Source organism: Tasmannia lanceolata, unplaced genomic scaffold (genome assembly GCF_043159265.1).
Source record: "Tasmannia lanceolata isolate RefF3 unplaced genomic scaffold, GAP_Taslan_0.1 ptg000037l, whole genome shotgun sequence".
NCBI classification, from domain to species: domain Eukaryota; kingdom Viridiplantae; phylum Streptophyta; class Magnoliopsida; order Canellales; family Winteraceae; genus Tasmannia; species Tasmannia lanceolata.
In genome coordinates this window covers 5,064,179-5,125,126 of record NW_027518714.1, presented here as the reverse complement: position 1 = coordinate 5,125,126, position 60,948 = coordinate 5,064,179, and the positions used below count along the sequence as shown (strand labels likewise).

The following is a 60,948-nucleotide window of genomic DNA, read 5'->3' as shown; positions in this document are numbered from 1 at the left end:
CAGAGAAGGGGGGGATGGGAAAGCTTTTCCTTTCTTCTTTGATATGGTAATATGCTAACAAAGGCTTTGATAGGCTGACATGATGTTGAAGTTGGTAAGGCCACTCTTGACCCTTGGCATGGGCGTGGGTCCCCGCCCCCAACAACTTAGAACGGGCTACCTATATAGAAGAGATTTTGACTACAAGGATGATACCGTCTTAATCAACCTTTCGTGGAGCCAACAAATTTAAGATACATTTCCAACAACATAAGATACATTTCCAGTTCATTTGGTTTAAGAGATTTTTATGTTCTTCCTTTTTCTTTGGGTAAGGCAAACTAGCAAAGGTTTAGTTTAGCATTGGACAGGGTTGCTTCACGCAAGGTTTACCCGAATTGACCCGAATCAACAGGGTATATTATAAACGGGCGATGATACATACATTCGAACTCCCTGTAGGATAATTCACCCCTCTTTAACGTGAAATTGACGTAAAAAAGCGTTAACGTCTGCCACATGCCCTCCTTCTTTGACCTTTTTTTTGACGCCAATTCATGGTACAGGGGTGCGAATTATCCTACACGGGGTGCTGATTTATCATCTCCTTTATAAAAACATGGTAGTCAATCCCAAGAACAGCTCATCCAAGGATACCTTTCAACGGTCGAGAAAAGCTAAACAAAAAAAAGTTTATGTTAAAATCACGCCAAACTGAGTTTCAAATTATTTAGGGAAAACAAAATTAGAAATTGTTTTCAACGGAAGGATGTGATTTGCAATAGGCATGGGTCCATGCGAGTCCACCAGATTAATGGCTCCGATTATATATATTATTAGTCCCTATGTGGGATCCACTATTCAAAATTATTTAGATTCGCGTCAATAACGAAAAGTTATGGATGGTGGTGACTGGTGAGCCACCAGCTGGATGTGTTAGAAAAGGGCAGAGCCCCCCTATTCTTCCCTTTCTTCTGTCCTACTCCAACCGTGCCAAGCACGTGATTAGGGTGTAAGTACTATTTACAAACCCCGTCGCTTTCTCTCTACCAACAACAAAACGAACCCCGCCCTCGCCAATTAAAATGAAAAAACATACCAAGAAAAGATCACCCCCCTACAGTACGCATTCGCTCCGCTCTTTACGTGATTTGACGTCAAAAATCGTTAATGAGGGGAGCGAATGCGTACCGCAGGGGGAGTGAAAATATCATCGCCCAAAGAAAATTAAAAAAATACATATTAGAAAGTTCCTCTCTCTCTCTCTCTCTCTCTCTCTCTCTCTATAAATAACTTCTGGGTTGGCCACACTCGGCTCTTTCATTTCGCTTATCAAATGCTCGGATCTGTTGGTGAGTTATTCTTTTGCTTTTTAATTTTCTTTTTTTGTCCTTTTCTGATCGATCTTTGGCGTTGTTATTCTTGAGAATCTTGGAGTGGATTTTAATGAGGTTGTTTATCTGGATTTGATTGTTAGTGTTTTATTCGAAATTTAGGTCTTGAAGTTTTGATTTAATCTTTCTAGGGAATGAAAGGAGTAATATGGATATGAAATTTGTTATAAGCATTGTTTTGGATCTTTCTAGGGCATGGGAAAAGAAATGTGGATATGAAATTTGTTACAAGCATTGCTAATTTTGTGCCACGGGAGTGGTAAAGCGTATCATTCATGCTGCTGCTGAGAGATCTTCAAATTTAATTTCAACACTATTCTTGTTTCACTATTTTTTCTTGTTGGATTTGGATATTGAATGGTAGACTGATGTGAGAAAGCACACTCAAATGCCGATGGTATATTAGGAGAAGCTTTTTTTTTTTTGGTTTGGTAATTATGATGGTTTTAATTTTCAAATTCATTGATATCCACACAATGTTGGTTTGGATTTTAAGATTAATATTTTCCTTTGGATCACAAGAACTATCTCTAGTTTCGTAGTCATTGTTGAGCTACTTGTTGGAGTGTGGAGATCAATGATCATACTCATGTTTGAGTTGGAGTGTGTGGGATCTGAATAATCACATTGGATGGTTACCTTAAGGAAGATGACATATATTCATTTGTCCTAAGCCATTAGTGTTTCTTGTCCAGAAAACTGAACTTCGAAATTTCTTGCCGGCAGAATCTATATGCTCTCTTTGGAGGGCTGTAATGCCCAGTGATAAAATTGGTAACAGGTTATGGTAGGGCCGGAAGGGCTGATCTGGGCCTGAAGGGCTGATCTGGCAAGTCACACCTGAAAGGCTAGGGGAGTCCTGCGCTGCACAATGGCACAAACAAGAAGAGAAAGGGTCAGAGGACCAACCCGGAGTGGTGCTCCGGACGGGCGCTTCGACACTCAAGTCAGTATGAGCAGGAGTGCAGAGCAATGTCAGAGCAAAAAGCTTAGGGTTTTGATTTTCAGATCCCTCACCTTAGCACAAGTGAAGGCTATTTATAGTGATTCTGGGCCACCTGTCTAGGACAGCTGGTAGTTCTGAGCCACCTGTCCAGGACAGGTGGTGGCCTCTGTATGGACCAGGTCTCATACCTAAGAAGGGTAGGTGGAAGTCCCTGATTGGTCCAGGTGTCACACCTAGCAGGGACAGGTGTTGGCTTTGCAACGGTCCTTGTGAGGGCCACGTGCCAGCAGCCAATTGGTTGCTGAGTTCGGACCTTATCAGTGCTGAGTCCGGACCCCATCAGTTACCTTAAGGAAGATGACATATATTCATTTGTCCTAAGCCATTAGTGTTTCTTGTCCAGAAAACTGAACTTCGAAATTTCTTGCGGGCAGAATCTATATGCGCTCTTTGGAGGGCTGTAATGCCCAGTGATAAAAGCCATAGGTGCTGCTGGAGTTGCTTGGTTGTTATGGGAACAAGAGATTGGTTAATGGTAGTGGGCCCGTGAGGAGTTTTATTTATTTCTTTATTACTTTTGATGTCCTTTGCTTGTTATTGTGGCTGGTGATGGCCATTTGGCTATGGTAGATTATCGTGGAGACGGTGGATATCTGTAAGAGTTCGACATGGTGTGCTGCTTTGTTAGGAATTTTAATTGGTGGATCACAGAAACAAAACATGAAGGCATGCTTTAACTTTATTGCTTAACATCTTTTGGTGGATTTCCTTATTAAAACTGTATGTTCATTCTGTTTAATAGATGCTAAACTGAATGACCCCCTTAACATCTTTTGGTAGGATCCATGTCACCTAACTGCATTTATCATTCCTTTAAGTTTGCATTTTTCAATGCCGTTATAAATGCGTTTGGGTGACGTGGGTCCAATAGGGTGTCCTTACGGCCGGGTTTTTGCAAGGGTGCCCTTCGGTTTAGCATTCCTTATATATGTGTCTCGATCATTACATTCATATCAATCAAATGTTTGACCTCTTTTTGGCACGGAATTAAGTGATGACATTGTTCTCTATTTTGCAGAACATATGATCTTTCGGTCTCAGAAACAATAATACAAGCAATTTGTGGACATATCATTACTTGCCGTCTACTTTTTTTTATTTTTATAGATTCAATATTTTATTTATGAGGTGAGAGGTGCGACGAAATGGTTTTGTATTTCAAAGCTTCGAGGAGATGGAGGCACCAGGAGATACAGGGCCATCGGAACCAGGGGTGGCAACTTCTAGTTTGTGGCCATCAGGTTTTATGGAAAAACTAAAATCTGTTTCTCTTGTTTCTCAAGAAGAAGCTCTGACTATTAGAGAGGCTTCCCACAATGCCGAGCACGAAGAACTGTCATCTTGGTCAGCATCACAAATTCTTTGGTCCACTAGAAGTTTTTCTGGAGCAATTCCCAATGGTTTCTACTCTGTCATTCCGGTAAGTAGTAACTTTTATTTCTTGGTCAGAATGTGTCTAATAATTGGCTTTTCAGTTGATGACAAATTTTTAGTATAATCTTAGACCATCATTTCTTGAAGCTGGATTTTCTGAGAAACTAGAAGTGATGCAGTTGATTGTTTTTCAAAATTCGTTATTCCAATATGCTAGAAGTGATGGAGTTGATTGTTCTTTCAGAATTCATTATTTCAGTATTTGATTAATAAAAGTACCACTGTTAGTTGTATGTAAGTTTATCTTTTTTTATGATACAGAGAGCGTATGCTTAAGTTATGTTGCATAACTTTGCTATACTTTTTTTTCGATATCAACTGTTTACAGTGAACATCTTTTCTCCTGTTTCACTTCTAGCCTTTACGAACACATTCTTATTATAGATTAAACTCAAATTTCTATTCTGGTGTAACTGTGAAGCTTTTACTTATAGAAGGATAAAGCAGACTGGATACGGAAGCAATTGCAAGATAATTAGTGTCGGAGGCAGTTTCAATGCCCTATAACATATAAGGCATGTTTGTATCATACATAAAATAGACTTGGAATTAAAAGGATGTGTTTGTGTTTAATAAGCATATATATATAGAGGAATAAGATTGTGCGGTCGACCGCACCAAGCTTAGGTGCGGTCGAGGGCCCCAAAATCATGTGGGTCCACTTTGTTAGGATGATCCAAAGCAGTCATTTGAAAGGCCCTTACATAGATGGGGCATGTACAAAAAATCAGCTCCATAGGATCATCCTAACCGATTCATTTGTGGAGGTCAAAATGGACAGACACCGTTTGCCACAAATCTGCCCATTTTTGCCGTCCACTTTTGGAGGGGTTAGGATGATCCAGTGGACCTGATTTTTTGTACACACCCTATCTATGATGGGGCCTTGCAAATGAATAGTTTTGATCAACACAAAAAATGTGGGACCCATGTGTTTAGGCCCTCCACCGCACCTAAGCTTAGGTGTGCTCGACCGCACACTCCTTTTCCTCATATATATATATATATATATATATATATATATTAATGGTGTCGTCATGAGTCTCATGACCTCAATTCAGTCCCAAAGACTATTGTGCCCCATAGGAATAACAAGTGTGAAGAGGGGTTGGAGGATTGTAATTGTGTCGTCACAGCCTCATCAGCGGCGCATTCCACTCATGTTTGTTGTCCGATAATACTAAAGAAGCTTGCTATTTTGAATCTTTGTTTGTCACGGTCTGTAGGCTTTTTTACAGGTTTTGTCAACAAAGAGGGAGAGGTGGGGGGAGTGTGTGTGGTAGAAGTTGCTAAGTCTCAAGACAGGTCTTAAGCAGAAGAGCGAAAAATCAAAGCAGGATTTATTTCTGTTTAGTTTTGGGATGTTTCCAAGGGGAAAACCCCCATTGTTGTTTTGGGGACTGAAGTATGTTTTTTATTTCTGGCTGTTACAAGTTCTGAGATTTAACTATGTCCATGTTTGAGATTGGGTACGGTTTTGGAGTTGATACTTGATGCGACTCTTGTTGACAACTAATTTATGCATAGAAGAAGTAGAGATAAACATTGGATCAATTTTCCCTCTAAAAGTGTTATGATCAATTTCTGCGAGTTTAACATTTCGGTCTTCAATTGCCGTTCATTATATTCATCAGTAAAAGAAAAATATCTCTGATCTTTAATCTAGAGGTTCTCTAACTAAAATAATTTACAAGGAAGAAACATAACTGAAATTAAATATTTTTTCTGATCATGAATCTTCTATAGATGCTTCTTTCAAGAATCATTGAAATGGGCTGTTAGATTTATCAAAAACATCAAATCTTGGACATTTTACAAGAATTCTTTTGAAAGGAGACTTTTAGAGTTGTAGTTGATTTTGATTGTTGAACTTGTACAAGAGTCCTCCCAGAAGAGGAAATCCTAGTGATGCAGATAATAGGCTAATAAGTGGCATATTTGCCCATTAGGATTTATATTTCCATGTTATTTAGTTTAGGAATTTATTTTCATGTTATTTAGATTCTTGGATATTTATTTCCATGTTTTTAGTTGTTAGGACTTTTATTTTTCATGGAATTTTATTTCTATCCCATTGCCTATATATAGGCCTCATTGTATTAGGAATTTCAAATTTGATGTGGGACCTGGAAGGGAAATAGAAGAAAGAGGAGAAAGAAGAAGAAGAAGAGAAGATTAGAAGTAGAAGAGAAGAATTCAGGGAGAAGTAGAAGAAGAATAGGAGAAGAGGAGAAGAGAGGGAAGAATAGAAGAAGAGAAGTAAAAGAAGAAAGGGAAGAATAGAAATCTGGGGGAAAAGCTCTCAATTAATCTTTATTCATTAAAAGTTAAAATTCCTAATACAATGAGGCTTATATATAGGCAATGGGATGGAAATAAAATTCCATCGAAAATAAAAGTCCTGGCAACTAAAACATGGAAATAAATATCTTAGAATCTAAATAACATGAAAATAAATTCCTAAACTAAATAACATGGAAATATAAATCCTAATGGGCAAATATGCCACTTATTGGCCTATTATCTGCATCACTTCGAGGTTTAGTCAAGAGGGATTTGCGCGAACTTTGGCTGATTTGAGGGAGTCATGCTTTAGTTCTGTGAAACTTTTTGGGGAACACTATATTACCCCATTAGTCACATGCGACTTTTTTTGTTGAGATTTTTAAAATACCCCATTAGTCGAGAGTTCTCTAAATGCACATATAGACTTCCAATAAACTTCATATTTTATCGTATAACTGAAAAATGGTCGCTTAGGGAGACTTTATAGTTCGCCTAATATAGGTGGAATTTTAAAATCTCATATCCCATGAAAAATGACAAAAATACCTATAACTCATGAAAAATGTCCAAGCACCCCTCTCACACAGAAAAGAGCAAAAATACCATTGCTGGAATGAGTGGAGCGTTTGCATCCTTCTTAGTCTTCTATGGTTGATCAGCCATGTTAGAGAATCAAAAGGAAGACCAAGGAAAGGGGTCCATCAAGGGATTCATTCCTATCCAAGAACCGCTTCAACGAAAACATATGGCAACATCATTCTTTGGCAGTCGAGGGGAACAACCTAAGAATTGGTAATTATTGAATAACCTTTCCAATCACGAAGAGTAGTTTGCCAGCCTTTCCCTGTTATTGAATTTTGAATGCCATTATTTAATTCTGTTAAAGTATAAAAGATAAATAATGCCTTTCTCCAACAGCTTAAGGTTTTGGAGAAGTTGGTAAAGTTAACATGGTATCAGAGCCAAAGGTCTCGAGTTCAAATCTCCCAGATAGCAAAAATCCACATGCGATGGTCGGCCCAAAGTGGGACCACATGTGCGACGTGGTTGCCAAGTGGGCCACATGTGCGGGGGAGTGTTGAAGTATAAAAGATTAATAACGCCTTTCTCCAAAAGCTTAAGCATTTGGAGAAGTCGGTAAGTTAACAAATTTCCTAGTAGTTCGACTAGAGAAGTTGGATTGTTGGATACTCAATCAATCTGTGTTGTTTGACTGAACCGTGTCAAGAGCCCTTCTATTTGATATTGGGGTTCAACTCCTCATTAATCTTTCTCGTCAGGCAACAAGAAATTTTGTCGAAGCATTATCCATACTCACGAATAGTGAGCTGCGGAAACAAAAAACAAAATACAGCCTTTCAGGAAGCTAGATACGAATATGTGCCATAGGAAATAAATCAAGGTTTGGTATCCATCTATGTCAGAAACTTCATTACATTCAAGAGTGAACTTGGTGAGAAATATCAGTAGTGTGCTAGCACAATTTATGGAGCTCCATTGTCCGAATGTCGATTCGCAATAAGAGACCTATGAGAGCGCAAGTAGAGCAGCGCTAGGAAAGAGACGCGAGGTAGATGTATCAGTAGCGAGGTGAGAACCTTTATCTAAAGAATTTCCCGAGGAAAGCCAATGACGGGCAAGTTGAGTTGTCAGGTGAAAGTTCCCACGACGTGCAAGGAGATGCAAGTTGAGCGACGTCAGGAGCGAGACACATAGCAGGGCTGTTTTAAGAGCGGGGAATTGGAGTTGTGCTTTCGGGCATATTGGATTTAACAAAATCCCGACTTCTCAGTCTCGGACCATTGGCTTGGTAAGACACCAAAACTGAAATGTCCTACTCGCCTATAAAATCTCATGATGCTTTCATGCTCGAGTTAGTTAATTACATGATCACAAAACCCATTGGTTTCATGTTAGAATCAGGCAAGTACATGATCCTTGCTGTATTATCCATATGGTTATGTATTTATTCTCATGCATGACATTGGACAATTGATTGTTATGTTTTCGTATTTTCCTTGGATTGTTGATGGTATGCAACTTTAGTAAAATGCAGGCTATGATTGTTTTTTTCTCAAAGCCTATTCCTGTAAGTAATTTAGCTTGAATTTTATAGAAGGCATGCATTTATAGAAACGTAGCTGATGTTTTATAAAATTCATTGCATGCAGGAAAAAAATCTCAAGAAGCTTTTTGATAATATTCCTTCTCCGGATGAGCTTTATTCTTTGGGTATGGAGGGTCTTAAAGCCGAGATCATTCTTGTAGATGTAGAGAAGGATAAGAAGCTTTACAGTCTGAGGCAGTTGAGTGTAGCCCTGGTGAAAGGATTAAACTCAAATCCAGCTTCGGTAATAAAAAAGATAGCTGCATTGGTGAGTGTTCTCTGAAACAGCTTTATTGTTGATATTTATGCTTCTATGAAATTGAGGCTTAATTGCTTTAACAAGTACAAAGTTGCAATTGCTTTAAAGCTCTTGTTATTTTTTTTACGAATCTTAATGTGTACTCTTAGTAATTCTAGTCTTATACTTCAAACTTTCATCTTAATACCTAATTTTAGCAATTCTGACTCCTATAAAGTTTCACAATTCAGTACAGAAAACACACAGATTTCCACTCTCTCTCTCTCTCCCTGTGTGTGTATGCCCACACACGGGTTTATACATATTATACTGTGATAATGACTACGTAGAAAGGCAATTTTTGGGTTCTACAGGGGGGCATGTTTATGAAATCAACACATCTGAACTTGTAGAACATCATGAGGCGTCCCCCATCCCGAACAGACATGCCATGTCTAAGATAAAGGACTACAAAAATCAATGGTTTAACTGTTCATGGAAGAATCCTAAATGAGGCTTCGTGGATCAAGAGTATATCATAGTCTGATCAAGGTGTTCTCTATCGCATTTGGCTGAGCCTATGTTTCCGTACGGATCAATGGATCTTATCCTGTTAGCGAGTCAGAAGTGGAGTCCAATAAGTTTCGTTTAGGAATGAGTGAAAGTGACTTTCTTTTTAGCATTTTCCTTATATCTATAGTTATGTATAAGAATTGCTTGGAATTTTTATCGTGGACTGCATTACCAGGCTAATTATTTTAGTGATTTAGCCACTAGGTGTGTTGTGTGTATCTCAGCTGGTCAAATAACAAAGTAGGAAATTAAATGGTACTGTGTAGTTGCATTGTCAGTCATTTAGTAGAAGCTGTGTTTGTGATAAATTTGTTTCGATGATTGATGTGATATTTTGGAAATATAGGTGTCTGATTTCTATAGGCGCCCAAATTCTGAACTCAGTCCAGCAAAAGCTGCACTTGAAGAAATCACTCTTGTATCAGAGAATCAAGGTGTCCAGCTCTTAGGACGAATAAGGAATGGGACATGCCGCCCTCGAGCAATCCTATTTAAAGTTCTTGCGGATGCCGTCGGCCTTGAGAGTAAGCTTATGGTGGTAAATTCTCTTCCTTTTATCCATAGGATTCAATCGCTCGAACTTCCCTTTTGTTTTCCAATATTTGTGGCATGAAAATTTTAACCAGACCAATTTCTATAGTTGAAAGAAATGTATAGAGCTCTGTATCCTATTTCTGGTGATCTTCACAACTAATCTTTGAAATTTCATAATCCTTTGACAATTTATTTTTCAGGGCATACCAAGTGATGGATCTACTGAATGTGAAGATTCGTATAAGCATATGTCCGTGGTAGTTGTGTTGAACTCTGTGGAACTACTGGTCGATCTTATGCGATTTCCAGGCCAATTAATTCCCTCCTCGACCAAGGCATTCTTCATGTCCCATATTTCTGCCACAGGCGAGAGTGACTCTGCAGAGAACGACTCATGTGATTCTCCCCTTGAACCAAACAGTCCTCTATGTGGTCTTTCTGACAAATTGGATGTAGAAGGGTAAACACTGCCAACTTATGCATTTTGTGCTTTTAACATTTTGTGCTTTTAAGAGGCATCATATTGCTACGGATTAGGTAATGGCTTTGTGGGAAATTCTTCAATGGTTCTTGCTTATGCAGTTACTACTTACTTCTGCTAGCATTACACACCTCCCTGAAGTGCTACATGATTATCTTACATGACTATCTTTAGTCCTCCAAACTTAATCCTAGGAATGCCTTCTAGTGTTCAATCTGTTTTCATGTTCTTTTGCGGCTGCTGATAAATAAGCTTAGTTATGCACCCCAAAATGGGCTCCTGTTCGGTTGTATCATTGCTTACCAATTCTATTTGTTTTCAAAGTATTTCTAGATTGCCATATTTTTTAGCACTGAGATTTTTGAAGTTAACAACTATGATGGAGATGAGCAAAGTTCTATCACATATAATTAGATGATGGTGTTCTTGTTCTCTTAGCTCACTCAAATAGTGTGGTGAACGATCATTTATTTATCTGATGCAGCTACATATAAAAATTGACCATAAAATTTGGTAGTGCTCTGGCACATAAGATTACCTGAAATGGAATTTTCACATTGTTCACAGACCCGACAAATATCATGGAATTTTGCACTTGCTGAGAATAAATTTTTGTTGTGTTAGCATTCTTGTAAGGTGTTTTGACAGGTGATTTGGAGGATTTTCTGAATGATGATAGATGCAATTAGATTGGGAAGGAGAGTAAAAATAAAACAGAACAAAATCAGAATAGAATGGAATGGTGACTTCATCATGATGTGGTACTGGCATAGCATGTGGGCCCCGCAAGAGTTCATACATTCCAGAAATTTTGAAGACTTATAATTTTGTTTATGGTTAATTTTGAAATTTTCATAAAATTTAATAGCAGTTTTGATGGCCTTCTAACTCGAAAATGCAAGAATTGTGTCTATTCCAGATTGGAAACTTCACATCCAATCCAACAATAAAATTGCATCCAAAATATTGTAGACAACGTTAATTTTACATTGTCAGAAGCGTTTTTTTTTTTTTTTAATTCTTCTTGTGCTCCAATGCTTCTATAATTTTGATACTGCAGACCAGAGCAAAATGAGGACCTTCAATTTAATTTTACATTGTCAGGAGTATTTTTTTTTTCAAATAAATGCTTCTTGTGCTCCAATGCCTCTATAATTCTGATATTGCAGACCGGAGCAAGATGAGGACCTTCGATCCTTATACCAGCGGAAAGGAGAAGCACCATCAAATATATCGAGTTCATCGTTGCGAAACTTAATGTTGCGACCAGCATCTGGTGCTCAGGGGAAATTGAGGTGGCAATACTTGTTTTTCTTAGCAAGTGCTATTTCAATGTTGCAATGATCACCTAATTTCACTATCTCTATTCTCCCGTTTGTTTCTTTAGAGCCTGTCTATGAAAATGATTGGTCTTTCTTAGTGTATATGACTTTGTCCAGTTCTTATCTTTTGAAAATGGACTACTTCTGATGCTGTCCTTACTCTTCTGTTGTTGCTGGTTGGAACAGTTTATCACATAGCGAACCCAATATTGCTAACTTGTTTGTGCAACGCAGTCGGCGGAAAGATGTCGCACAACAACAGACGGCTAGTTCAAGGTTTGACTCCTTTTCTATCTGCAAATCTTTATTATCTTGGGGTTACAAAAATGGGAGTTGGACATCAGATGGGTTATGCTAGGGGCAGGCATTCACATAGATGCTCAATTATTTGCACTTTACGGACTGATGTGTTATATGGATCTTCATGACTTTGCCTACTGCCGAGCGAATTTAACACCTTTGCACCTGGCTTCTTCCCTGTTGCTCCTATTGCTTCTGCTTAAGTTTAATTTCAAACCAGCTTTAGTCATTATTTGGCTAGAGATTGATATGAATTATTAGAGAAATCACATTTAGGACTTTTGGAGATATGTGTATATATATTATATTTCCACTCCCTGGTTTCTGTATTGGCACCCTCTAATTTACATTGGTTTGGTTGGCTTTTTACAGCCTTTGAACATTGTAACAGGCTCTAACAGTCAATTAGGAGAGTGTAAAATAAAGGGAGTGCCATGATAAAAACAAGGAGTGTTTTTTTTTTTTGGAAATTCTAACAGCTAATTAGATAAGTGTAAAAAAAAGAGTAGATCAATTATTGAAGTGAGTGAGCGTAGTTATCATTTCTTTACACACGCACATACATACATGCATATGGGTGTGTATGTACTTTTTCTATTGAAAGTTTTTTTCAAGATGTTAGGAGGAGTTTCCGCATCTGCTTTCCGGTACATGAAACTCATTCTCGAATATGATGACAGTGCCCAGTATCCACTATGTTGTTAGCTATTGTTAATACTTAATATAGAATATAATGTTCTAGTATCATGGAGCCTCCTTTAATTTAGGCTATTGATATTGGCACTACGATGTTTTGATAATGGGGCAAACTCACCTTGTCTTTTATTTTTAATTGGCTGCTGAGAGCTTTTTGGGAATTTTAATAGCCTTGAAGCTGGTTAAATAATAAAAAAACAAGGTGAGTTGACCTCATTATAAAAAATGGTAGTGCGAATATCAGGAGCCTTGATTTATTGGAACTTTCGAGATGTTGTTATTATTATAACGAACAAAATGTTAGATGGACTTTTTCATGTATTAGATGTGTGTGTTCGATTAATTGCCTTGAATCCTTACATAATTCTATTCTTAACAATTTTGTGAATTAAGAATACTTTCTTTACACAGTCCAGAGCAGCCTTTATCAAGAGCACGTGGAAGGTCCATGCTTAGCGGTGATAGACAGTCATTTAGAGAACATGCAGATGGCGTAGCTGCATCAAGGTTCTTATTTGAGGATATTATTATTTTTCAAATATTTTAAATGCACCTAACTCTATTGAAATGTTTATTATTGTGTACTTTCACCGCTCCTATCAAATCTATATCATTTAGAAAAAAACAGTGCTTCATTAATTGTCATTATTACCTCATGATTACAAGATGGATGCTTTTCTAATGTAGGACATGTGTTGCTTGTCTTTCATGTAAGAATTTTTTTTTTCGATTTTATACTCTACTTTGGGCTTTTGATCTAAACGGGGATGCAACGCTTCAATGTTTTCTTGCTTCATATTTGCACACAATAGTTGTCAATTGTTCTACTTTTGCGTAAAGATTTCAACTTTTTCTTGTTCCTCTTTTGGGAAATGATATTTCAAATCCATCTTGTTAGCCAAGGCCATCCACCCACTTAAATCTTTTTTGATTTTGTAGAATTCCCAAAGTGTCATTATAGGTTATGCTTTTGCATGGAATGCAAGGATTATGGACAAACTGACAAGGAGGGTGTGAACAACAAATTTGGAAGGGGAAGAATGTTGAAACAAGTGAGGGGCGTCGGACAAGGGCCTTGGTGAGGTGTCTTGCACGTGTAATAGATGAGGATCCGTGGAGTTGGCGACATCGTGGATGAGGGTAAGCTCAATCGAAAGGACCAAACAATGCTGGGTCAAATATCGGTGCGACAAGCATTGTGAGAAGGGCAAAGGATGTTAAGGCTGAGATGGAAGATGCCATAATGTATAGAGACGAGAAGGGCACTAGATAGATTGGTGGGATTGAATGACGAGAATGAGGGTGCGGGATGACAGCGATTGGTTCGGCATCATGACAAGCATTGTGAGACAGGCAACGGACAATAAGTCTTAGATGGAAGATCCCATATGTCTAGAGAAGAGGGTTCTAGATAGATTGGTGGAATTGAATGATGAGGATGAGGGTGCGGGATGGCAACGATTGCTTCTTGGTCAACTAGTAAAACTAGAAATGTTTCCACCCCATATTCGCAAACAATGGGTCACGCTGGCATGAAGTCCTAATGGGCAATGCGGGTACTAGTTGATACAGAGAGTTCGTGTGGTGTTGGATCCTATCAATAGGGATACATATTGGCTGATATGTATCGTTATTGATCGATATGTTTTGGTGGATTTAAGAAGTTTCCCTGAGAATAGCCATAGTTCAGCAGCTAATGCTTGATCAATATTTTTATTAACACACTTCTGGCAGCTCCTCTTTAGCAGATCAAACTCAATGAGTTTGAGTTCTCAATAGGGAAAAAATGATCCAATCCAAGGGCAAGCATGAAATATTAGGGTGTTGGTGGTTTTTGGAGTTCCATTAATCATGTGAAAACATTTCACACGCTAAAATTCTGTCCATACTTTTATTGGAGTCCATATCCTCGTGCTTGAGTCTCCATTTGTAGGAATCCATCTTCTTTTCTGAAACTTAAAGTACACATAGATTTTGCGGACTTCATCATTTTGGTCAGCAAAAATTCGCTCAACATTCAATTGCTAACACTTAGCAAAGTTGAGTGTTTGGGGTAATTTTTCCATTAATAAAGTGTTGTCTTTTTCAAGGAAAAAGTGTTTTAGGTATTTTGGGCATTAAAAAGTGTTTTGAGGTAATTTTTTCTAAAAAAAAAAACGTTATGAAAAACTAGATTACAATCAAGTTTAGGATTTACAATGGGTTAGGGTTTTCTTATGTTATTTATGGATCCACTAAGAGAATGTAGAGTTAGAGATTTGATGCTCTTTTAACATTGTTGTGCAATTGAAATTCTTGTTGGGCTTGAAACCCGATGAAGTTTTCATAAATCGATAGTTCTCTTGTTGAATGCCTAAAAGGATTTGGTTTTCATTTCTTTACACAGTGCTTTGACTACATCACATGGATATAAAAATGGAGTAAACTACTTTATCATTAAACTAAGGTGCTTAGAAAGCTCAAGCTCATGTGTCTGAAGCGCCAGACATGATCTCCAATAGAATATTAGAGACCCATCGATAATGTAAATATACTTATTTTTTAAACTGCGCTATATAATAGGGGTAAAATGTATTATTATTATTATTGTTGTTGTTATTGTTATTATACATTTGTATGTGATAAAAATGCATATTGAATATAGTGATTGCATATTATTATGTTCTGAATATGTTACTTCAAACAATGTATTGTTTCTTTTATGTACTCCAAACCTCTGGTATTGGGATACACAATACTCTTCTAAGCCTCTCCTATAAAGGTTTGGTTAATTTATTCTTTGTGCATATGTTGATCCAAATATAGTCAAGTGATGTTGTACTTGTTTATTGTGTTTGTTTTTTGGGTAGTTCTTTGGGAACGTAGGCCATATCACAGAGTCATTTGAGGGTCCTAGGCCCAATCCTAAGTGGCGACTCTAGACATTCCCCGTCAGACTTCAGTTCGTGTGGGGAGAGAAATAGTGTAATTACCATTCAAAAAAAGACAGAGAAATAGTGTAATTCAATTCCCGATCTTCGGATTAGGAAATGGATTACACTAAGAATGGCAAAGAAGCAAAGACTCTCTAAAACCACTAAAAGAGAGCAAAACCCATGTAGTGGGGCTGGTCCCACACCTAGTGACATGTTTCTGCGCATTTTTCATAATTTAGTACATTATAATGTTTGATAATTCGATACATATTATCAAGGTTTTAAATTTCGGTTTCGGACATAGCCGAAACCAAAATTTCGGCCGAAATTCGGTGAAAAAAAAGAAGCAAATTTCAAAATTGTGCCGAAATTTCGGAATTTCCCAAAATTTGGCCGAAATTTGGGACTCTGGCCGAAATTTCTGTTTCATGTGGTTTCAGTCTCAACTGAAATCAGAAATTTCGGTATTTCGGCCGAAATTTAAAACCATGCATATTATATAAACACACACACACACACACACACGTACGTAATGCACACATAACATTTCACATGCATTTCATATAAATATAATTGTATAATCCATACTGGTATGGTGTATCACTTATACTCTACGGAGTGGCGGTTTTTCTTTTTTCCTTTCATTACAAAATTCTATAGTTTCGGTTGAGCTGTTTTTGGGAATGTAATGTTGCAATATTGGTTTCATTCAAAAAAATGCTGAGATATTGATTTTCAATCAATTAATGCTATTTTTTGGTTTTCCTAATTGTTATGACCCTTTGCTTCTAGAGGTATATTAATTGGTAATGTTTCTTTTACTTTCTTGTTTATGATGAAGCTGCCAATCACTTATCAATTAGGCTTCCATAGTGTTCAGTAATGCTTACACTATTCATATTCAATTTTTTTACAGAGCTGTGCGAGCGATGAATGACGCAATCAAGCAAACACGCATTTTGAAGGTAAAAGGTTATGCTAGATCTGGATCTTATTCCACAAATGACAAGAACAATTATGTTGATTTACCAAAAAATGTATGCTCTCACTCTAGTCACTAAAGTTGCACTTTTAAATGTCAATTTGTATTTTTTTTCACGAGCTTTTATATGGTGTAAGCCCTTATAGTCCCTTACTTTTCAAAAAGTACGTTGAGGACCACACTATAGGATGATCCAAATCGTCCATGTGATGGGCCACAACATAAAGTCATAAATAGGTTCTCCCCAAAAGATCATTTCTATAGGATGATCCCAACCCTCCGATCTATAGAGAACTGCGTATTATGGAAACCTCTATAGATTGGAAGGCTAATATCATCCTATGGAAATGATTTTTTGGGTTCTATCACATGGACGGTTTGGATCACATACTATGATGTGGTTCGTACAGTACTTTTTGAAATATACAGGACTTATAACACCATATAAAATCTCCTTTTTGACATCTCAATATAACTTGTGTAAAGTTAATTGTTTTCATAATATTTTCTTAAATATCGTAATTTTTGATAAAATGACAAAATCCTGAAAATTTCTTGAGATTATAAAAATCCTCGAGGTGTCTTCATATTTTACTTTTTATCGTAAAATATCAAGAAATTATCACAATAAAATCATGATATTATTTGTTATCTCCTTTTTGACATCTCAATATGACTTGTGTAAAGTTAATTGTTTCATAATATTTTCTTAAATATCGCAATTTTTGATAAAATGACAAAATCCTGAAAATTTCTTGAGATTATAAAAATCGTCGAGGTGTCTTCATATTTTATTTTTTATCGTAAAATATCAAGAAATTATCACAATAAAATCATGATATTATTTGTTATCCTAATTTTGTTCTTAAATTTTAAATTTTTACATTTTTAAATATTTTATTTTCCAATTTATTCCTGAGATAAACCCTTCCTACAAATATTTGTTACTGTGATTGTTTTACCACTTAGAATTTGTCGATATATTCTTCACATTATTGTTATTTTTATTGCATCTAAAATACTAGCTCTTTTTGGTGTTCTTCTTATTATGTAATGTGCCTTATTTATTCTTGGTTGTGTTATCGGTAATCAACTAATACATATGCTAAATGATCGTTTGATGAGAATTGGCAATGCCTTTTGATTAATCCTTTTTAATTGAGGTCTCATTAAGACAACTCTTACTTTTTATGTAATTGACTAATAAGAGTGAAGCTAAAGGCTGTCCTCCTGTGCTATGAAGTAAAACGAGGTAAAAGTCCAATTTTCGCATATCAGAAGAGGAGGGTAGATGGCTGGCAGGCTTGGGTGCTTTGTGGACCAATTCTCGATGTCTTGACTATTGAGCTTCCACAGTGTGAGGGAAGCCCGGAAGATGGTATGGGATCCGATTGTTGAAATAGTAGAAAGTAGGCTTCATACGTGGAAGGAGAATCTAGGTTCGTTGGGAGGTAGAATAACCATAATAAAAGCAGTACTCGCAAATAACCCTATCTATCATCTGTCAGTTTTTTGAATTCTTGATTAGTGTGATTAAATGCATTTACAGAATCAAAGGAGGTTTCTTTGGGGAAATTCTGATGAGAAGAAAAATTTCCATATTGTGAATTGGGAAGAGGTGTACAAGCCCCTCAAAGCTGGTGTCCTAGGCATCAAAAGACTTAAAGAGCTAACAAAGCACTTCTAGGGAAATGGTTATGGGGGTTTGGAGAAGAGAAAAGGCAGCTTTAGACCAAATTTATTGACAACAAATATGTTGCAACTCCCGCCAACTGGATTTCTGATGATAAGTATAGATTTAGTGGTTTGACTTTGCGGAGGGAAATTCTAAGGCAAAAACACATGTTCAATGAGGCGATCGAATTCAGAGTCTGAAAGGGGGCCAAGGTTAAGTTCTTGCATGATAAATGGTGTGACGAGGCACCATTAGTGGAGTTGTTTCCAGCCAGATTTGTTTACGGTGGCCTTGGACAAGGATGTTTTCTTCCATAACTGTTTGATCGGATAGATGGGAGGATATCTTGGAAAATTAATTTGAGGCCCAACTTTTTTCATAGGTAGATCGGCGAGGTGGCTCAGCTTATGGAGATTCTGAAGTCCTACTATATTAAGAAGACTGTCAAAGACAAGGATTTGGATCCGGAGGTCATATGGGACCTTTAACGTCAAATTATTCTACAACTACATTGCGCCTAGTCGTCCTGCCTTGCATATAGCCAGAGTGTGGAGTATACTTGCTCCGACCGGGGGCTTTGCGTTCAGCTAGGCAGCCCTCCTTGGGAAAATCCTTGCGGTGGATCACCTGCATAATTGTCAAATGCTTATTATTGACCATTGCACTTTATGTGTGGAAGTTGGGGAGTCCGTGGACCATATTTTTATCCATTACAGGGTAGCTAGAGAAGCGTGGAGCCAAATTTTGCTAAGGTTTGGGACGCCTTGGTCTTCCCTCAACAGTTGGCTGAACTGGAAATAAATATCTTTTATCTTTTTGATATTAGGTAGGACGGGAACATAGATCAAAGTTGAACTAAAAAAATGGGATGGGTCATTCAGTTTATGCTCGTCCCGCTCCACTCATGTTCATACTGGGGTTAGTCACTTGTAGAAACTTTATGCCCATCTATTATATTTTGATTCCCCCATGATGCATTCAAAGTTGAAATGTGAAAGATTAGATATATAATTTTTGTATACTAAATATGTTAGTCAAAATAACTAATTCTATGTGGATCCTGAATTCTAAAGACGAGGAAGCTCTTTGTACTTGTTAACTTACCAACTTCTCCAAAAGCTTAAGCTGTTGGAGAAAGGCGTTATTTATCTTTTATACACACCCCCCCGCACGTGTGGCCCGCTTGGCAAACACGTGGCACATGTGGTCCCACTTTGGGCCTACCATTGCATGTGGATTTTCGCTATCCGGGAGGTTTGAACTCGAGACCTTTGGCTCTGATACCATGTTAACTTACCAACTTCTCCAAAAGCTTAAGCGGTTGGAGAAAGGCGTTATTTATCTTTTATACTTTAACAGTACTAAATTACTAATTCCATCATTAGGATTAAAGCTCTGAAGTCTGGGTGCGGTAAACTCAAAATAAGAACGGCAAATTGAGCTTGACCCATTTTTCTTTGTACCTATACAAGATAGTGTAGTATACTGCAAGTGGATCCTTTTTATTTGATTGTCCTTGGTTATGATTCATGACTCCTATAGAGGTCATGTAGAGATGAGTTAATCAACAATGGAAGGTATTAATTTTTCAATGTCCGTGTCGTCCGAATCTTATTAACAAACAATAAAGTGCAATATGGACCAATTTTTTTTTCCTTTGGGCCTATTTGCTTTTATTGTGCGTCTTGCTCTAATGAATAATTGTAAGTCAATGTAGTGATTGGGAGGAAGATTCATATATTCCATTCACTTGACTTCAGAATTTATAGAATTAATATAAAGATTACTAAACCTGAAGTAAAGGAAAATCTGTGTAAAATGAACCATGCCTTACATGTATAATTGTTCGTTCTATTTCAGTGATATGAGTGCTTCAGTTGCGGTGAAAAACATCTTTGATCCCTTGCCTTAAACATCCATGATTATCTGCATTGACAATTGTCCTGTGTATCACACTCTTATGATTCTAGTTTTATCAATCATATGAACGAATAATGACCTTAATCATAATCTTATCTTACATGAGAGCCCGTTTCCATCCATCCCATCCGACTGCTTCTACACCAGAATTACCTCAACCCATTCCACCTCCTCAGTCTGACAGATCCACCTCACATATTGATCTTCCCTCTGCTTCCGTTGAGTCCCCTATTGCTTCTCGGACTCGTTCACGGTCTACTACTCACCCTATTCCCCATTTTGTTTCCTTTGATTGTGTTTCTCTCTCTTGTATGAGTTTCCTTTCATCCTTTTCATCTCACACTCTCCCTAAGTTTGTTGTAGAGGCAATATCTCATCCAAGTTGGCGCTCTGCTATGGAGGCTGAGATGGAGCTAGCCTATAACCGTACATGGGAGTTAGTACCATTTCCTAGGGATGCCCAAGCTGTTGGTTGTCGTTGGGTGTTTACTATGAAATATTTTCTAGATTGTACTGTGGATAGATTGAAAGCCCGTTTGGTGGCTAAGAGATATGCTCAGACCTTTAGTGTGGACTATACAGAGACCTTTTCCCAAGTGGCAAAGATACCGTCTGTTCATGTATTCATTTCTTTGGCCGTTAACCGTGGTTGGCCTCTCTATCAGTTGGATGTGAAAAACGCCTTCCTCCATGGTGACCTATGGAGCAACCTCCTGGGTTTGTTGCTCCGGGGGAGATTGGTTCTGTATGTCGTCTTCGGAAGGCATTATATGGGCTGCAATCTAGAAGGGCCGCATGATATCTGAATCATCTTTGAAATCATGTGTCGTCGGACCGACGATCTAAAACACCTGGATCAAAGAATCTAGTCGTCCATCCATATCGAAGTCATCTGCCTATCTCTAATTCTCCTCTGTCATTGGTACACTCGGAATCGTAAGCCTGGATCCCCATCAATGTAGTCCTTGGAAGTTTAAAAGAATTATAATGAAGACTGTTGAGGGAAATACCATGCAAATGATGATATATTGTGCAGATTTTGTTTCAGTATTATGCAGAAAGGAAGTATCTGCTCTTCATATGTGATGTTCTGCAGTTTCATCTTTTTTTGTATCCTTTTGCTGATCTATCCGGCTATCCAGAGTTCATTATCTTTCATCATTAGAGGATCTTATGCCTTCGTATTGGAATATGCTTTGCATCTGAACATCTTGTTGCAAATTCCTTTTTAAATTGAACCAGGGTCCTATTATTGCCCTATAACAGTTCTCTATGGTGCTTGCCACCATGACTACGGTGTTTTGAATTACTTTGCACTTGGTATGGCTTGTTTGGCACTTTTGGTTAGGGATGCAACTCTGGTCGGGTTCAACCCGAAAAAAGGTCAGGCCGGGTCGGGTTCGGGTTGACTTTTCCCAACACGGGTCGGGTTCGGGTTGAGGGTTTGGTTACCCGACCCGATTGAAACCCGACAATTTTTATAATTTTTATTTTTATTTTTATAGCTTAACACGACCCGAGTGAAACTCGACAATTTTTATTATTTTTATTTTTATTTTTATAGCTTAACACGACCCGAGTGAAACCCGACTATTTTTATAATTTTTTTATTTTTTTTAAGCTTAAAAACTCGGGTCGGGTGGGATTGAAGTCGGGTTCGGGTTGGAAAAATTGGTTTCTCGGGTCAGGTCGAACCTCGTCGGGTTGGAAATCGGGTTGGGTCGGGTTCGGGTTGGAAAAATGGGTTCCTCGGGTCGGGTCGGGTCGGCCTCCACCAGACCCAACCCGACCCGAGTTGCACCCCTACTTTCGGTCTTCCTGATCAGAGGACATCAATTTGTTTACATGCTATCCTACCAAAATGTAAAACTTATGAAGGGGTTTCTGTATATTTTTCCTTGTATTAAGAAAGTTACATTTGATATCCATCCAAAGAAAGTTTATCAATGCCTTATTATAAGCTTAACAATATCAGATTCCATCTCGAATGCGAAATCCAATATTTTATGAATGTGGAAATTGTTTTTACATGAAAATGTCTCTGAATTGTTGTTAAGATGTTTCTTTTACATGAAAAAAAAGTGACCCGGATCAATGAGATGAAAGTTGAGCTTATACTGTTTTACCACTTCAGTTTGTTGTTACATTTGCTTGTTTCCTCATGCTAGTTATGTTGCCAAGACCATCTTTTGATAAAATATCTAGAGCTGCAGCTTTTCCTTCTTTTTTGAGGGGTTCAACATTGTATATGCTTTTGCTAATATTTACCCTGTACACTGCATAATCTGTAATAATTTTCTACACCCCTCTAGGTACCAAATTTCCATTTGGATGTTGAGAACGAATTATCTGGTGAAAGATCCAGGCTACATGATCTTTCCAGGAAGGAAATAAGTTCGAATCAGAAGGCGATATCATTACCTTCATCTCCTCATGAATTTAGGGTTCCTGCTTCGGAAAAAACTCGGCAGTCGGACTATATAGGAAGTGCTGATATGGTCTCGACATGGAACGAAGTGTTGCAGTCATCATTGTTCCTAAATAAGCCTTTGTTACCTTTTCAAGAATGGAATATTGATTTCTCAGAGTTAACTGTCGGCACTCGTGTTGGGATTGGTAGGCATTATTCCTGCATTTGGAATTTGTGTCCATAATTTCTATATTTGGAGGCAATAAACTGTTTTTAGTTATTTGTTTTGGTTTGACTCATCATCGTGGCAGTTGTATACATTGTCAGACTGCCTTCAACATCCATAACATTGTTTCATTTCTCTTAGATTGTTTATATAGAGTTATATCTATGGTTTTATCATAAAATATTATTTGCGTCACAGGCCTTTAGTTTGATTACTAGGTCTGTGTTGCACTCAAGGTTTTAAATATCTGATATTGTATCAAAACACGGTAGTACAAATATCAGTGTTTCTACTCTTGATGACTAAAGTAGGGCCCTGTCGTTCAGTTTTGTCCGTTCATTAGTGTGTACGTTATTGAAATAGAGTTTTAAGTTGATGTAATATTTGTTATAAGTTAAAACTAAGGTTCTATCTGCTACTGTATGAACAGTCAAATTCAGTTTACCAGAGATTCTGAATTTTCTGAAATAAATATTACCTTTGCTAACTAATAATATATTGTAGTAGGTTTACTTAGTTTAACATCTAATATGTTTAATTCCTTTCTAGGTTTCTTTGGAGAAGTTTTCCGTGGAATGTGGAATAGAACAGATGTTGCCATTAAAATTTTTCTGGAGCAAGATTTGACAGCAGAAAATATGGAAGATTTCTGCAACGAAATATCCATTCTATGGTATTATCTTCTCACCGATATGTGGAAAGTCTTGTTCGGTGCTTTACCCATCCTTTTTGGCTCTGACTTGGTATTTGACTATTTTCCTTTCTTTTCTTCCCAGCTGTCTTCGACATCCAAATGGTACAAATCTATACCTAAAGATTTATTGCTTGATTGGTCGTTTACAAAAAAAAAACCTGATCTTATGAGTTGGATAATATCAGATTTTATTTTGGTAGAAATGTTTACATTAGTATTATTGCCAATTCAATCATCCATTTCTACTTTATTCTATGTGGCTTGTATTGGATTCTGAAAGATTTAAAAAAAAAACATCAAATGATGCAGCCTTTGCTTGGAAAGGATAACCTCTTTCTTTTCATGAAGCAATTGAGTGCTTTTTTGCAGTCATATTATTCCTAGGTGCTTGCACGATGCCTCCTCACCTGTCAATGGTTACTGAATACATGGAGATGGGATCCTTGTATAATCTGATCCATACAAGTGGCCAGAAAAAGAAGCTTAGCTGGCGAAGGAGGCTAAAGATGCTCCGTGATATTTGCAGGTCGATTCAATCTGCACCTCTCTGATTAGAGTTCTTTTTTCCTTTCATCTAATCAATAAATTGTCACTCTGGTACTTTTCTTGTTTTGATTCTTTCAGAGTTTGTGTTAGCCTAATGGGAGTACCTACATGTCCAACCATTATGAAATCCTTTTTTTTGTACTTAGCTGTGCATCTTCATATTTTTCAGTTGCGCTTCTATTTGGAACTGTTGAATCCATCTCAACATTGAAGATCATACAAAGATTACCTATGTAAATGGCTATTTGAAGTCAAATGTCGCAGTAGGGGGTGCCAGGATATATTGTTACTCCGTAAGGCAGAGTTCTCATCAAAGTTGGGCAAAGCCCAAGCCTTGCTGAATTCCCATAGGCACTTTTACACATTGTCCTTTTAAATAGTTACTCTCAGGCTTAACTTGGAAATGATTTTCTGAAACCAAATTTGACTCTCCTGACTCTGGAAGCCTATTATCTTTTTATCAAATAAGAAATGAGCAGTATCATTTCGTTAACAGCATTCTTTTAAACTCCATTTTCTTGTTTTCTTTCTATTATTTTCCCATTTTTTTTCATGTTTACCATGTTTTCCTCTTTTTCTCATTTTTTTTGTTGTCTATTGTTTCTATATTCTGTAACTCTTTAGTAGTTGCAGAAAACCCATGCCAACCAAGAATCTGAAATAGCAGTATTGACCTGGTCCAAAATTGATATTTATAGATTGTATATCATCTGTTGACAGATATACCTGGGATTTGTCATACAGTTTGCTTCCACCCCATATTTCTGGTTGTTATTTTTAAAGATTTTTAATATGACCCGAGAACGGCTCTAGTGTGCTGGGTTGCCTGGTAGGCCTTTTATGTCTGCCTATCTGCCATTTTCTTTTATCTACTGCTTGAAATATCAGTGTAGAAACAAGCAACCAACTAAACAAATGACGGCCAGAAACACTTTTCCCATATATCACTAGCACAACACAATACAAGGTAGTTGATCTAGGTTGAAGAATGACAACTATCGAACATTGATACTGGGTCATGTTGGTGCCCATCAGCTTATACTCTTTTCATGCTGGTACAGCCGATACACTACCAATATGCCTGTGATTTTCTTAGGCACATTGTATATAGGGGCTAACTCGTATCGACCTCTGAATATTCTATATTGTATCAAGACCCCTGAATCTGCAATTCGTATATGGATATGGCTGTGGTGGAAAGCGTATGTGCCACATAGATCTATCTCTGTTTAGTAGAAAACTCCGAGCATGACTCATGTAGATTACCTATGATGCTCCTGCCTTGGTGAGTTTTTTATATATCCTTGTTGGGACAGACTTACTTCTCCCTAAAGTTTTTAGGGAGGTTACTACTGTTTTTCTTCATTTTTTTCCCTTCGTGCAGAGTGGCTTGTTTTGATATTGGACCAGTTCACTGTTTCACTTCAAATCCTTTGAGAATGGTTTCTTGATGGCTAGAGTGGGTCAGCTAGAGTGGGTCTTTGCTAGACCTGTTATTTTGTAGGCCTTTATATGCATCCAAATTATACAGGCATGTTGTTGTAGTATATGTACTTTTCTCCTGCACCTTATTAGTGTTTTCACTCCAGCTGGAGACATTCTCCAGTCTTATGCCCATGTAGTGGTGTTGAGTCATCTGCGGCTGTTGCACATTTTCTTCTGTACCTTGTCAGTATTGTCACTTTTAGCACTATTTGGTTGCTGTCATAGATTTGATTCATATCCAACACTATTTGGTAGCTGTCATAGATTTTATCCATATCATGTTATGCTAACAAAAAAAGCTACTCTAGTAGGGATTTTAGTGATCTGACTCTGCTCTTGTTGGCCAATAAGGGGTTTAATGTGCATACACCGGAAGAAAATAGTCCATCGCGATCTGAAAAGTGCAAATTGCCTTGTGGATAAGCATTGGGTGGTTAAGATATGCGACTTTGGGCTCTCACGAGTAATGACAGATGTTCCCATGAGAGATTCCTCATCTGCAGGCACTCCCGAATGGATGGCACCTGAACTCATGCGCAATGAGCCACTCTCTGAAAAATGCGACGTCTTCAGCTTCGGGGTGATAATGTGGGAGCTTTGCACACTAAGTAGACCATGGGATGGTGTCCCACCTATGCAAGTGAGTGATCTATGGAGTCTTTGTCAAATGCTTTTAAAAGAGAGGAATGCAAACGACTTTAAGAAACCCATTTTTCTGCTGTTTACTGATCAGGTAGTTTATAATGTTGCTAACGAGGGAATGCGATTGGAGATTCCCGAAGGTCCACTGGGCAAGCTAATTTCAGGTATTTAAGTTTGGCGGAACTTGAATATCTTCAATCTTTTCTCCTGTAAAGATTTGACGAGGTCACGCTCCACTTCTTTCGTTTGCAGATTGTTGGGCTGAACCCAATGACCGACCATCATGCGAGGAGATTCTCTCTCGCTTACACGACTGCGAGTACACTCTATGCTGATTCGAATTGTATGTACACAGAAAGCATCTTTAGGCGTTGAACTTTTGATCTGCTTCCATTGTAAAATTAGCGCATGTTTTTGTTTTGTTATAAACACAGATCATTAATCATCTTTGATTTTCTACAGCATCCATCCTTGTCATCTTCCTAACAATATAGCATATGCCTTGCAATGTACAATGCTGAATTGCTTTGAAAATATTGGAATGACAAAATGGAGAGAAAGGGTCTCCTCTTACTAGCATTCGAGGATTGCTCAGTTGGCTGTAACAACTCTAAAAGGAGTATTATGAAAATCTTGATCAAACTAAAATGGGGGAGTTCAACCTTCTAACTCTTTTGGAATTTATTTGCTTCTCTGCATATTATAGAGTCAAAACAAGAACAAGATGATGGGTAAGTTACATCAATTCTCAGTCGGGGATATGATGTTTGTTTAAAGCATCCTCAAAGCGGCTGCAGGAATCTACTCGCATCTCTGTACTCATGTCATTTTCCGGCGCCGGATAATAGTCCTCTCTCAGCTGCGCATCTCTCAGGTTTGGTATGTTGAGAAGAAAATTCATAAAGTGTTCGTTAGCAGTCCCATGAATGAAGAGCTTCCTTAGCGTCAAACATTCACCTAGCAAACCAGCCGCCGGCAGAGAGAGGATCCTCTGATTGACATCCCTATCCTGGGGAGGCCAATAGTCCAGTTCACTGAGATTCAAGTTTGCAATCCCATTCAGGTAAAACCTCTCCCAAAGGCTAAGATCCATATGCCCTGCTGGTGCGGTGAGGGCGTAACCAATTGTATCTCCGCAGTCCAGTTGCATCTTCTTCAGCTGAGGATAGCAAACGAGAGAGCTCAGGCCAAATGCGGGTTCAGACGGTTTGGGTCTCCTCCTGCAATCACCTTCCACCCTTATTCGAATCTCCTCCAATACAGGGCAGTTCTCCAGACCGGCCATAGGCAGAGGACTCAGTAGCTGGCCCACGGAAATCCAAAGGGATAGGTAATGCAGCCGTTTCCATGTCCTGGACCAAAACCCATTGCCATTGCTACGGTTATATGAACACCCCTCATCTGCGGAGTACTTGCATTTTTTCTTCCTCTTAGTATCGCGGCTATCGCCATCTCTACTCTGGTTTTGAGCAAGGAAGTTGACATATCCAGCAGGGTGGCCAAGCTCAGATGCCTCCTCCTCTTCAAATTCGTTGAGATCAAAATCATGGACAATTTTTGCCAAGCAATCCGATCGATCAAGCCAGTCTCCAGCCCAAATGCAATCTATGTGAAGTCTTTGGATCCGATCTCGAATTGGTTCGAGAGCCCGCAACGAGCTAGAAGCATCAAGATGCTTGCAGCAAGAGATGCTCACGTCGATCAACGTCGGGCGGAGAATGCCAGCAAATTTCGTCATCCCCGTCTCAGTGATTCTCTTACAGCCCTGGATCTCGAACTTGACCAGCCTCCAGCAGCCACGGGAGATTGCCACTAGGCTGGAGTCAGTGAGATCAGCACAATTCTTGATGGACAGGGATTGCAACCATACGCAGAGGGCAACCCCGTCTAAGTGCGTCCCAGTCCCAATACAGATCCCATGGAACTGCCCTAGTGTTAGTGAACTCAACCGCGGGCACTTATACCTGAGTACCTCCAATGCTGGCCCGGCGTCCCTAACATTCTGGCAGACGTTGAGGGTCAGTTCTTCGAGCAGGGGCAATCCGGCGAAGAGTTCCTCCAGCGTGGACCGGGCAATTCTCGCGTCTTCATGGGTGAACCCATCGTTCTCGGGGTCACCCCTGGTTCCTGACAGAGAGGAAGTGTCGGCGAGGTGGAGGAGTGAGAGGCGAGGGCAATTGACAGCGAGGGCGAGTAGGGCATCATCCCCGACAAAGTCAACGTATCCGGGGTGGAACATACAGGCAGCGAGGAGGTGGTGGAGGTTAGGGCAAGCCATAGAGATGGCTATGAGTTCATGTGATTTGAAGCCCTCAGGCGAAGCCAGTGTGAGGAGATTGAGACGCGTGAGAGAAGCAGCAGTGGAGGGATAGGCCTGGAGGGCAGGTGGTAGGTCTTCGGTCCAGCAGTAGAAATGGGAGAGATCAAGGGAGGAAAGAGAAGGGCAGGATTCAAAGAGGGAAATAAAATCAGAACCAAGAGGTAGGGACGCAGCGCGCTGGTGCCAGCGGACTAAGTTGGCTTGGCGGAGGTTGGGCCAGCGAGGGGCGAGGAGTTGGAGAGTGGAGGGAGTACGGGCGTAGAGAGTGAGGGAAGTGAGGGAAGGGAAGGCTTGGGAGAGGCGATGGGAGATTAGGTAAGGATCAGAAGGGGAGGAAGAAGGGTCGAGGAGGGAGAAACCCCATGGGGAGATGAGGGAGAGATCGAGGTGGGTTATGGATTGGAAACAGGTTGGGATTAGGAATAGGTCTCGAACGTTGCCCCTCAGGGAGAGGGTGGTTCGAGTCGAGCGCTCGAGGGCGAGCCACCTCTGGCTTACCAGAGACATGGAGTTTCGAGTCCGTGTGTCGATTACGGCCGCGAAGATGTTGGTGAGGATTACGTCGGGTAGGTCGTGTAGGTGGGTTTGGGTCCAGCTCGTGGTTGCCCTCCCTAATTCTTCCATCTTGAAAGCCTCTCTCTTTCTCTCTCTCTATATATATATATCTTTCTCTGTGGGTTTTTTCTTACTCCTCTCACATGGTTTTGGTTGTTGCAGAGAGGAAGGAAGAGGATACGAATGGCAACAGATGGGTTTTGTCGCAACATTTGGGAGCCATGTGATCGTGATCCATTTGCTTTTCTTTATTTGCCTTTTTTCCGAGGGTTTTCGTTTCGGGATATGATAAATTTGCACCCCCACCCGACCCCACCTTCTTTTTACTAGGAACGCCCCCTCTCCTCTCTTTCTTCTATTGGTTCCGTTACTCACTCGAGACAATTTTTTGTTATTTCCACGGCTAGGGCTGCTAGCAAAACGGGATTCCGTTTGGAAAATATAGACGAAACTCACGGTGTGTGACACATGCGTACAGGACAAGGACGTAGGCGCGCGCGAATCTCAATAAACGCCAAGTGACCGAATCTTCGGTCAATTCCACCTTCGTCTTTATTTTCCAGACGAAATCCCGTTTTGGAAGTTTTTTCCTATGTCTGTGTTGCACAAATATTTCTGACATGATCCGGGATAAGCTCCCCTCATCCACGGCCTTATCACCTGAGCCGAGAAAATCTCTTGGTATTATGCATTTTTCAACAAAGAGGACAATTTTTGGGTCCCACAAGAGGGTATTTTTGTGAAATCAAGACCGTTGATATTGTGCAACATCATGAAGTGTCACATGGTCTTCGGAACGGTACTGCAAATCTGATCACGTGAGTACGAAAGGCTGAAGTGAGGCCTGCAAGTGTCTATTTTCTTGGGACAATTCAAGTATAGAAGTTGAATTACTGGGCCATTCATCAGATTGATACCATCATCCAAGTATATGATTTTATATTTCTGTGTTTGGGCCTCTACCGAAATGAAGGGTCCAGATCGTCCTAATGTAATGTAGGTGGGCAATTTCTTGTGCCATACGATTTTTGCCGAATCTCTCGTGACTTTTGAAAATGACGGGAATGTCCTTGGGTGTATGGGGATACACTTTCACCTCATGTACTGTCCCTTTCTCTTTTTCTTAAAACTAGGGTTGAGGCTTCTTTACATTTGGAGAAAAGGAGGACTTTCTTGAGTTTCTTCCACTGCAGTGCATTTTGTGGGAGGGTCGGGTATCTTGCTGGAACCACATGGACGTCTACAAACTTGGTAAGCAGAGTGAGCATGGTTAGAAATTGAAATTCTACATTTATTCCTTTTCCATAACTGGCTAGAAAGTGAAAATATTCTATTTTTCATATCTTCCTTTTCCCTCTTTCCTTTTTGGCTCTCATTCTCTCTTTTTGTCCATGGTAGGACCGTAGGACATTGGCCCAGGTAAGAGTTCTTTTGGTGCTCTTTTAAGGGTATTGAGTAGCCTTAGGGCCCTTAGTTCAAAGCCAAGGGCTGCTCTCTATTCCATTTGGGTATTATTATTAGCTTCCTCACTAGTTTGTTTATTTACAACTGGTCTGGTTGCTCTTTGGGAATCTTTGAATATTTATCGATCCTTATCTCCACCTCACACATGGCCTGTCCGCAATGGTCATCAGATCCAAACGCCAAATTTAGTGGGATCCACCATGGATGGGTTAAAGCCCAAAATCACATTGACTACCTGAGTAAACAGAGGGGGCAAATATATCATTTCCCCATTTAACAAGGAGGATATATTGACGGGTCTTACGAGGACAGGTAATCGCACATGATAGAAATGATCTACACTGTTGATCACCCATCATGTCACTTTCAGACGGTTAGGATTAATCAGCCAGTGGGATTATTTCACCTTGTCCAATTCTCCTTGGGGCCCACACAATCCGTTAAAATGTTACCACCATGTCTACGGTAGATATTGGATAGGGGAGTGATATATCCGCTCCTTTTGATCACTAGGAACACCCTCTGTCAGTGTCTGTGGCAATCAGGGGCATTGAATTCTCCTGACAAAAGTACAACAGCCCCTCTTTAGGCACTGATACACTGACAGGGGGTGTTCCTGTGATCAAAAGGGGCGGATATATCATTTCCTTATTGGATATTACATGATCTACATCTTCCCTTTTCCCGTTAGACATTTATTTCCCAATCTGGCCAAATGGTCCTGTTTTTCGCGTGCTTTGAATGGGCTAGGCCCCAATCCTTCTATCAATGGAGGTCACCTCTAGAATGTGGACCCCGCCGATGTTGAATATCAGGAGTTGTCCTTTCCTTTTACATTCTAAGGGTGCAATTTTGATAATGCACACCCAGATTACAATTTGGTTGTACAGTTACACCATAACTCACCGTCAATGTGATCCTAACATTGGAAAATGACATGTGGGCCATACTTATCTTCTTCAAAGAACAACCATCGTTGCGTTAAGATTATGATTTGTTTTTTTATGATGGGTCGCGATCAAGCCATGGACACATGGCTTGCAACCATCAAATAAACCAAAAGAAAGGAAAAGAAAATTTCCACTGAGGTTCGATCCTTAAATAATCAGAGCCATAGGATCTTAAAGTTAAGCTTCTCTCCCCAATGGGATTCTTTTCAACTTTCTTATTATTTGTTTTTTTTTTTTTTTCTTTTTTCAGACTTATCTCTGATAGGATTCCCTCAAGATCAGGCTTCATGCATCTGGCCCTGATTGCGATTGATTGAGCTACTCAATTTGGAACGATGAATGTGAATTTATCCTTTAACAGTAATCCCAATTTGACAATTTGAAAGCATGGCCAGTGTCATTGCAAATATCTCAGTTTCTCTTGAACTATTATGCCTTGTGCACAGTTTTTCCAAGAGTAAAGCATTAGTGCCCTTCTCGCAGATATTTTTTCTTAGGAATGTTCTTTCTTGGTTTCCATAACTTAAGAAGAAAATGGTTATGGTTATGGGCTTATGGGTAATTTAGAGGGATGTCATTATAAAATGAAGCTCCCTCTAGATTAAACTGGACAGACGCATACCCCCATGTGGGACCAGATCAACGGTTCAATTGGTGGAGTGAGGCCCACCATTTCCACCCAAACCCATTCATATGGTAGGGCCCACCATTTACGCCAATAGATGGGCCACGTTCTCCACCCGGCCAAATACATGCATATAGTGGGGACCCATCATTTTACCCCATGTTCTCATGGGTGGGTCTCACCAACTCCACTCAAACAGCACACACCGAGTGGGTCCCACCATTTTATTGATGGGGCGGGGCCCACTATTTACACCGATGGACAGGGCCAAGATATTATTCATATGATGTACATACATACGAGTGGGGGGAGGGGTGACTGGACCTTTGTACTGCTCCCATGTACTGTGTACGTTTTTTCTTTGTTCTGGAGTCTTCTGACAAGATGCTGGATTTCGTTCTCCACTTTTACCTATCTTCCCTACCTTGGTTTTCTTTCTTTCTTTCTTTATTTCTTCTTTTGGGGCTTTGAAATCGAAGGGAGGTGCGAAAAATCGTAGCAGGTAAGAAATTGTGCGATTGTAGTGGATTTGTGGTTGGACGATTCCATTGGCTGAATAGTCGCTTTGGGTGCACTCCACCATAATCTTCTTTCCAGATTTCCACCACAATCTTCTTTTGCCACCCCTTTTAAATATAAAAAGAAAGATGGAGAAAAAAAGGAGCCTTTCCTTGTTTGAGAAAATTCTCACAAGTAGAGTGCGACCCATAATTGTTAGATGATAGACATGAGTTATCTACAGATGTGTTGGTTTTTTTTATTGGGAATAAGCCAAAAAGATTATCACTTAGTGGCCCCTACTTATTTCGATCAGGTCCGTTAATTCCGGCCTAGACCCAGTTGAGATGAGAACACCTTGATTGGATGATCCTAGGCACTAGATCATTCAACCCTTATTCGGGGGCTCCTCCAAGAAATGTTTAGCCATTGATTCCAGTAGCTCACCATGATGTTCTACAAGATCAATGGTCTAGATTTCACAAATATGCACTCATATGCCTCAGTATGGGACCCAAAGAGTATCTTTTACCGTCGTCCGTTGATAACAGACCAGAATATTGGTGTATTTGTATCCGTTGATCTGGTGGGCCACCATTGTTCTAGTCCATTGATCTAATCAAGATGTTAATCAATTACTTAAATTCATGCAATTTGAAGGGCAACCGAACCAGAGTATTGGTGCTTTACTAAGGTTTTTCGAATGTTAAGGGTGTGTTTGGCTACCATGAAAAAATATTCCGTGGAATACTAGTGTGTCTAGTTGTGAGAGATATTTAGGGCCCACAAATATTCCATTGAATACTTTTTTTGGTGTATTTAATATTGAAAAGATTTTGAAAGTCATTTTCAAAAGAACACGGCTTTGGTAATTAACAGATATTTATGGTAATTAACAGATATTTAGGGAGAGTTTTGTTAATAAAGGAATTTTGGTAGTTATGTCTTATTGAAGTGCTTCACATTATAATTATTACTCGATTAAGAAAACCATTAGTGTATAACAATAATGAATCATATTACCATGTCACCTAATTTCATCATACAGATAGGGCCCACATGTTGATCTATATGAACTACTTGCATGCTTCGATTCACCTTAGATTGACCCTAGCTCAAAAATCAATAATTTTAATCATCTCTCGAATCTAACTCGCTGCATCTTTATATTTTGTACTGCATTTTTCGCAGATCCTGAACGGGCAGTTAGGCCCTTCTCTGGCAACCATGTGGCAGATGAAGACATCTCAGAGTAGGGGTGCAACTTGGGTTATGTCGAGCTGAGCTTTTACCTTTAAATCGACCCCAGTTGCACCCCCTAGTCAAAAGGGGCTTATTACTAACCAAACAGATCCTCCCACATATATACATAAACGCTGGTTCATAAAGAATCCACAAGAAAAACACTTACAATTACTACGGGAATTAGAAAGTATAGAAATACAATGCACACCCAGTTGAGCTTCATTCTCTTTCAAGCCACATCAAATTAAAAACTAATCAATTTTACACTAGATAAAGAAAGAAAAAAAAAAAGAGAAATTGAGAGAGATTCCAGAGGAAAACATTAATCCGAATGTGATTCATCGTCCTCTCATTAAATTTGATAGCTTTCTGGTCCAATTCTCGATCTAAACTAAGTATTTCAGTGAATCCACCTTGTTAAAGTATAAAAGATAAATAATGCCTTTCTTCAACAGCTTAAGCTTTTGGAGAAGTTGGTAAGTTACACACGTGCGGGGGAGTGTTAAAGTATAAAAGATAAATAATGCCTTTCTCCAACAGCTTAAGCTTTTGGAGAAGTTGGTAAGTTAACATGGATTACCCATGGTCAGACATTACCTTTAATTAGAGAATCCTAACAGTCTGATCAGCAAAATGTTCCCCTTTGAGTGCGGAGCAATTCTTTTTCGACCAACGATTTGCATCTCTTTTCAGATTATTAGTCATCCAACCACGGCAACTTGACGATCCATAATAAGGCCTAACAAAACAGTCCAAAACTACACCAATTTCAGATCATAACTATTTGATTAGTGGCCTGAAAATTGATGTCATAATACAAAATTGAGTCAGGATTCTTATCTAATCATATGATTAGGATAATCCAATCTTGTAAGTTTTGGAAGACATAAGAAGATACTACCAGTCATTCTGCTCAACAAATAAACAGCTCATTCTTAATTACCACAATTTTACTTCAAATGCAATAAAAAAGGCAATTCATGACTTCATCAGCATTACCTATTCCCCTAAAGGCAGGCTAGGTTTTCTCCTGCTCTGCGACTCCACGGACCATGGCAATTTCCATTCAGATATGCTTCTATCTGGGTCTCTCAATCTCTCCTTCTCTCTTTGGGTCTCTCAATCTCACGGTTTCTCTCAATAGTAGTCTCTCAATATCATGGTTTCTCTCATTAATTGACTTAGGGTTTAGGATTCTGTGATTTGGGCCTTAGGATATAGAATATAGAAGGATCATCATGCAAAATTCAGGTAACAGTACAATCCTAGATATTGGTTTCTGGCTTGCATTCAGACAGTTGAATCGTTATAGAAGCCACATACCAAAATATTATGAACACATTGGTTTTGGGTCTCTTTGGCAATTGGCAATTTAAGGTCCGTCTAACATATGGATGATCTAGATTGATGATCTGACTGTCCATGTGTCCAATACACCTCATTTTCACTTTATTATAATGCTACACAGGAGCCGTATGGTGCAGCAATCTGAATGTGCAAAACGGCCTCATGTTGTGTGTCTATTATTAGCATCCCTCTAGTAAAGATTAGGCCCGCATTTCATACATGCCTCTGTGTTGACAAAAGATAAAACTGTCAAAATGGTGTATTTTTACCCATTATCTGCCATTTTGTTGAAATAATTAAATTCTCACGAGAAGCCAACCAGACCCCTTCCAAGATTAGAGGGCCCCCAATTCCTTTAAAATGTGTAATTGATTTCAAGGATCTAACACAAAGACCCCCAAAAGAGAGACTTTTGGGATGTGAAAAGAGATGGCTAGCTTGAAGGTTTCTGTAATGCTGTTGATTTTGATGTTGGTAACTCTGGAAATGACTCAAGGAAAATATAACTAGTGGTTATAATTGCTCAAAAGAAACAAAAAGATGTTCAGAAAAAAATGGTACTGTTTGAGAATGATATATTGAAATTTAGTGTTTAGGGTTTTTGAAAATTACAATGTGGTTGGAGGGTTTGAGATTCTTCTGTTCTGTAGTCTATTGATGAACAAATTCAAGATGTGTGTGTGTGTGTGTGTGTGTGTGTGTGTGTGTGTGTGTGTGTGTGTGTGTGTGTGTGTTGACTGTTAAAAAGAGCCTTGCTGGAATTCAAGTGGATTTTAGTATTCAAACTCACAGAAGCAGAGTTCTGTCACAGCCTTCAAGTTGTTATCAGAGTCATGTGGTTATGAAGTTACTCAATGGCCAGTTCTACTTGATTTGGAATTTCAGTTTGAAAGCCTGATTGGCCTGTGGCTGTCTACTGGTTTGCATACTCGAAATTGTGTCTGGACCTTCATCAGATGTTAGCTGTCTTTAAGTGTTGAAAAAGCTCAGTTTCAGCTGCCAATAAGACCTTGATACATGAACTATTTCAGCAGGTATTCTTAACTGCCAAGGATCATTCATGCCACCATAGAATCATTGGAAACTTCCGCTGCAATAGCAGCTGAATTAAGGACTGTTCTCCATCCATACAACCTCAATCCTTGAACCCTATTTGAAAACAATTCCAAGCCGAGTTTTCGTGTGTTTCCCTGCGTACACTCAATCTCTCATGCGCCCCCCCCCCCCCCCGCCCCTCTTTTGCGACTAAAGGTATATATGGTATTCAAAGAGAAGTCCCTGCCATCCAGCAACTCAGATCCTAACACATTAAAGGTTTTACCAAAGAACCTTTTTCCCAAAATTGAGCCAAAAACATGAATCTGGATCAAGATGGTACCAAAAATTGCTTATGTGGTGTTTTCTTAGTGTAGATTTGTACTTATTCTAGCATTTCTTGCAGTTTACTCTTAATTTCCATTATTTGTATAATTTTCCATAAACTTTCATGATTTTACAGGATTTCCACTAAAATTTCTGACTCACACTGACATGTTTCAATTTCCATGGCGATCAAAGCGCATACCAAACCCGTTATTTAAAACCTTAGTGTCCAAATCTGATCAAGTCCGACCAAAGGTTGAACTTCTCCACCGGAACAAGTGTTGTCATCCTCGTTGGAAGATAGCATTCATTGTGGTTTTTGTTTCAGTTTTTATGCAAATTAAGTGAGAGGTATAGTTAGCATTTGTATTTTATTGGATTAATAAACAAGAGAGTGTCCCACGATGGGACTGAACCCTAATCTCCATGATATTTCTCTTCTAACTTGTGTTTCTCTGTATCCTCTTCTCTCCACCTCATTGATTCTGTTAAAAGTATAAAAGATAAATAACGCCTTTCTCCAACAGCTTAAGCTATTGGAGAAGTTGGTTAGTTAACATGGTATCAGAGCCAAAGGTCTCGAGTTCAAACCTCCCGGATAGTAAAAATCCACATGCGATGGTCGGCTCAAAGTGGGACCACATGTGCCACGTGTTTGCCAAGTGGGCCAAACGTGCGGGGGAGTGTTAAAAGTATAAAAGATAAATAACGCCTTTCTCCAACAGCTTAAGCTATTGGAGAAGTTGGTTAGTTAACAGATTCAAACTACATCAGAGCATCGATCTTGAAGCTGATCTAAAGATTCTATCTCCCCCTCTCTTGATCCGAAGGAGGCTAAGGCTTGACGAAGGAAGAAGACATACGGCTAATATCAACAGACATACAGCTCCTCATCCCTTAGATCCGAAAAGAATAGCCATGGACTGTTGAATATCATCTAGGTATTTATGAACATTCTTCTCTGATTTTTTTACTAGATAGCATATGTGCAGATTTGCAAAGCCAATTTTCTGAACCTTTAGGATAGATTTAGAGTGCTTCACCCAGATCCGCGCATTGAGAAGGGAAACAGTACCCACCCCATCTTTTTTTATTAGGTTAGAGAATGGGAGTGATTTGACTCCATTCTGATCAGTATTGAATATGCTGGAACACTTTATTTGAACGTATTTTTTGCTGAATATGGGGACATTTTTCAAGGATGGTTTAGGAAACTACGGCCGTGTTTCCCAATCCTTGGCATTCCACCCTTCCATAGGAACTTTTGAACACCAGTGAGAAGACTAATCGCATGCACTAGAGGTTTGTGTGCTTTATTCAAGATTCTGCAGACGCATCCAGAAGAAGTAAAGGAGATAACTCTGGCACCAACAGAAGCCTCCCTCAACAAACATCAACTCCTTGCCATAGAATTTCAAAATCTCCCTGCTTTACAAATTAGAATGTTTTCATGTGGAAAACAAGAGGATCTGGAGTTGGAGCTGTTAGATAAACTACTTCGATTAGAAAAAAAATGACTCAATCTACTAAACAAAAACTTTTCTATACTACTTTTAGAACATGATTCTCTACCAAATTATATGCAAGTCTCTCAGTTCGGCAAACAGTAATTGCCCAATGAATTACACTGAGCTAATTAACCTTCCACAAACAGCAGACCAGAATTGAGTAAGAAAGAGGTCTCACACTTTTCACAATCATTGACCCCAGCCTGTCAGAAATCCTAAACAGAGAACTCAATATAGTTGGATGCAAATAACATGAAAATAAGTCAGATAACACCATTAGAGATTCCACCCCACAATTCCAATGGTAATGAGAGAAAGCCTTCACTTAGAGGAACCCTTTCCCTCATCTTTAACCAGGTCATCATCTCTACAACATTGAAAATCATTACAAAAAACCTGTATATGCCCTAATAATATCATTGGTTGCCAGTCTAAAGGAAGGATTACAGACATTGAGAATATAAGGCCATTTGAAAATTCAGGGCATATCAATGGTATATTCACAACTGTATTGCTGATTAACTCAAGCACAACAGACAATTCAATTGCAAGAAAAGGGAACACCACCAATCAAATGCTACTGAAGAAAACCAAAAATTCAAAAGGAACACAAAGAACACCACTGAATCCATACAATGCGCACACTCTTTGGAGACCAAAACCCATTTCATGACACGGTTATTCTCGTTGATTCATTTATTTGTATACAGAAAATTGAGAAATCAACACAGATATGTGCAAAAGAAATTAAGCCACAATGCTCTCCCCAGTTATGTGAACCTGTAATTTCTTATTTATACCATGAATATAGTTATCTTCACAACAAATGAACGGTTTGAATCTTTGAACAATTCAGTCTTTGGGCCTCCCAAGGGTTCCCGGGTTCATGGAGAGAGAGAGGTTGTACAGATGGGTGAATTTATCCTTATCACTGCGCGTAGACATAATGCTACAATGAAGGGAGCCCTTGCAAAAATCAGATGAAAGGCTCTCCCAGTGGGTGCACATCACCAAGATGCATTTAACACTAGTTAACTTTTACATTTTAGAGTGACGCCAGCCAATGTGGGAGCCCTTCCATTTCATTTTTGCAGGGCTCACTTCAGTCTAGCATTGCTCTCGTGTATTAAGACTTATTTTCTGTGTAAGCTGGGGTTTGGCGGACCCCTACCATGATATTAAATAAAGAAAGATGTTCCAGTAGCAAGAGCAAGACCACTGCCCAGTCTTTAGAACAACATCAAAATGACAGGGCAGAACAACCAAGGCATGATACCCATGAAGGCAAACTCAAACAAATAAGAGAAAAGAAAATGCGCGAAGCCCCTGATGTGTTAGGAGGGCTATCTGTGGGACCCGATCTCGTGAGAGGGTTTCCATTCGATAGGAGTTTCCATAATTGTTGTTCCTCTTCAGGTGCCCGGAATCCATCAATATTTTGCAAGTGTCCTGCATGAGTAATATAAAGTAGTTCTTTCATCATTGTCATATGTCTTTACCTCTTCTTGGTAGTTTTTTTCCGTAATTGTCATAGATAGGTACCTTGTGTCGGTACTTTTCGTATGTAGATTACGATTTTACCCTCAAATAATTTCTCATAGAAACAGATGTTAGATATCAGCAAAGAGGTTAATGTAAAAATGTAATGCTGACGTGTGGATAAAAACGTGGGATACAAGCGGAAATAACGGCAAATGACACAAATGCCCTTACATGTGGGATACAATTGGAATTACGGCAGTAGGATACAAGCGGAAATAACGGCAAAGGGTGGAAGAACTTAACCCATCATTTTGACGTGTGGATCAAAAGGTGGGATACAAGCGGAAATAACAGCAAATGACACAAATGCCCTTACATGTGGGATACAATTGGAATTATGGCAGTGGGACACAAGTGGAAATAACGGCAAAGGGTGGAAGAACTTAACCCATCATTTTGCCTTTATATATAGTAGTTAGATTAGACTAGATTAAAGTCAAAAAAAAAGAAAAAAAAACAAAGATAGAGACCACCAATTCAATTATCCAAACTGGTCGTTAGTTAACCTAGCAATGATGTGCCGTGCCCCAAAAATTATCTCTGGTCTATTCCACTCGTTATATGTAATACTGACTCTCGAGCAGTATTTGACAATGATTTGTGATGAATTCTCAGAGCGAAGAGGAGTCACTCCAACAGATTCACTTCCGCCCATTTCACTCAGTCTAAAATTAATGTAGGACTGTTAATTTCTTTGAGTTTTTGTTTCTTACTAGAATTAGAACTTAGTTGCTTGGGCTAAAAGTCAGTTATGGTTATAATAAAAGTCAGATTAGAATTCTACTTGTGTGTAGTTAGAGCACTTAGCTTACTTTGAGTAGAATTCCTGTGATAAGTGCTATTAGGATTGGAATTAGAGTTTGAGTGAGTCAAAAGAGGCGAAATCTGTACGTGCCTATAAATAGTGGGTCTATACTTAATTACTTCATTGAGTAAAATCCAGTTTGAAGTTTTTCGTTTCATTTTTCTTTCCATGTGGATTCAAGGCTTTTACCAGAGTGACACAGTGATCTCACATTCCTTTTCAAGCTCCCCCAGTCCCCCTTCATAAAAAAATTGGAGACTGAGAAGCGTTGATGAACACGCAGTTGGCAATCGCCTGTTTTCACGGTGGCGCCATCCCTCCTTACTAATATCTAATTAAAAGGTGTTAATTACTGGTATGGAGTGCAAAAGTAACCAACAATACCAACTGAGCTTATACGATTGCACCATTACACCCTTGCAACTTTTATTATGTGGTGGTTAATGCTAAAAAGGAATGTCTGGATGTCATTAAGCTTTTAAAAATTATAGGGCAATGATATTTTCACTCCCTGCATTACACATGCGCCCCCCCTTATAACGTGATTTGATGTCAAAAAGCGTTAAAGTTGCCCACTTTCACCCCAAATCACATTATAAGGGAGCGCATGCGTAATGCAAGGGGAGTGAAAATATCATCTCCCTACCAAAAATACTCTTTACTATTCCAATGCCACTAGGCCACTACTTTTGTGAAGTGGTTGTCTTTGGCCCTTTTTACATCCATAAAAGTAGGATTAGGAGAACATTTTCTAATACATCTTTGTGTATGGGCATCATGGGTTCGTTAGGGCGCAACTGCAGCCCCGGAATTGCTGGAATTGTCTAGAAAGTTTGGAAAAGAAAAATAATTTTCAAAGTACCTACCTTTTTTTACACATAGAAAAAGATAATTTGAACCAATCCTATTCAATTTTTTACTTGGATCCATTTATGATAATATTCCTCTAAATTAAACCTGATCATATCATTTCCCTGTAAATTGTGGGAAAAAGATTTTTTCCCAAAAAAATAATTCCATCATAAATGTTTTTCTTACAAACCAGAGAAGACATCTAGGCACCCTTCCCCAAAAAACTAGAGATAGTTCCAAGACGCAACCAGGGGCAGAGGCACATATAGAGTGGGGGGCCATGACTTGACTTGCAAAATCCATTTTACTAGTACTGATACGTGCAGAAATTCCAAGCACCCCCAAGTGTAAATTCCTGGCTCCGCCTCTGAAAGCAAGTAGTTGTCAAGCCAATCAGAACATCTTTGATTTGCTTGCGTTCATGAAAATTTGTCGTGTCAATCATTGACTTGCCCAAGCCGAGTACCATTTGCTTTGTCTGAGTTCAAATTCAAGTCGAGTTTGAAACATTTGAAAGTTTCAATGCACACACACACATATGCCGCTGGTAACAGGGGTGCAACTTGGGTCGAGTCGAGTTAAGCTTATGCTAAAAAATGAATTTAAATCAACCTGTACCCGACCCAATTTTAGGATTAAACCTCAACCCCAATCCCCAAAAATTTTCCCTCATGGTTAGGTTCTAGTAAGACGGAACTAGAGAGAGAGAGTGTCTATGTGTTTGGCACACGTGATCCCATATCCATATTATACCTATGGCACACATGATCAGTAGGTCACATAATCCCATTTATAGCTTACACATGGCACACGTGATAGGTGCTAGTTCTTAGATATGGCAAATTCATGAGGCATAACCAAATAGTTTTGATCCTACACGCGGCGCATGCCATTTTAAAAATTTTAATGGAGAAAATTGAAGTTCGTGAGTTTTAGGGACCTTTTAACAAATATTTTCTAAAAGTAGGACTGTTCAGCTAATATGCTTTTCTTAGGGACTAATAAGCAATTATTTTGCCATGTAAGGACTAATCAGCAAAAATCCCAGGCTCTGTTCATTTGTTTTCTAGTTGTAGGAAAAGAAAAGAAAGGAAAAGAATATGACGTGGAAAACTGGAAAAAAAAGGAAAAGAAACTGTGAGAAAATTCCTTTTTCACGTTGTTCACTTGGCCAAGAAAGGAAAAGAAAGTATGCAGGCAAAGTGGTTTTCTCAGGAAAATGATTTTCTCATCCTTTTGGTGAGAAAATTTAGAAGGAAAGTGCAAGAAAGTTGATTTTCCACGTCATTATTTATATTTTTCACCTGTGTAATTCCGCTCTCCTGAGAAAACAAGTGAACGGCAGAAAATGTCAAATCATGTCTGATCACGGAAAAAATTGGCTTACTTTCTTCTGCTTTCCTTTCTCAAGAAGGCCAGTGAAATGAGCCTAAAAGAATGATAGATGGGAAGTGTGACTGGTATTCCAATAAACCGCCATTGGCTCAGGCCACCTAACTTCATTATAACAACACCAAAAACATGCAAAATTAAAGGTACAATAAATGTGATTGTGTGAGGTGGAGGTGGATCAATGGGGCTGGGTTTTTCAATTATTGAATTCCAAGAGCTAGACAATACGTGAGGTTTAACGTCAGTAGAAAAGAATAGAATTTGGTAATCCCAATGAAAAGTTAGTTAGGTATTAATAATGTAAAAAGGGTGCGTCAGCCCCTTCAATGCTTAGGTGGGCCAACGATAATGGCTGATTTGGTTCCCATTATTTCTAATAGATGAAGGGCAATGATATCCACCACACTCCTTTTTTTTCTTAACGGCACTCCTTACTTTATTAGAACCCTTTTTAGGGAAAACTACTGAAAACCCACTACATCAAAATGTATTTACAAGAATTCCTAAGTCTTCTTAGTTACCAATATCGTACCTAAATAACTTTTAATATTTTTTTCTCTACAAAATTTATTCTTTTACTTTTGATCCTAAAATCTCTCTCATGTCAATAGATTGTAAGCTTATAAACATGAAGCATTGATTTATCTTTGCTTATTAGAGAATTAAGGAATGGATTTATCTTTGTTTATTAGAAAATGCTAATATAAAGAAAGAAATAGAAGATACATGAGAGGGACAGTCTTTTTTCAAAGATTTTAATGTTTCTAATAGTATTAAGAGTGATTCTCTTTTTTCTTTTTCTTTTTAAATTTTAGCTGAAGTTGTTAATGATTCCAGCCCATTGACATCCCAACCTATGAAGGACTTATTATCTTTCCAACAGGAATGTTAAATTTAAGGGCGCCCTTGCAAAAACCCAGACCTAAGAGCACCCCATTGGATCAATGGGGATTATTCACTCTAATTTTAATTTTATATTTTTCAGTACCATCATAAGTGCGGTTGCGTGACGTGGGTAAATGGGTACCTTTATGGCTTTGTTTTTACAATGGCATCCTTCAATCTAGCATTCTTCTCTTTCCAAAGATAAAATAGAAAATAAAATAAAATAAATCAACCACGGTTTCTTAATGTCATGATCTCCATTCTGAAAGTTTGGGGGAATGTCAAGACCATCATTTTTGCCAACCTCTCAAGTCAAACCACTTCACACCTAAAATTCACTGGGAAAAAAAACGTAAATAGCTTACATTCATCCCACTATTCAAAGAAACCTAACATGCCCACCATCTTGTATGAGATATCCAAAGATTACAAACCCTACCCCAAAAGAAGATCTCTTTACACTTTACCCACATCTCCTCTCAATCTCTTCTAATTCTTCAGTCCCAATCATTAAATGACAAGTGTCGTGTAGCGTTTTCTAATACATGTATCCATCTCCCTAGCTATAGCCTTTGTTTGAGACTAGTTGGCTGTCCAAATCATCGACAAACATATGTGATGAATAGGGTTGCCCACATTATTGAAAATGAGAGAAGAGAAAAGGGGTGGGGGGGGCCCTATAAGATGGAAGCAAAAAGCTAAGTACAGAACTAGGTGCAATTATTCAAAGCCATGGATTTCATCCTAAGCAACAGAATTTTCCCCCACAAAAGAAAAAGTAGAATAGTAACATCATCTCTTTGCCAAAGTTTTTGGTGACTGATTCCTAATATGATAAAAAAAAAAACAGGGGGAAAGAAGAGTATTCATTCTCTTGATATTTCACTTTAGCTCTTCCTTTTCCTTTCCTTCTCTCTCCCTCTCCCTCTTTCTATGAAAGTTCTCTAAACAATATAGAGAGGGGGGAGATAGCCATGAAGAACACAATCAGATGTTGCATCTCTTGCATTCTCCCCTGTGGAGTGCTCGACGTTGTTCGAATCGTACACTCAAACGGGCGTGTAGAGGAATTCAGCAAGACAATTCGGGCGGGCGAAGTTATGAAGGCGAATCCGAAACATGTACTTAGGAACTCATATTTGTCCGCATCCGAAGAAGGCGTTGTTACAAAAATTGTGGCAGTACCGCCTGAGGCCGATCTGCAAAGGGGGAAGATCTATTTCCTCATTCCTGTATCAACACCGCCCGAGAAGACCCGAAAGAAGAAGAAGAAGAGAGAACCAGAGAGCAAAAACACTAGTTCAATTGAGGTAACAAAGCTTCTTATTTCCGATCAGTACTTATCAGATATTCTATCAGAGAAGGTATCAATACAAAGGGATCGGCGGCGAGGTCGTGTTGGAGTCTGGCGGCCACATTTGGAGAGCATCTCCGAAATCTCCACCGATCTATAAAACCCGGTTTATGATTGATTAAACCTTTATTTGGATGATGATCTCTTTGTGTATATATATAAAAATAGTGTACTGTTTTCTGTTTCTTGTTTCTGAATTTTGGGGTTCTCTTATCAACAGTTTTCATCATGAGAATTTATGTGTCTGAATTCATGTTGGTTTGGGTCTGGCCGGTTTAGTGTTTTAAGTTTAGGAAATTCATGGAAGGTTTGTTTCAGAGGAAGGGAAGTGTACAAGATAGAAAGAAAGAGCTGTTTACAGCTCTGAGTGCTTGTTTTCTTTTGTGTGTGAATTGTCTATTGGAGGAGACTGTTATTACCAGTCCCCGCAAATAAAATGAATAAATATTACAATTACAATAATGTCTTCCAAGCTTATAAGGAATGACCTTTGCACCCATGATTTCTTCTCATGGTTGTGTGGGTTTTATTCGACATTAATGGAACATGGGGGCAGTGCAATCGATTAAGGCCATACTTTGATTAAGGCCATACTTTATAAAGGGAAATGTTATCAGCACTACTGTATTTTGATGAGGGCATTCCTCGCTTTATTAAAAGTAGCATGATCCAAACCGTCCATTAGATGGGCCACGGACTAAATAGATTGTGCCTCAGTTAAGAAGAAATGAACTTTAATTAAGAATCTATATGGAAAGATAATGTTTTTAATTAAAAATCATGCGTGCAGTGTGCTATTAACTAATTGTTCCCAAATGAAGATTTAAGTACAGGAAAGTAATTTAAATAAGAAGAAAAAGTATTGTCTTAGTGATACTTTGGAGTTGGACCATGGACCATGGCCCATTACAAAACGTGACATGTTTCAAACTTTCTATCACCATACATGTATCACATGGACGTACGGTGGAGAATGGAGCAGGAGTCCCAAAATTATTAGTTCAAACAACTATGCTAATCCTCCCTGCTAAAGTGAAGTGCGCCCCATTGGATCCGCATCGGCGTTATCAATGGACATTAATAATTTCATTACTTCCGTACTTCTTAGTGATGTTAATGTAATAACGTGGATCCAATCGGGACATTCTTGGAGCTGGGTTCTGCAAGGGCGCCCATCAATTTAGTGTTCTCTTCTTGGAAAATAGAACTAAGAAATGCTAAACTGAAGGGCGTCGTTGCAAAATCCAGCCCCAAGGCTGCCTTCGTAGGATCCACATCGCAGAAGGGCATTTATCACTCCTTCAATTCTACATTTTTCAGTGCTGTTATAAATCTCCTTCTGTGAAGTGGATCCAGTGGGGTCCGTTGTCGCTGGTTTTGGTGAATGTGCCCTTCAGTTTAACATTCCCCAAGAAAAATTAACTAGAAAAGTTGGGCATTTAAAAGGAAGTGTCTTGAGTATGAAAAGGTTGGAGATTTTTATCTATCTATCTATCTATGTATGTGGTGCGGAAGTTGATAAAAAGAGGTTACATCCATTGTAAGGGTCGTTGTCTGCGACTTTTGCTCTGATTTCTTTAAGGGCATATCTACACACATGTGCTTTTTTACTTTTACAAACAATACAGCAAATATGGGAGAAGAAAGATAGGATTTTCGGGTATTAGAGAAAAATCTCTATAATGCATTCTAGTTTTCACATTTATAATTGGAATGGTGTTCTTCTTTCTATCACCAACTACCCAAAAAGCACCCAAACTTTGAGTGCTTTATATACTGAAACTCTGTGTATTTTCCATTGTCCAATCTGTGCGAACTTTCATCATTGTAAAATGTTTTGATCTTTGCCTTTAAATCCTTGGTCTTCCAACCATTTCCCAAATAACTATAAAATTGCCAAAAAGTTTTTAACTTTTTTTTGAAAGATGTTTCTACAAAGTCCCTAATACTGGTTCAAGCTTTTCTTTTTTAAATGAAAATGCCCTTGGTCACTTCTAAACAAGAAAAAGGTATCAATGAGCAAAAAAAATCATGTTTTTTTTTTAAAATCGCGAAAAAATCACCTTTTATTCAAAAGTATTTGACTAGCTGTTATATATTAGATACCGGAGATGAAAAATGATATGGAAACCGAGAATAAGAACAAGGGAGAAATTAACAATCAGAATGCGCATTTTGGTTCACATTCATGGTTTTTTGTTCTTTTACTTTTTAAATCCAAATTCAAACATAACAGTAATTTCCAAACGGTGAGCCTGAATTATAGGGGCCCAACTAGATCGTAGCCTCAGTTAGTCAGTTTCCTAAGCAGGACTGTATTTTGGAGATTTATAGGTAACAGACTGTTTTTAATATAATTAAGTTAGCTCATATATAGGAGAAACTAATGCTTTAAAAACTACCAAGCCAACCAGCACCTGCGGTCCAAACATGTTGCAATGATAGATGGCATTGTGTTGGGAAAGTTGCCATATTTCCCACCCGCCGTGGGTTTCTTGGGTGAGAAGGTAAAAGGCAAAAGAGGAAAGCTTGGCTTTTAGGTCTTAAGCAAACCTAAGTATATTACGAGATTTTTTTTTTCTCGTGTGCGCGTGTGAGGCATAGAGAGTGAGAAAAAGAGAGGTGAAAGAAGAGAGTTTTCTTCTTGGGTTTTCTCTTGGTGTTTTCTCGAGTATTCTCTTGTGGGTTTTTTTCTCGGGTTTCTCTCGGTGTACGGTCTTAGGTTTGAGAAGCAAGGAAAGGGTTGCGGGTCCGTGGGTTTGGGTTAAATCCATTGTAATCATTGTATATTGTTTTTCTCATAGTGGAAGATTGTGTTTCTCGCCCGTGGAGTAGGCTTGGCCGAACCACGTAAAATCTTGGTGTTCATCTTGTGGCTTGATTTGTTTATTTTACCTTTCGTTTAATTTGTGCACGATCAGATTGATTTGCCCAGCGGATTTTCTTAACAAGTGGTATCAGAGCTCAGGTAGAGCGATCGTCGAGGCCGGGTAGAGTAATCGTGGGTGTTGTGGTTGGATCGCGGTTAGAGCGATTTTTGGGGTAGAAAGATTCTTGTTCAAGGTGAAGCTCTACACTGAGAAGTGCGAAGTAATCTAAAATTGCAGTAAAATCGAGTTCTACCTAGTTCAACATCGACAGATTTGACGAAAATGGCAGTTTCACCCTATGGCAGATGAGGGTGAAGGACATCCTAGTTCAACAGGACTTGGCTAAGGCGTTAAAGGGAAATGATGGAAAGCCGGAGAAGATGACGGATGCCTAGTGGGAAGACAGAGAGTCGAAGGCGGTCAGCACGATTCGACTATGTCTGGCAGATAGCGTTATGTTTAACGTTATGGAAGAAGAAGATGCGCCTAAATTATGGGATAAGTTGGAAAAGCTTTATATGTCAAAAAGCTTAGCCAACCGGTTGTATCAGAAGCGACAATTGTACGGGCTAAAGATGCAGCAAGGCGGGGATCTCCTGGAACACATTACGGTGTTCAACGGGCTTGTGGATCAACTCCACAAGGTTGACGAAAAGTTGAAGGAAGAAGACAATGCCCTTTTGCTTCTTACTTATCTTTCTGACTCGTATGACAACCTGGTGACAACTTTATTTTATGGTAAAGATACAATAAAGTTAGAGGAAGTCACGACGTCGCTTTTATCGAATGAGATGCGTAAAAAACCTGTTCTTGGTGTAAGTGAAAAACAAGGGTTGGTTGTTCATGGAAGGAATCAAAGAGGAAGATCGTCTGACATGAGATCAGAAAAAGGCAGGTCAAGATCCAGGGTCGGCGGAAAGGGCTGCAATGTTACCGTTGTAAGGAATATGGCCACATCAAGCAGGATTGTCCAAAGCGAGCTGACCAGGTGGACAATGGTGCTATGAATACTGTGGTGGCGGTAACGGATGAACAGAGCGAAGAGTTTGGAGAAGTTCTTACAGTCTTCACAGGTAATCACACTTCTCCTCATATGAGTGAATTTTAGATTTAGGGTGCTCTGTTCATATATGCTCCATGAGGGCATATTTTGATACGTTCCAGGAGACAAGGTCGGGTGTAGTGTCCTTGGGTGACGGGTCTACTTGTGACATCAAGGGAGTTGGAACGGTGAAGATCAAGATGTTCGATGGAGTGGTTCGTACTTTGGGTGGTGTGGCATATGTCCCAAAGCTACGGAAGAATCTAGTTTCTCTTGGCCGGTTGGACTCCAGGGGTTGCAGGTTTTCAGCTGCAGGTGGAGCCATGAAAATCACACGTGGCTGTATGGTTCTGATGAAAGGAGAGGAGTGTGGTGCATTACATCGTCTGGTCGGGGACACATGGCTATATGAAAACAGGGTAATGGTGTGCGCACACGTAGGGTCTCTTTCGCAGTTGGTGCAGAGACAGGTTTTCAGGTTGCAGACGATGATGAGAGGGTAACAATATCTGCGTTGGGGAGGATGGATTGAGATCCCTCTCCAAGGTTGATTGGGTGAGTCAACGGGTTGGCAACTACACATGTGCATTGGCCGTGTTAATCGAATTGGAACTAGTCAGAACCAGGATGATTCGAGGGTGTGTAGCTGGTACTTCGGAAGGCCAATGGTGGGTTTCGCAGTGACAGCGGACCAGTGGCGACATCATCAGAAAATCTTCAGGTGGCGGGGAAATAAGCTAAAGGTGGAGATTGTTGAGAAAGTTGCCATATTTCCCACCCACCGTGGATTTCTTGTGTGGGAAGGTAAAAGCTAAAAGAGGAAAGCTTGGCTATTAGGTTTTAGGCAAACCTAAGTATAAAACGTGATTTTTTTTCTCGTGTGGGCGTGTGAGGCATAGAGAGTGAGAAAAAAGAGAGGTGAAAGAAGAGGGTATTCATTCTTCTTGGGTTTTCTGTTGGTGTTTTCTCGGGTATTCTCTTGTGAGTTTTTTCTCGGGTTTCTCTCGATGTAAGGTCTTGGGTTTGAGAAGCAAGGAAAAGGTTGCAGGTTTATAGGTTTGGGTTAAATCCATTGTAATCCCTTATATATTGTTTTTCTCAAAGTGGAAGATCGTGTTTCTCGTCCGTGGAGTAGGCTTGGCCGAACGACGTAAAATCTTGGTGTTCATCTTGTGGCTTGATTTGTTTATTTTACCTTTTCGTTTAATTTGTGCATGATCGGATTGATTTGCCTGGCGGATTTTCTTAACACATTGTTTCTTAGAAATATTGTATTAAATTATTATGATATACACACTCTCAACGATGTAAGTACTTTCATTAACTTCTTAGCATATAGAAAATCACAAAGCAAAACAAAGAAAGATCTTCAGGGAAGTGCATCCCCACTGTAGAGGTGCAACCTGAGTCAGGTCAGGTTGAGCTTTTGCTACAAAATGAGTTGAGATGAACCCAAACCCGACCCAATTCTATCGTAAAAACTCAACCCTATTTCCCAAAAATCGACCCGAGTTGAGTTGCACCTAATTTGCGGGAATTCTTCGACATTGTATTTAAATGCAAGCAAGCCACTTTGACAAGAGTTGGAGCATCAAGTTTGTAGTCCACGTCAGTACTCATTTATACATGTGGGATTACCATTAGATGGCCCATAACCTCCAACAAACAATCCTAGCCATACTATCAGTGTCACATATGCTACCAATTCATGAAATCTATTGATCTGGTGGCCTCCCTGACATGAGTATGGTTAATTGCCTTAGGTACCAATCTGATCGGGTACCCGACCATTGCCGTTCGATCAATAAATAAGGTGTCTTTTACGCACTGCTCGGAATGTGGGAATTAGCTGGAAATTTTGGAGAGGAAAATTTTAGGAAATGATATCAGCACAACCATTGTTTAATAATTGCACTAACTCATCTAGTATTTTATTATTTAAAGTGCTGTCAGAGATTATTACGGTTCCCAGAAAGCTCTCACATGCTGATTACAATGGAAAAGACAGGCCGAGTTTGTGAAATTATTAAAACATGGTTGTGCTGATTTATTTCCCAATATATTTCTAAAATGGGTTTTGCTAAGGGCACTCGTTAAGGAGCATTAAAAGCTCTATTTTTTACTCGTTTTTAGATGGCAGCCCCTCTTTTCCCACGTTTCATTAATTGCCCGCTACTTTTGTGAACATCAAAAAAAGATCGAAGCTTTAGGGGGGGTATCTATATCAAAAACAGCTTTCTATTATTAGCATAGTTAAATAGTAAGAATACTTGCTTTGATATCGACACTCCTCAAAAGCCTCTCTTTTCTTACCCCTACCTATTAAAGAGAGGAGTGCCCATATCAAAACAAAAGTGGGTCTCCCATATATATATATAGCTGGATCATATTCTAGGGGAGTTTTCTACCTGAGTGAAAGGTGAGCCAGGGGGGCACTTGACCCCCCCCCCCCCTCGATTTTTGCCGAATTTTTTTCTGCATTTAGGGTTTGGATAGGTCCAATTTAGAAAGCCGGATTTTTGTTCCCTTTTTCCTGAATGAAAAGTTAGCGGCTTAGTGGGAGGGCTTTTGGTCCCAATAGACCTGGCAAACGGGTGGGTCGGGTCGGGTCGACCTGCGGGTCATGCCGGTGCGGGTCACGCGGGTTGCGGGTCAAAATGACCCTCATTCCTACGGGTTAGCAACCAGGTGACCCATACCCAGTGCGGGTGGGTCGGGTCGACCCGCGGGTTACCCGCATGTTTTTCCAAAACAGAGTTTTTATTGGGCGGTGATAAATTCACCCCCTTCTATGTATGAATTCACCCCCTAATTTTCAAAATGGACGGTACAGCCTACACCATAGGATGATCCAAACCGTCCATTGATGGCCACAATGTAAATAGAGCGTGCCCCAACAATATTGCCATAGGACGATCTCAACCGTTCGATCTATAGAAGTTTCCATATTTTCAGCCCTCTTTAGATCGGAGGGTTAGAATCAGCATATCCTAATGATTTTTTGGGCACAACCTATTTACATTATGGCCCATCAAATGCACGGCTTGGATCATCCTATGGTGTGGGCTGTACCTTCCAATCATCCATTTTGAAAAATAGGGAGTGTATTCATGCATAGTAAATTAGTAATGCTCATGAGCTCCTGGAAGTTGGGAGTCCTCAAAAAGTGAGATGTTGTTAGAAGGGCTGATTTCCAAACACAACTGCACTATTCCAGCTCAAAAAGTGAGATGCTCTTAGCCCTTGATCTCATTTTCTATTTTAAAATAAGAAATGTTAAAAAAATCCAAAAAATCGTGGGTGCCTGCAGGTTGACCCGACCCGACCCGTGTTTTTGCGGGTTGGGTCACCCGCGGATCGGTTTTGGCGGGTCACTAAAACCCCGACCCGTGGCCCCAAATTTGCGGGTGGGTTGGGTTGACCCACAGGCACAGGTCACGTTTGCCAGGTCTAGGTCCCAATGTCCCATTCGTTCTGCAAAATAAGAGGATGCGGTTTTTGTGCCTAAACGAGAAGTTTCCGGTTTCAAATATAGGGGATGACATATTCAACCCTTTTATTAGTTGGGACAGCCCACTTTAGTGTAAAAGATGAGTCATAAATGCATTGGACGGGGCTGTAAAAAGTAAAAAAAATGGACCAAAAATCTAGTCATTATTTTCCATTTTTTCTAGTTGTGATGGGCTGATGGGTGGCAGTACAAACCCGTAATTTTCAAAATGTACGATGCGGCCCACTCCATAGGATGATCCAAACCGTCCATTTATTGGGCCACAACGTAAATAGGTTGCGCCCCAAAAATCATTTCCGTAGGATGATCATATCCCTCCAATCCATAGCAAACTTCAATAGATTGAAGATTCAGGATCATCCTATGGATCGGAGGGTTATGATCAGCCTATGGCATGATTTTTGGGGCACAACCTATTTACATTGTGGCCCAACAAATGGATGGTTTGGAAAATCGTATGGAGTGGGCCAAACCGTACATTTTGAAAAATACGGGTGTATGGCCACCCATCACATGATTTCTCTTCTACCCGTTTTCCTGAATTTCCACCCTTTTATTTGTCTTTCCCTATACTAACTCTATTATAGGTAGGGGTAAGAAAAGAGAGGCTTTTGAGGAGTGTCGATATCAAAGCAACTATTCTTACTATTTAACTATGCTAATAATAGAAAGTTGATTTTGATATAGACACCCCTCTAAAGCTTCAATCTTTTCTTGATGTTGACAAATTAGCGGGCATTTAATGAATCGTGGGAAAAGAGGGGCTGCGATCTAAAAACGAGTAAAAAAGAGAGCTTTTAATGCGGTACTCGTTAGCAAAACCCTTCTAAAATTTATTATGTTACGTCTTGTAGTCTTTGATCCCATGATTTTCTAGGCCGTGGGTTTTTCATTCTAGTAAAATTTCACTATTTAAAAAAATATATTTTACTTTTTTACACAACAACAAAGATAACTTGAGCCAACCCAATTCAATCTTTACTTAGAAGGACCTTCGATTTATGATAATATCCCTCTAATTTAGCTAATCATATCATTTCCCACTAAATTGTAGAAAGATAAAAAAATCCTAAGAAAAAATTTGCTTCAAAAATATTTTTCTTGCAATCCAAACAAAATCTTAGAATAATTTTATTCGCAAATAAGGATTGATTTTGACGGCATCCAAACAGGCCTTGATCATTAATCAAGGCTTCTTTGAATATCTGTTAGGAATCGATAATGAGATGTCCATTCGGCATGGGACTAGGACCGTGTGTTCCGCCTGGTAGTCACCCACTAGATCAGTGGTCCCAACAGAACACACATTTGCCATTTGATATCCAAGGTTGATTGTTTAGTTAAATTCTTAGAAGTTCTTTATTTTTTTTCTTTAATAAATCGTGTTGGTTAGAAGTAGTTTGTAAAAAGAAATAAGGGAGATGATCTTTTTCGTCCCCCTACGGATAATGCGCCCTCCTTTTAACATGAATTATGACAGACTTTAACACTTTTTGTCTTCAAATCACGTTAACAGGGGAGGGGGGCGCATTATCCTACACGGGGCCAAATGTTAGGAATATATATTTTTATTTAGATGCTTTCCTTATTTATGTTATTGCTATCTTATATTAGGTTTTCTTATTTTCTTTTTCCTATTCTATTGATTTCTATTTCTATATTTTGCTTTCTCTAAATTCTATATAATGTAGATGCCATATGGCTTTTGAGCAAGGAATAATCAAATTACGTGCAGTTTGCATCTTGGAGGTCGAGTTTCCTCCAATTAACTCATTGGAGGCCTGAGTTTTCTCTAATTAACTCATTCTTTCTCTTTTTTCTATCATCTTCTTCCCTATTTTCTTTTCTGATAGAACGGTGTTCTATCTGTTAGAGTCAAGCAAGGATGCTTGAAGCATTACACCCTAGGTATCTAGTTTGGAGTACCTAGACTGCTGCCTCTAGCCCCTATATATAGAGATACACTAGGGTTATAACCAGTTAATGGGCTCTAGCCCAATTAGGCCCACTACACCGGTCCATTATCTTATTGGGCTTATATTAGAACATATTAGGGTTATACAACATACCCAACACTATCAAGTTGGTATCAAAGCTAGGTTTACTGGTGGATGCCTCTTATTCGTCGTAAAAGAACGAGATTGGTATCAAGGATTTGCAGGCTTATTGCATGGCTGCTGGGAACAAGAATGGTTCGTCATCAGAAGAACAATCCTTGGAAGCAAAGTTGGAAGTGAAGTTGGATACAAAGATCGATTCGAGATTCCAAGCTCTCAATTCCGAGTCTTCCTCAAATGATGACCACCCAAGATATACCTGATCTTGTGTCTGAATCTACTATTGTGGACAAGGATTGTTAAGGATACAAACAACTTCCTAACTACACCAAGTTCCATATGACACTTGGATTCTGTTTGAGCTATCTCTTGTACCACGTACGTACTACCTAGCTTTTAGGAAACCTTATGAGGTGTTTGTAATAGATATCATATATCCGATATCTCAACCGTTGTAGTCTTTATCCTTGTAATACTAATCACATTTACTTTATAAATTTACATCCTCACATGCAAACAACATTGAGGATTTTCAGCCAATTCAGTCTTTACATGGTATCAGACGTTTAGGTTACTTCAAATCATTCAATCTAGTCATCTTCTCCATTGTATGGCATGGCATCCTCCCCATCCAACACTTCTTCTTCTTCACCATCCAACACTTCAACTCCTGCAAGTGCCATCCAAAATGCATCCATACTCACGCTTGTTGCCTTGCCTTCATTATCTCATGTCAATCATGCGATCTCATTAAAGCTTGATCGCACAAACTACCCCCTTTGGTGCTCACAATTGATCCCAATCCTTTGAGCCCATGACCTTCTTGGTTTTGTTAACGGCGAAACGCCATGCAAGCAAACATATTTACCACGAGAAACCCCAGAGGCACCTCTCGTTCTCAACCCCGACTTCAAGACATGGCATCGTCTTGATCAACTCATACTGAGCTGGCTCATTTCATCTCTGACGGAAGCCCCTCTCTCTCAGGTAGTCGGTCTTACATCCTCCATGGCCGTTTGGGCAGCCTTAGAAAGGATGTTTGCATCTTCGTCTCGGGCTCGGTTGATGCAACTTCGTCTTCAGTTGCAAACGTTGAAGAAGGGAAATCATTCTGTTGCAGATTACCTCCAGAAAGCAAAGTCCCTTGCCGACGCCCTTGCATTAGCCGGCCATCCAGTTTCTGATACCGACCTTGTCTTACATATCTTGGTTGGTTTGGGACCTGCATATGATAACTTTGTTACCGCTGTGATGAATCATTCTTACGATAGTTCACTTGATGATCTCAATGGCCTACTATATAGCCATGAAGTTCGCCTTGAACTCAGTCTTTACAAGGATCAGTCTGAACAAGGCGCTACAAACTCCCGTGATCGTCGAATTAATGAACGTGATAATCAAGGTGGCGAAACATATCTTGACCGAGATAAAAAATTTCCTCGGATTAAAATCGAGTTTCTGCAGTGGGATGGTAGCGATCCGATTGGCTGGGTGTCCCGAGCGGAGCGATATTTTCGATTCCATTAGACGGCAGAGGTCTCAGGGTCGCAATCGCTTCTATCAATCTTGAGGGAGATGCTACTCAATGGTATGATTGGTTTGAAGCAACTTGTAATGGAATTCCTACTTGGAAGGAATTCGTAGAGGGTCTATTAGTTCGTTATGGAACATCTTGGTACAAAGATGTCCATGGCGAGCTAGCAAAAATACAACAAACAACAACTATCTTGGAGTATCAAGGTCGCTTTGAACGACTCTCAAACTGAGCCAAAGACTGGTTAGAGCCACAGCTGGTTGGGACATTTGTCGCAGGACCCCGTCCAGACATTAAGCGGGAAGTTAAGATGTATTGTCCTCGCACGATGATGGTGGCTATCTCTTATGCGCAATTACAGGAGGAAAGACTAGATGAAGATAGTCGACGTTCGTATGATGGCTTTGCCCGACCCCCTGATCTTCTTCGAGAAAGTCCCATAGAATCCACGGGTCGTAACATGCATGTGAAGCGATTGACGGAAGATGAACTCAAGGACCGAATGACTAAGGGGTTATGTTGGCACTGTGATGAGAAATGGCATAAGGGTCATCGTTGCGGACACAAACGGTTGTTGATGATCGAGCCAGCTAGCTATTCTGATGACGATGATGAGGATAATCAACCTTGAGGACAAGGTTGAAATTAAGGGTGGGGGAATGTTAGGAATATATTTTCTTATTTAGATGCTTTCCTTATTTATGTTATTGCTACCTTATATTAGGTTTCCTTATTTCTTTTCTCCTATTCTGTTGATTGAGTTTCCTCAAATTAACTCATTGGAGGCCTAAGTTTCCTCGAATTAACTCATTCTTTCCCATTTTTCTATCTTCTTCTTCCGTATTCTCTTTTCTGATAGAACGGTGTTCTATCACCAAAAATCATCGCCCAAAAAATATTAATACAGAAAAATAATATCACAGTGCCCTACTTTGATAACGGACACTCCTCACTTTGAGAAACACCTTTTTGATGGTAGCCTTTTTTGAGAATTGTTAAAGCATTTAATAGCTAATTGGAAAAGTACAAATTGAAGACGAGGGTGTCATTATTAAAACAGGGGAATGCGGATGTCATCTACCTTAAAAATTATCTAATAGGCTAAAAAAGATGATTTATCCAGTTGCCGGACTTTTTTTTTTTTTTTTTTATGGGTAAGCTGGGGTTAGGCAGACCCCGACCGGATTTATTAAAAGAAAGAAAAGCCATTACAAGGGGGGGCTAAAGCGGCCCCAAAAGAGGAAAGATACATCAACTAAAACACAAAACCAGTCCAAAAGAAAATAAACAACATTATGAGAAATGGACTCGACTCAATGAGCAGCTCTTGCAGCAAGAGGAAGATCGAAACATGAATGAGGAGCGTGCAGTGGAGAGATCCCTGAGAGGGCCTCCAAGAAAATTTGACAGAGCATCTCTCAACAGGGAACTCCATATAACCAGGTACATCAAGAATGCAACCAGACCGAGGAGGTTTGAAGAGAGAGCAGGCATGGAGAATCAATTAGGATAATTTAGAAGAATGGAAATGATATTTCCACCTTTTGCCCCACAGTTTTACCCTCTTTGTTTGTCTTTACAAGTAAAATTAAAAGACTCGTCATTTTCAGGAAAAAAGGGTGAAAAAATAGCACTAACAATAGGAAAATAATACTATGATGGTAAATGGGATCAAGATCATGTGAGTAACCACATGGAAATCTACTCAAATCAATGGTCATAATCACACATGTATCTATCTGGGACCCAATATTGATCATTAAGACCAGTGACGCCAAATGCCAATTATGTAGTGAATGATTTCTATAGAAGCCTAAATGACAAGTAAGCTTAGCTTAAAAGAATTTTATTGAGACCATTCTCGTGGTATCCAACTGATATAATGTGAAAAAGTTCACCCCAGCTTTAAAATGCTAGAATCGTATTAATTAGCCAGTTAGAAACATGAAATTCATTCAATACCATAGATATACAAAGATGACGAGACAACATGCCCTCGGACAATGAAATAAAGGTGTTAAAACATGAGAAGAGCATTCCCAAACAAACGTATGAAAAAAATGACAAGTTCAAGTTTAAAATTACTGGTCAAACAGATAGTAAAAGGGGGATCTGCTAGTGTCCATCGCAGAAGGCATTTCGCGGAGCGTCTGTTGCATGAGGGAGCAGCCAGCTCAGATGAATTAAATAAATAAGACAAAATCTAAGCATATGTGGCTGCTCTCTCATGCAACAGACACTCCGCAAAATGCCTTCTGCGACGGACGCTAGCATAGGCAAGAGGAAGCTCCTTAGCCCTAGGTCTGTGCATGAACCAAGACGGTCTGATGGACCCTATAGATCCGACTCCAAATAGATGGGACATAGACAAATGATGTAAGTTTGTTGGAGTGTCTCATGTAGGACATTGGCACAACTTTCATTTAATCAAATGGGACCCAAACACCGTCGAAAAATTATGTCAAACCATCACTGATCAAAAAGTTTTTTGTTATAATATGAAAAATAATCTTCATATTGTTTTTACTCACAGGCTAAACATGATGGGTGTGTGTTTTCTATCTATAACATTTAACATGATAAAAAGAAGAAGATCTCATTCGAATGAATGGAATGGAATGAAGGCTCTATCTCATCTCTCTCGTTGGACTTACTTCTTTGTCACGATTCACTGTCGCGTGATTGGATTTGCCCAACTGCTAAATTACTGTTGAAATTGCCCACTAAAATTTCTAATTTTGTACAGAATTTTAACTTGTAAAAAAAATAGTAAGTCCATGGACACTCCGGCCGATGCTCTGATTTCTGATGAGATCATAGTGAAAAGAATGTGGGGTTTGCATATCCAACTAAGAAGGACCCAACTAAGCAACTAAGTTAGGATTTAAATGGGAAGGTGATATACTCACCCCTTTTTCTTCTCTGGGCATCCCCTCTCTAGTGAAATTATGATTACTATTTTTACTCAACAAGAGGGTGGTCCTAGTCGTGCAACTCGGGTTGGGTCGGGTCAGGTTTAGGCCAAGCCAAACCCAACCCGAATGACCAATCGTCCAACCCTAACCCGACCGACCCAACACTCAACCCAAGAATGATCAACCTGACCCAACCTGTATATAATCACCCCAACCCGAACCTGACGCAAGCATATGAAAAACCCTAACTATTCAAACGATAAACAACCTCAAACTAGAACATTCAAGACCAGAAAAACCACTACAAACTAAAAACTAGAAAGATACAAAACCGAGAAAGCATAAAAAGCTCTTACATATGGAGAAAGGATTTACAGGAAAAAAACCCCATTACAATAGTATCTACAAAAAGAGAATCGTTAGCTTCTACAAGAAATCATCAAAAGACCAAAGCAACTATGACTCCTAACAGAATCCACACACATCTGAATCCACACACATCTGTTTATATAATAAGTTCGCTTTAGCTACTGAGACTTGAGAAGAAGCAACTAGGAGGCCCAAAATCGGTAGTGGTAGGAATCGCTCTCACACTTGCTTATCCACCCATTGGAGTGTAGTTGCTACTGTGAGGGGGCGGAGGCACATATAGCTTGAGTGGGGCCATGCCCCCCAATGACTTGCAAAATTCCTTTTATGGTGGTATGATTATGCATGCATGCCTATCTAGTTTAGTGGCCATGGCCCCCCAATGACCAATGGAGACAAGTGTAAATTAGTCCGGCCCCTCCAATAGTAAATTCCTCGCTCTGCCCCTCACTGTGACAACTGTAACAAGTTATTAAAACGGCCTAAGAAAGCCACTGAATGGAGAGAGCATCGAATGCTCCCATTACAATAAAAATTAACCTTTATTTCTTAAAAAGTAGAAACAAACAAAAAGTTAGCACTTACTTTCTCTCTCTTTTTCTTACTTGCGGTGGGTGGTTTGGATGGAAGTTGAGACAGTCACCGAGTGCCCAAGAGTGTAAAGGGGGGAGAAAACAAGGCACAATAGGGTAGCTAGGCTTGGACAGGAGAGAAATCAGGGAGAGAGCAGAGTGAAATGGGTTTGAGTATTTGATTAGCATAAGTGGGAGAGAGAAGAGGGCAAGGAGAGAAACCAGCAATGCGAAAAATACAAAAGAGTCAAAAAATAGGGTTTCCTCTCGGGTCAAATTATCCGACGCCTCAGCCCTAACCCAACACAAAATAATAGGGGTGCAACTTGGGTCAGGCTCAATCCGATTTTGGCTCAAGTTGAGTTGGGAAAAGGCAACCTGATGTAATTTAAAGTTGGGTTAGGGTTGAGGCCTTGGCAACCAGACCCGACCCGACCCAACCCGACCTCCGTCTTCTAATTTTATCATGATTTTATTTGGGTCCTGTTTTTTTTTTCTTGTATTTTTCTGTTTTAATCCAGGGTGAACCAACCCTAACCCTGTTTTCTGGTAAGATGGGTTGCGGAGAGATTTAGAGGTGGATTGGGTTAGGGTTGACCATCCTCAACCTCAGGCTCAAGCTGGGTCAGGTTGGGGTTGATGGAATGCTAACTGGGGTTAGGCTAGGGTTAGCCTCAACCCAATCCAACCCGACCTTAGTTGCACCCCGACAAAATACATTTGGATTGCCTTTTTCCAACCCTAAATGGATCATGAAACGACGTCTCCATCCAAATTGGATAACTCGACAACCTACTTTATGTCTTTATCCCTTTTGGCTGGTTAAAATGCATAAAGTCCTTCAGTTAATCCTAATAAAGATACGAAAATATGTAACGATAACTTCTGTATCACACCCATATTGTTGTGAGAAAACCTACACCGAAGCCAAAAAACACAAGAGACAAAAGGAGTAGTGACCTGTGACCATCAAACCGGACCCATAACTGCCCAAATTCCACTGGGACCCGTTCACGCAAATGAAATCAAGTGACGCGCGTTAACACAAATGTCACTGTACAACAACTTTATCGGCCGACACGGTTTGCCATGTTAAGAGTTAAGAAAGAGAATATGCGTAGCGTAACTGCGAGGGTCCCTCCCACCTTCCACAAATAAAAAGCAAAGACCACGAACCAACGGCGAAAATCTCAAGTCAGAACGATCTCTCCACAAAAAGACGGCAAACTAACGGAAAACGAGGGAATCGAGGAACGGAAACCTATACCCCCGCCAGAACCAACTTCTCTAAAAACTCCTACAAAACTTCCAATATTTACAGTAAGCCCCACCGTTTTACGTATCTACTGGGCCCCACACCAGGTTCAGTTTCGTCATTTCAGACGGAGTCCCTATAAAACCACTAACCGGAAAGTCTTTTCTCTCCGTTTTCCCGTCATAACACGGGAGACCAAACGGCATGGGAACAAATCCAAGCCGAGCCGATCCGATGGGAGCGGAGCCGAGGAGATGCGAGAGTGACGCACGCG

At 39.5% G+C, this 60,948-nt stretch overlaps 4 protein-coding genes across 8 annotated transcripts in view; 3 read left to right on the top strand and 1 right to left on the bottom strand.

Moving 5' to 3' along the window:
• Window positions 1–1,181: 1,181 nt before the first annotated feature.
• On the top strand, window positions 1,182–26,309 carry LOC143862586 (putative serine/threonine-protein kinase SIS8). Of its 4 annotated transcripts, none has more exons than XM_077373649.1 (16): window positions 1,182–1,331; window positions 3,398–3,799; window positions 8,271–8,474; window positions 9,364–9,552; window positions 9,752–10,011; window positions 11,202–11,327; window positions 11,541–11,630; window positions 12,762–12,857; window positions 16,182–16,302; window positions 22,155–22,458; window positions 23,028–23,151; window positions 23,255–23,274; window positions 23,542–23,698; window positions 25,555–25,843; window positions 25,937–26,009; window positions 26,098–26,309. In XM_077373649.1, exons 2-16 carry the CDS (start codon window positions 3,554–3,556, stop codon window positions 26,178–26,180), a joined length of 2,382 nt encoding a protein of 793 aa, XP_077229764.1. In that variant the 5' UTR covers window positions 1,182–1,331; window positions 3,398–3,553; the 3' UTR covers window positions 26,181–26,309. The 4 variants fall into 4 exon arrangements, with proteins under 4 accessions (XP_077229764.1, XP_077229765.1, XP_077229762.1 ...); XM_077373650.1 differs by having other exon boundaries at window positions 1,183–1,331; window positions 9,364–9,555; window positions 16,182–16,230; XM_077373647.1 differs by having other exon boundaries at window positions 1,183–1,331; window positions 9,364–9,555.
• Window positions 26,310–26,484: 175 nt separating this feature from the next.
• MAX2 (RNI-like superfamily protein) lies at window positions 26,485–29,037 on the bottom strand. Its single transcript, XM_077373651.1, has one exon. The coding sequence runs from the start codon at window positions 28,787–28,789 to the stop codon at window positions 26,594–26,596; it is 2,196 nt and encodes a 731-aa protein (XP_077229766.1). The 5' UTR covers window positions 28,790–29,037; the 3' UTR covers window positions 26,485–26,593.
• A 14,861-nt stretch (window positions 29,038–43,898) lies between these two features.
• On the top strand, window positions 43,899–44,778 carry LOC143860899 (uncharacterized). Its single transcript, XM_077371749.1, has one exon. The coding sequence runs from the start codon at window positions 44,170–44,172 to the stop codon at window positions 44,647–44,649; it is 480 nt and encodes a 159-aa protein (XP_077227864.1). The 5' UTR covers window positions 43,899–44,169; the 3' UTR covers window positions 44,650–44,778.
• A 15,798-nt stretch (window positions 44,779–60,576) lies between these two features.
• The window catches only part of LOC143862194 (trihelix transcription factor ENAP2-like), a 20,994-nt gene continuing 20,622 nt past the window's right edge, over window positions 60,577–60,948 (top strand). Inside the window, exon 1 of one of the 2 annotated variants that reach the window (XM_077373202.1) lies at window positions 60,577–60,948. This exon is cut by the window's right edge and continues 1,080 nt beyond it. The gene's annotated coding sequence lies outside the window, so the exon portion shown is untranslated. The other variant, XM_077373204.1, reaches the window with a different exon arrangement.

What these genes read in the sequence shown, in the direction of transcription:
- LOC143860899 (XM_077371749.1), top strand. Translation starts at nt 44,170, where the DNA reads ATGAAGAACACAATCAGATGTTGCATCTCTTGCATTCTCCCCTGTGGA.
- LOC143862586 (XM_077373647.1), top strand. Translation starts at nt 3,554, where the DNA reads ATGGAGGCACCAGGAGATACAGGGCCATCGGAACCAGGGGTGGCAACT. An exon ending in ATGGTGTCCCACCTATGCAA is followed by an intron (nt 25,844 to 25,936) that starts GTGAGTGATCTA and finishes TTTACTGATCAG; the next exon opens with GTAGTTTATAATGTTGCTAA. An exon ending in ACTGGGCAAGCTAATTTCAG is followed by an intron (nt 26,010 to 26,097) that starts GTATTTAAGTTT and finishes TTTCGTTTGCAG; the next exon opens with ATTGTTGGGCTGAACCCAAT.
- MAX2 (XM_077373651.1), bottom strand. Translation starts at nt 28,789, where the DNA reads ATGGAAGAATTAGGGAGGGCAACCACGAGCTGGACCCAAACCCACCTA.